We start from the raw sequence: 71,732 nt of genomic DNA on the forward strand, positions 1-71,732 counted from the left end.
ACTTGTTGAGTTGACGATGAATAGTTTTAACATGATGAGGATGACATTGTTGCATCTAAAGGCTACACAGGAACAGTGTGCGATGACTCATTTCAGGAACCAAAGGGATCACGAATTTGAAACAATAAAAGGTGATTCAATCATTATGTTCTGATTTTTTGAAAATTTCTGCTATGATTCTGTTTTTAATTTCCGATGTAAAAATCATCTTTGGATCACCGATCATGGCCACAAAATTCAATTGTGTCTGTGTGTGTCTACCCATCTCTACTTTCCACCTTTTTCTACTCATTGTCTCTCTCTTATTTACCTACATCAATCTAAAATCCGTCATATCATATATACATCTGTCTATCTCTCCATATTTCATATAAATATTCATCTGTCTATCTCTACCTGGCCGATAATAAGTTATCAGGGAGGAGAGATAATAAGTGAGAGAGAAAAAACCCGGCCGTCAAAAGCAGCAGTTGCTCTGTTTCTCTCTCTATGTCTTCTTTTGAGAAGTGACAAGTTATCCTAGTAAAACCAGCTCCCCCTAGACAAGTCATTCTCTCTCTAGTTCTCTTTCTAGATCTAACCTCTTCCCCGTAGACCTACTCTTTATCTTTCTCTCTCTAGCTCTATCCCGTTCCCCTATGATGTTTTTACAGATTTCGATAGTTCTTTCTAGATTTAGAGAGAAGGAGATATGACAGGGAAGCAGGGTCTCTCTCTAAATCTCTGCCTCAAATCCTTCAACGGGAGTGTGTACTTTTGCTAAGGCCTAGAGAGATAGAGTATACAGGGAGAAACGACGCAGAATCTATCAATATCTCTTTCTCTCTCTATTTTCTTCCCCTTAATAGTTAATCCTCAATGTAAATGCTCTCTCCTCTTTCTCTCTCTATTCTCTTTCCCTTAATCCTCAATGTAAATCCTCTCTTCTTTTTCTCTCTCTATTCTCTTACCCTTGATCTTCAATGTAAATCCTCTCTCTATTCTCTTTCCCTTAATCCTAAATGTAAAACCTCTATCTTTCTCTTTCTCTCTCTATTCTCTTCCCCTTAATCACAAATGTAGAACCTCTCCCGACGTCTTTCTCTCTCTACCCCGTTCCCTCCATTATGTTTTACAGACTTACAGGAGTTCTACATAAATTTAGAGAGAGAAAGATCAAACCGTGAGGCGGAGTCTCTCTCTCGTTCCCTCGACGCGATAATGCCAGGGACTAGAGAGAGAAAGTAAATATAGAGACGAAACACAGCAGCCCAGAGTAGAAATAGAAAGAGAATCTCTCTCTAGCTCTCTGTATCTCACTCTACCTCTTCCCCTGTAGTGAGAGGATGTACACTTGAGCGGGAAGAGAGAGAAAATAGAAAGATCAGAACTTGGGAGAGCAAATCGCCTCGACGGCCACCTGTTTCAAGACGTTGGGGCACGGATCCCCCCCGAAGCTCTCCGCCGTTATCGACAGGGCACACCTCTCCTGCCCAATGCACCTCTGCAAAAAACAGTCACCACAAGAGAGAGAAATTAGAGTGAGAAACAACGGAAGAGAGAGAAGAGAGCAGAGAGAGAAACATGGGACTCAGCGAAGAGAAGAGAGTAGAGAAAGAAAGGGAAGAGAGCAGAGAGAGAAACATTGGACCCAGCGGAGAAGAGAGGAGAGTGTAAGAAACGGAAGAGAGAGAAACATTGGACCCAGCAAAGAAAAGGAGTGAGAGAGAGAGGAAGCAGAGAGAGAAACATGAGAGACACGCGGACCCATGCCGAAGAGATGAGAGAGAAAATGAGGAGAGAGACACGGACGAACCGTCATGAGACTCGGATGAGAGAGAAACACGGGAACACCATACCGACTACCCAGAAAAAAAACTGGCGCGAAGCATGCATGAAAATTGAAGAGACTTAAAGCGAGGAATCAAGGCCAGACCCAGCATCGAAATCGGAAGAGAGAGAAAGTGAAGAGAGAGAGAGAGAGAGAGACATTATTCGAGAGGGAAGGAGCAGACCCAACATCAAGAGAGTAAGAGAGAGAAAGTGGGCAGACCCATCTCATCATAAAAAAATGGGGACGAGAGAAAGTGGGCAAACCCAGAATCAAAATCTGAAGAGAGAGAAAGTGGGCAGACCCAGTATTAAATCCGAAGAGAGAAAATGGGACAGATTCAGTATCAAAATCCAATGAGAGAGAAAGTGGGGAGAGCCCGCATCAAAATACGAAGAGAGAGAAAGTGGGCACACCCTGCATCAAAATTTGGAGGAGAGAGAAAGTGGGCAGACCCATCATCAAAATCCGAAGAGAGAGAAAGTGAGCAGACCATCAACAAAAGCCGAAGAGAGAGAAAATGAGTGGACCCATCATCAAAATCCGAAGAGGGAGAAACTGGGCACACCCTGCATCAAAAATTGGAAGAGAGAAAATGCGCAAACCCATCACCAAAAATCGGAAGATATAAAGAGAGAGTGGGAACCGAAGGACACCTTCCACGACGAGAGAGAAACGGAAGAGAGAGAAAGAGAGGAGAGAGAAAATGCGCAAACCCATCACCAAAATCGGAAGATATAGAGAGATAGAGAGAGAGTAAGAACCGAAGGCCATCTTCCGAAACAAAAAAGACGGGAACCCAGGAAGGAAAATCGAAGAGAGTTCGAAGAGAGAGAAAGAGAGGAGAGAGAAAATGCGCAAACCCATCACCAAAATCGGAAGATATAGAGAGATAGAGAGAGAGTAAGAACCGAAGGCCATCTTCCGAAACAAAAAAGACGGGAACCCAGGAAGGAAAATCGAAGAGAGTTCGAAGAGAGAGAAAGAGAGGAGAGAGAAAATGCGCAAACCCATCACCAAAATCGGAAGATATAGAGAGATAGAGAGAGACTGGGGACCGAAGGGCACCTTCCGAGACAGAAAAGACGGGAACCCAGGAAGGAAAATCGAAGAGAGAGAAATCGTAGAGAGAGAAATCGAAGAGAGAGAAAATACGAAAACCCATCACCAAAACCGGAAGATATAGAGAGAGAGATAGAGAGCGAGAACCGAAGGGCACCTTCCGAGACAGAAAAGACGGGAACCCAGGAAGGAAAATCGAAGAGAGAGAGAGAGAGAGAGAGAAATCGTAGAGAGAGAAAGGGAAGAGAGAGAAAGAGAGGAGAGAGAAAGGAAGGTGGACCTTCTCAAGAACGGAGCGAGAGTTGGGGGAGTGGCACGGGCCCTCCTGGAAGCTCCCGCAGAAGCCCGTCGGCGTGCCGAAGCTCGCAAATTTGACGGCCGAGATCGACTGCCCCGCCGAACACCGCAGATCAACTCTCGCCGCCGGCCGCGCTTCCTCCGCCCTGCCGTATCTCTCCATCTGAAAATTCCTGACCGTCGGATGAATCTCCGACACGTCCGCGCAGACGCCGCAGACCGTCCGTTTCACCAGCGAGATCTTCTCCGCCGCCCCCCCCACCTCCTCGAACACCACCAGCAGGTTCCCCGATGGCTGCAACCACGATCTCGGCAGATGATACCTGGCCAAAAATCATGATAATGATGATGCTGATAAGAATTCATCATGATAATAATCATCATCATCATCATAACAACATGTAGACCAAAGTAAAAAACACTGCCGTGAACATAAACAAGAAAACGGAGGGTGATTTTGATGCTTGCGGGTAAACTTTAATAAGATTAATCATGATTGATAGTCAATAAGAATAATAAAAGAAAATTGCAAAAAAAAAAACTGATGATGATGAAAGAAACATAGTGAAGAAGACGATTATGATGATGAAGCGAACTGATAATAATAGGATTATTGATGCCAAACGAAGATCATTATGCTGAGAAAAACCAAAAACAATGAGGAGCTTATGCCGACAGTGAGTAAGAATAATGCTAAACACAATTTATAAAATAGAAGTCATAGCCAACATAAAGATGAAGATGATGATGATAATGAAGATGGTGAAGATGGTGAAAGTCAAGATGAAGATCAAAATGATGGTGAAGATGATGATGATGATGATGATGGTGAAGATGATGATGATGATGATGGTGAAGATGATGATGATGATGAAGATGGTGAAGGTGATGATGATGATGAAGATGGTGAAGATGATGATGATGATGATGAAGAAGATGGTGAAGACGATGATGATGATGGTGAAGATGATGATGATGGTGGTGAAGATGATGATGATGATAATGAAGATGGTGAAAATCAAGATGAAGATGATGATGATGATGATGATGGTGAAGATATGATGATGATGGTGAAGATGATGATGATGATGGTGAAGATGATGATGACGATGGTGAAGATGACGATGATGGTGAAAATGAAGATGAAGATGATGATGATGACAAGAAAATAGTGAAAATGAAGATGAAGATGATGATGATGGTGATGATGATGATGACAAGAAAATGGTGAAAATGAAGATGAAGATGATGATGATGATGATGATGGTGAAGATGATGATGATGACGATGATGATGATGACGATGATGATGACGATGATGATGACGATGATGATGATGATGATGATGATGATGATGATGACTTCCTCACCACCGCTGCGTCGGGCCGCCGCAGCCGGCCTGGCATTTGGGAGGCCGATAGGTTCCTTTGTAGTTGCAACCGGCGCAGTAGCCTTCCGGCGCGGCGGCCGTCCAGTACCTCCCCACGCTCTGCCCGTTGACCCAAATCTGCCCCTTCCCCATGCTGCCCATGTCCAGCGCAAGCGGCTCGTCCCCTCCAGGAGCATCAAAATGAGCCTGCAGAGAACATTACTTATCCTGTTCCAACGGCAAAGATTGAATTCTTTACTTTCTTCTGTTCTATACACTTTACTGCTGACCTTGTACCAAGTTAAGGGCTGCAGGTTCTGACCCACTAAAGATCCTGCCATCCACTCCACTGAGGAGGTTCCTTCTAGTGAATTGAGGTTCATGGCCTCTCCTCTGAGCCCAACCTGATTAAAAGAAAAATAACATGATCTAGTCGGCATTTGCTCTTCTTCAACATAAAGTTGAGAAATTAGAAGAAAGTTTAAGACCTGGTAGGACCATTGCTGCCAGGTGAGGTCTCTTCTTCCTTCGTCTAACCCGTGGAGACCGACCGGGCCCACCACTCCGGTGCTCCACGTCTCGTAATGGGCTCCAACGTTCTTCACAAGCATGGAACAGAAAAATTGTGGAGAAGCAAATCAACAAAGGTTAAAAATTATGAAAAAGGGAAGCAGAGTTATGGGTTAGGGGAGAGGAATATCTACAAAGATTCTGATAGGAACCTGATTGGGCCAATGGAACAAGGCAAATTATCACCCAAGAAGAAGAATACAGAGGGAAACGATGACGAGTGGAAGATGATGATGATGATGATGGCAAATTATCACCTTATTCATCCGATGAACCATCTGATGACGAATTCCTCGTCATCTCATCATTATCTAGTCATGGTTTCATGCCAAAAAACGGATGATAAATTTTAAGGATGAAGTGAGAGAAGAGGGGGGGCTGACCGGAAGTCCCATGGCCACGCTGAGGAGGGCAATTCGGTTTGACCCGGCTCGAAGATTGACCTCCCCAGTGTAAGTGAAACGTTTATATTCCCTTGTACCATATGCAGACCCTGTTGAAGTCACAAAGTCGTCCCCATGCGTCATGTTATAATGATGAAAATCTATATTGGTGTTTGTTTTTCAACCAATTTCCCAATTTGATGATACATGAAGTTGCAAAGCAACCAGACCTGAAAGTTTCCCATTGATAAAAACATGCAATGCGTGTCCTGCAGACTCTAGGGCGAGAGTTGGAAGCTTCCCTCCTCTCAGAAAAGACTCAGACGTCTTGATGTCAACACTGAAGTTCAAGAAATCAAGCTTAACTTAAATATTTGATTTTGAAATATATGAAAAAAAAATTAATTTTCCATCAAAACTCTTACCTAGTAATGTACCATAAATAATCACTTCTGTCCCTGGTGACATTGATCTGCTCCAGGAGACCCACGGTTGTGAACAAGTTGTCGCCCATCGATGCGACTTCCTCGTCATATTTTTCCCATGAGAGTGAAAGCTCTCCGGTTTCTTCCATATTCTTTTGGGATGTTTGAACACCAACCTGCACATAGATTTAACAATCGTAAAAACAAAATTTTAATAATTTTTATAAATAAAAAGAGAAGAGAAAAAGGGTACTTCACCGTACCTTTGCCGTATTAAAAACTACATTTCGGCAGTCGGGAAGAATACTTATTGACCAGGGTGGAAGAGCGTAATGCATGTTGTTGAACAGAACCTTAGCGGTGGTATTAGAGTCAAAATTGGAGAGAAAAGCGGCGCATTCTCCATTACCAGAAGAAAAGATGTGAGCCTGCCAAGATTGGAAAGATGAAAAAATGCTCAGTCTTTAAAATGAATAATGCTTGATAACGCAAATAAAAAGATATTATTAACCTGCTGATAATTGCCTAATGATTGTACAGTTGGTTTTGATGAAACTAATGCACTTTCGCACAGTTTTATGGCCTTGTGCAGTTCTTTCAGGTGCCCATATTTTGGTTCTCTTATCGTACCTGCCCACGACGCAGAGAAAGAAAGCCGATACCACACCAAAAATAAAATTTAGCACATCACTGTAAAAATGTTTCAGAAATATTATGGAAAAATTATTGCTAAAGAGTAAAGTTATCTAATATATCGGAAACCAGATAACGCACATGAATAAGTATAAACCCTTACCATATTCATCGATTGGTGCATCATAATCATAGCTAGTTGTGATAAATGGGCCTCCGGCTGTGCGCCCAAAGTTGGTGCCACCATGATACTGCACATATAATTCCAAGAAGGTTCAACTAATGAAGACAAATGAGTAGCAAGTCATCAGATTCAAGGAAAAACTTTGGGCTAAATTTTAATTCGAGAAAAACTTTGTGAATGAGCTGACCATGTAATAGTTAACCAAAGATCCCCCCACTTGAATAAACCGTGCCACTGCGAAAGCCAAATCCTCAACCGGCCGTTTCTTCACCGTCCCGCCAAATTCCGTGAACCTTAGATTGCAAGCAGGACACAAAACAGAAGATTGTCAGCTGGGTCTCTCTCTCTCTCTCTCTCTCTCTCTCTCTCTCTCTCTCTCTCTCTCTCTCTCTCTCTCTCTCTCTCTCTCTCTCTCTCTCTCTCTCTCTCTCTCTCTCTCTCTCTCTCTCTCTCTCTCTCTCTCTCTCTCTCTCTCTCTCTCTCTCCGTTTCTCTCTCTCTCCCTCTCTCTTCTCCATCTCTCTCCCCCCCTCCCTCTCCTCCATCTCTTTCTCTCTCTCCCCTTTCTCTCTCCCTCTCTCTTCTCCATCTCCCCCCCTCCCTCTCTCTCCTCCATCTCTTTCTCTCTCTCCCCTTTCTCCCTCCCTCCCTCTCTCTCTCTCCTCCATCTCTCTCTCCCTCCCCTCCGTCTCTCTCCCTCCCCCCTCCATCTCTCTCTCTCCATCCCCCCTCCATCTCTCTTTCTACCTCCCGCCTCCATCTCTCTCTCTCTTTCTGCCTCCCTCCATCTCTCCCTCTCCTCCATCTCTCTCTCCTTCCTCCATCTCTCTCTCTCTCCTCCCCTCCATCTCTCTCTCTCCCTCCCCCTTCATCTCTCTTTCTACCTCACCCCTCCATCTCTCTCTCTCCCTCCCCTCTCCATCTCTCTCTACCTCCCCTCTCCCTCTCTCTCTTTCTCTCTCCCACCCCCTCCATCTCTCTCTCTCCCTCCCCCCTCCCTCTCTATCTATTTTTCTGTCCCACCATCTTCCACTCTCTCCCTCTCCTGCACTGGGGTAGGAGCTAACCAGCCAGTCCAAGCTTCAGTCCACAGCATAGGCTTGTATGGCTTGTTGGGTATGAAACTGTCACAGTAGAAGCCATTGCACGTGTTTATCTGTTCCATAGAAATGTAACACATCACAATAAGAAAGCATGCACCAATCCAAGACAAACCACAGGAAAATGAAACGATAAAATTAGATTTTTCATGAAGATTGTTCCAAAATATGGAAGGATGCATCAATCCCAGCCAAACCACAGAAAATAGACCAAAATTAGATTTTCTCATACAGATTGTCTCAATATCATTAAATGCCGAAAATAACTCTAAGAACAATTATGGATAATTTTATTCCTAAAATATGAAAATAAACCCACCACAGGATCCGGGGCATCCTCTTCCTTGCACATAGACCACGGAACGCCGGTTTTTAGACCCACAGCCATTTCTGCAGCCCAGGTCATGTAAGAGTGGCCAGCTTGTCCGAGGGATTTGCTCTCCGGCCCATATTCATTTTCGATCTGCAAATAAATTCACAAAATTTTCAAAAATAAAAATTATTTGCATACTGAATTGCCCAAATTCCATTGAAAGTTAGGATTTGGGAAGAACATGCCTGCGTCAAGATGATAGGACCACCCTGTGACTCGAAAAGCGACTCGGCCTTCATCATGTCTACAATTTTGGTGACAAATCCTTGCATCGCCGCCTGAAGAAAATAATTGTTAAAAGAGGAAGTTTTGATAAAAAATGGATTATTATAATTACAAACAGGAATTGTTGAACCTTAAAGGGCTCGTTGTCCGTCCTGAAGCTAACTCCAGGCACATACTTAAGCCAAACAGGAAGCCCACTGGAAGAAAACAATTCAATTCAATTCAAAAACCCAAAAGACAGAATGAAAATTTAAAAATAAATTGCAAAAAAATTATGAAAAATCTCGAAAGAAGGGTACCCAAAGTTCCACTCGGCGCAGACATACGGCCCCACACGGAGAATTACGTAGAGGCCTGCATCTCTCACTGTTTTCACAAATCTCACAAGATTATACCTCCCCTCGAAGACATACTGCAAGAAATTCAACAAAATCAGAGACATGGTCAAAACAAACTACAGAAAACAAGACTGTACGATCCTACATTGCTGGTAAGAAGATCAAAAAACGAAGTTAAGGATAGTACATTGCCAGGAGAGGGCTCGTGACCGTCCCAAAAGATGTAAGTCTCCACCGCATCAAGCCCACCTTCTTTAGCCTTCTGAATCAGCCCTTCCCACATCTGAAAAAAAGAGAAAAAAAAACTAAGAGAAACCCAGATTCAGAGACAGAAAAAGAAGACAGATGCTCACATCTGGAGTGCTTCTGGGGTAATGAATGGCGCCAGAGAAGAGAATCCTTCGTTTCCCATCGATAATCAGAGACTTCCCATCATAAGTCACAGCACATTGCGCAACCAAAGGCAGCAACAACAGCGACAGAACCCACATTGCCAAGAGATCCGCCCTCGTCCCCATTTTCGCTTCTTCCTCCGAAGAAACGAAATGGGTTTGGTTGGATGGAGGGAAACTCAAAAACCCACTAAAGAAATCTCTCAGAAATGCGGGAAAGAGGAGGGAGAAGTGAGAAAAAGGGTAAGAGAAGTGATGGGTCTCTTCCCCTTTCTCTCTCTGGCCTTCTCTTGGGGTTTTCTGGACTGGCGTGAAGGGAAACTCGAAAACCCACTAAAGAAATCTCTCAGAAATGCGGGAAAGAGGAGGGAGAACCGAGAAAGAGAGTAGAGAAGTGATGGGTCTCTTCCCCTTTCTCTCTCTGGAGTCTGACCTTCTCTCTGAACTTCTCTTGGGGTTTTCTGGAGTGGTGTGAAGGGTGACAGAGGGTACGGCCAAAGCTACCAACTGGGTCTGTTGGGGATGCGCTCGTGAGGGATCACATGCCGCGTCAAGTTAAAAATTGAACGCTCCCCTGAACGTGGGAGAGAGGGAACCGCGCCTTTTGTGCACTCTGGAGTGTGACCACGTCCACCGACACTCGGTTTGAAATAAAAGCTCCTGAATTTCCTCATCAACTCTTGTGGGGAGTGCTGCTAGTGGATGTATTGGGTGTAATTCTGAATGGGTTGTGAGATTTTACATGATTAGTTGTGGTTCTGAGAATAGAAGAAGTGAAATTCAAGTATGTGAAGTTATAAACTTATGTTGGGATGGTAGGATACCGTAACGGGCAGGGCAAGCACGAGTTCTAGAACATGGGTTCATACATATAATTCTGAATGGGTGGTGAGATTTTTAATGATTAGTTGTGGTTCTGAGTTAATAAGACATAAAATTCAAGTATGTGAAATTGTGAAGTTATAAACTTATGTTGGGATGGTAGGATACGTTAACGGGCAGGGCAAGCTTTAGGTCTAGAACATGGGTTCATCCATATAATTATGAATGGGTTGTGAGATTTTTAATGATTAGTTGTAGTTCTGGGATAAGGAGAAGTAAAATTCAATTATGCGAAGTTATAAACTTAAGTTTAGGCTGCTAGGATGCCATGACGGCAGGGCAAGCACGAGTTTTAGAGCACGGGTTCATTCATATAATTATGAATGGGTTGTGAGATTTTTAATGATTAGTCGTAGTTATAATTTTCAAGTATGTGAATTTATAAACTTATGTTAAGCTGCTAGGATGCCTTGACGGGCAGGCCAAGCACGAGTTCTAGAACATGGGTTCATTAAAAAAAAAAAGATAATTATTTGATAAATCTCCCCATCAATGTTCTCTATCCATCTTCAAAGGAATAAAATTCAAAGGAGTTCTAGATACAAAGCAGTAAAATTAAAGTATGTGAAGTTATAAACTTATGTTAAGCTGCTACGATACCTTGACGGCCAGGGCAAGGACGAGTTTCTAGAACACATGTTCATTAAAAAAGTTAAGATCTTATTTGATAAATCTCCCGTCAATGTCCATCAATGTGCATCTTCGTCTGTAAATTCCAATGCTGATATCAGGTTCAATTCTGATCAAAATTTGTCTACGACCATATATTGACATTGCTACGGTAATCGAACTTCTGATCAGAACTTCTGTCATAGTCCCAAGTTGGGGCCACGTAACTAAGAGGGGGTGGCAAGGCCTTTAGGATACTGTGTCCGAAGGGCAACTACAAGTTCTAGAACACAAGTTCATCCATATGCATCTCTCTCTTGTTAATATTTTTTAAAAAAGTCTTATTTTATCATTATCATCATCAAACGTTCTCTGTTTGTCTCCACTTCCACATGTGTCTTCATCAATAAATTACATTCGGTGTCAAATTATGACAACATGTTCAATTCTGATCAAAATTTGAGTATGATCGCAATGTCATGCTGACGAAAATTTCACTATGGTAAAATCAGCTTTTAGAAACAAATCTCTTATTAGAATCAGAGTTTGATAACCATATGTATTGATAAAATATCATGATCAAACACTGATTCTGATGAAACATTAGATCAGCTCAAATTTGATACTAATATTAATCCGATTGGGATCCTAATTAGTTTTTTTTATCAAAATCAACCCTCTTATCAGAACCTATCATCAGATTCAAAACTTGATCAGCATAGGTTATCGGTTAAAGGTCCTAATCAAATGTTGGCTCTTGTCAAAATCCGATTAGGACCAGAGTGAAATTCTGATTAGAGTTGATTTGACCCGAAGCCAACTTTTGATTAGAACCTTTGATTGTGATATGAAAAATACTCTAATAGTGATGTCCCAGTGGCACACCACAAGGAGTGGGGGCAAATCATTATGCATGGAGAAACAATATCTCAATAAGAGCATATGCATCATTTATAACACATGAACTCTCAGGTTGATATCATGCAATTACATGTTTTGTGTATTTACATAATTAAATGTGTTTTTTATCGATCCTAAAAATATATATATATATATTTAGAGTGATATTCTCATTATTTTGGATTTATTGGTATTTGTAGGGGATTTTTTGACATTGCGTTTTCAAAGAAATGAATTTTCTGATTTGGAATATTTATGATTTTTCTTGACATTTGTGGATATATTAATTTTCTTTGTCAGAATATCTATTTTTACGATTTTATTATTTAGGTTTTATTTTATGGGGATTATTTAATAGATTTATCTTGGCACATGTCGCCATTCGATTTGATCAAATGGCACCCAATCACCACTTTTGGCATTCAATTAACAGTTAATCATTGCAAAAAGGAGTCATAACAACCGATGATTGGTTAACACAATTTAGTTTTTAACACAATTTGTGGGGAAATTTATTGAGTTGTTGCTTTAAATAAAAACTGCACAGTTATTTTTAATGCATAATTATTATGTGGACTATGCCAAAATCCAAATCTGATAAAACTGATTATATAACAATTAATATCACATCCCAAAAAATGTCCCTGGCATAGCCCCCCTCAAACTGAAGAATAGACTACCAATGGCGCTTTCAGGGATAGAGATCCCAATGGTTAAACAAAGTTAATTATATTGCATTAATTTACACAAACGTATGACATGTATATGCATGCCTCGTATGTTGTGAGGTGACCAACACAAAAATCTATTGGAAGGTAGTCAAGAGCATGAATGTATTTTAGAGACATTTCCATGTTATTCATTATAAGTGATAAGATGAGCCAAGGGAAGAGATAAGGGAAAGGTGTCTCATTAATGATGCCACAACAAAATTATGCAAGGAGCAGAGACACTTCATTATGCCTCAAGGAAAAATATCCCATGAAGAACAAATGCATGACAATATCCCACACGTTCTAAACATTCCCATTCTAAGAATACTTGAGAAGGATATATAAGTATCTGGATAGAATAATATTATCTAGCCTCACTCATATGATGAATATGGTTGATCATGTATCCATTAGTGTGGAGACACTTGGGATAAATAGTGGGTGATCTTTAGTGGAAAGTTAATTGAATCGATCCATACAAATCCCTTGATGGTATTATACCAAATTATCAAAAATGTTTATTTATGTCACAGATGTGTGAGTGGTCTTTGGACTTGAGACACCAAAGATATATTGTGGATGTACAGTTGTACTTTGACTATGATCTATGAGTCCCTAATCATGGGTTTCTAATAGGTCTTAGTTAGGGTGCATCAAGAAGTTCAGGAAGACAATTGAGTGGTTAAGATGGCATCTTCCACCCTCGGTGTAAGAGGAAATATCTCAAGGAAGATGATGGAATGAAGTCCTTGGCCAAGGTAGTGAAATATTAGATACGAGTTCTCCGATGATTTCTGAATGCATTAGTACTATCTTTGATGACTGATTAGGGTTTGACAATTGACCATACCCTAAAGCCATCCAAGGAGCATCGAGTGGGCAAGGGACTATACTTACACAATTACCTACGATGAACATGTTCCACGAGTGAGTAGATACACACTCCTTTGTATCTTCTAGAGCATAAGTTGTAGCTTGACACCCCACGAGTTGGAGACTCGACCTATCGATTGAGTTAAATCTATCTGACACTAATTAGTCTATATGATGATATGGTTAATTAATTTTGAAAGCCAACAAAGGTTATCGGTTTGTTGGAGTCATTAACTAGACCTAGAGGCTCACACTCAAATGATCTTTTAGAGGTCAGAAGAAATACTTAAGTTTTGGGGGTTTCATGTAAAATATCCGCTTAGTATAAATAGGGTAAGGGCCTGAAAAAAATTCAGCCATGCCAGAATTGTTCAGGGGCATTCTCCTTATTCTCCCTTCTCCCCATGGCTCCTCACCATTCTCGATGCAATAGGGATGGTATAGCGATAGTGACAAAGGTTGAATGGAGCTTGCCAAGGTGAAGGAGGAGATTCTACGTGCTGAGGATTGTGTGGATACATCTAGATGGTGCACACATGAGCAGCTTGATTCATCTCGCTATATGATCCAAGAAATCACACATGTGATACATGCATAGGTGATTTATTTAATGTTTTTTGTTGATGTTGTTGAAATTTCATTAAAGTATTATGTTACATGGAATTATCATGTTCACCTAGATAAAGGCCATTAGGTTCATGAAAAAGATATACAATAATACAAGATGGAGAAAATGGGTAATAGATGTCTCAAGTGATCATGGATACAAGCTAATAAATGATGGTAAGGCAAGGTAGGAATACATAAGGTTTTAAATGAGGTTTTAGGCAGGTCTAAGTGTTGGGTTCTGTGCCTTGATTCGTCCATGGAAAACACGTTTCCATGGATGCTGAAGCGTGTCGATTGATTCACAGTTGATCTTTAAATAAAACATTTAAAGTACCTTTTGGGGAACTCGTTCCACCCTTGGCTTCGCCCGCTTCGAGATCGTTCTGAAGCCATTCACACGTCCGACCTCTAGAAGTATCCACGCGATCACTTGGATCTCCACGTCTTCTTCTTCAAATCTTCGTAAAAATCTTGAAGATCTCCTCATCATGAAGACACTCTTCCTTGGATGAGTGGAGAAAGGGAGAGCCTTTTAAATCAGGCTTGCATGGGTGCTTAAAATGAGACCCCTTTCCCTCTTTATATTTCACTAAAGGTTTTTCTCAAAAACCCTCCAAAGTAAAATATATCCACCAATGCCCTTATGACCTTGTGCGTGTGACCCTCTAGGCCCATGTATCGTTATAGTTAATAACTTTAATGGCCCAATAATATTTATTGACCAACCTTCTTAATTAACTATATCAACATATATAATAATTAAATAAGGATCTATTTAACCCAATCGACAGGTTAAGTTCCCAGCTTGTGGGGTGCCAAGCTACACCTGTGCTCTAGAAGATACCGAGTAGTTTCGAACTCTCTCATGGAACCTTTACCGTCATCAAATACCATATATGTATAATCTATCATCTGCACGAGACTCTTGAACGACTTAGGGTATGGTTTATCGTCAAACCCTAATCTGTCACTCGATTATTACTAATGCATAATGGGGATCATTGGAGAATGCCTTCCCCGATGTCCTCACTACCCTGGCCAAGGATTTTTATACATCGTCTTCCTTCAGCTAGTCTCCACTTATACCGAGGGCAGATGATCCCATCTTGACCACTCAATCATCTCCGTAAGCTTCTTACTACATCCGATCTATAACTTATTTGAATCCCATGATTAGAGGCTCGTAAGTCATAGTCAAAATGTACTCGTCCACTCACGAGATGTACTTGGTGTCTCAGGTTAGTGGATCACTTATACAACCGTGACTTGAATCAACCTGATTGACGTTTAGGTATAATACCATTCAGGGATTCGTACGGATCAATTAAGTGAAATCTTTCTCCAAAGAGCACTCACTATATGTCCTTAGTGTCGCCGCACTAATAGCTACATGATCAGTTATATTTATCATATAAGTAGGATCAACTAGTGCTATTCTATCTAGATAATTCAATGTCTATCTCGACTATCCATCGAATAGGAATATTTGGAATACATGTTTAAAGACTAGTGATCACTGTATTATGATCAGTTATACTTATCATATAAGTAGGATCAGCTAATGCTATTCTATCCAGATAATTCGATGTCTATCTCGACTATCCATCGAATAGGAATATTTGGAATACATGTTTAAAGACTAGTGATCACTGTATTATGATATCATCATAATTCACTAAGTCATTGCATGTATTCATGGACTTCATTATAAACATCACACATAATAATAATGAACGCAAATATTTTATTCAATGAACTTAAATAAACATGGTAGTGTGATTGGCTTAACGGCCACATAATTTTCATCACTAAGAAGTTTATTTTGTGATAGTCAAAAAATCATAGTGTTCTACTCAATCTAGACACAAATATCTGGCTGCCAAAGTTGAAACATTAATGTTGTCGTTGCTCAACTCACTCAATATATCCATTACATACTTACAGTACAATCCATTATTTTAAGAACCTCAATCCAACCCACTAGATATCAGAGCCTCTTCAAATTCAACCACGTGCCAATCCAGATTCATGTCTCATATTAGCAAGAACTGTCTTTGATCCACCATAGAAGTCCATCCTCTAAACTCAAGCTTCTAATATCAATGATAGGAAAGATTTCTCCACATGATGTTATAAAATCTCATGGTTTCAAGAAAAAATTCCCCCAACTTAATATGACGCATGGAGTAAGTAATACCAAGATTTTTAAGCATGATCCCCAACGAATGAAAATAAATTTCCTAGATTTTAATACATATACTAAATGAGAGATAATATTTCTTAACCATAACTCAATTCTACACTTTTTGGAATAATGGTAGCTTCCATGGAATATTTAATGCTCATAAAATCCTTTTTCCAAAAGCTACCTACAATTAAAAAAGGCGAATACCCAAAAATAACGACAAAGAAAGGAAACTAATAAATTGGTTTATTAAAAAATTATGGATGAGAAAATATGAAATATAAGCTGGGATTTATTCCTAGAAGATGAAAGTGTAGCCTTCGCATTTTTTTATATGATATGTTCGATAATCAAAATGAGCACACTTATAGCTGAGTGTTGGTTCGAAAAATATCTTGGTCCTAGATTTTTATAGACAAAATATATTTATCAGACCATGAAACATTTTATATCGAAGAGATACTTGACTTAAGAAGAAAATCAACTTGGACAAGAAGTTTAAAAGATGGAGATGTTCATTCAATATTGTGAGCTATTTTCCATATACACATGCCAAATCATGTGATATAGTATCAAACTTACAATGTAGTATGTATTTTCTATAAATCGATCATCCAAACTTGAAAATACTGTTTAAAAAATTTAGTTCTCAGTGACATATCAATGCACTTTGACTTAAATAATCTATCTCCCAAACCTCTTGGGTCAACCTTGTCATTTCAACTGTTGGGTCCTATATCGTATTACTATTGACAACATAATTTTCATTCATACATACACTTGAAAGAGGAATCATCATTAGTGTTGATTAAGAAGTGAAAAACTATTTTACAGTAATAGATTAAATATTCACCTGCTTTTCTTATCCAACATTTTCCTTCATGGAAAATCAAAAATGAATATCATAAATTGCATCATAAATTTATGAAACAAAATCCTCTCTTCATTCATATGCATAAATGCTATGCCTAGAATATGAGTTCAAAGACAAATAATCTTCACTCGTAAAATCCCTTCGCATTAACTATGAATCCACTGAGGGGAGATTATGGGAAAGGTAATATTCTAGCTGTGTTTAACTAATTTGATTCTCAAATTATACCTTCATACTGATCCTTCTCAATTCCATTGATTTCATCTTCAAACATTTTATTAAAAATATATTGTAACTATTTTTTAATTACAATACGAGGCATGGTATGACTCATTCATGTTTTTTTCTCATTAATTTAAGTCATGGATGATGATGCATATGACTCAAAAAGATATAACTCTTCATGATTACAAAATTTCTGAGCAAAGGACATACATCATAATCCATTTTATTTTATGGATCTTCAATATTTTTGGATTGAAGTCATCCATGTCCCTCTCTGATCATTGGAGATATGATAGGTATGGGATTTGATGACATTTATGTTGAGAATATACATGATTTTCCTTTCTAACTGAAAAAATGGACATTTAAAATTTGATATTTATGATCATTGGAAAGTCACATAAAAAATAGAAAGTGTAAGTTCAGATTCCTATGCCATTCCTTTTGATTCATCTGATCATGATTTTGCTTAAAGTTTGATTCCATCCAATTTTTCCTCTAAGCCCTATTAATTTTTTAAAATTTTTGCATTAGTTATATTATCCTCATTTTCTTTCAAAATAGAACCTCTCTGACAAACTATAATCCTCAAATAATATTGATAGTAAAAAACGTATGTCCTGATCACAGTCCATATTTTTGTAAAAAATATGATCCTCTTTTAGATATATCACGAATTTCAGTAAATGTTCCCCTGGTTACATATCAAAATAACTCCATTTCAGTAAGAAAATAAAACTTTGAGTCATCATTGTAATTCTTAAAATACTTTATTTTATTTTTTATCACTTTTACAAAGATCATTGAGCAAAGAAGTATTATTTTGTATCATATCATAATACCATTGATTTATAGATGAAACCATGATTGGATATATAATGAATAATACGAAGGTCATGCTATTTTCTATGATTTTCAGACAGATGCTTAAATGGATCCATTAATTTTTTGTGTGGACTAAAAACTATAATGATATAGCTCATATATCTATAGTAGGCATCATAAGGATCATAGTTCTCATAATATACACTATTTATTTCATATAACAGAAATTCATTAGAATATATTTCTCAGCAATAAGTGTACCCAGGCCGACTAAACAAGGGAAGTACTCTAAAAAAGGAATCAAATGATCCGGTAAATCTTTATAACCTTTGAAGTCATACATTGGTATGTTTCTTCAATCATAATGTGTTACCAGAAAATTAAAATAATTTAATAGTCACAACAACACCTTGCTCCCCAACAACAACACTATATGATAAAATAAAATTTGGGTTAAATATATCATTATAGTGATCTGACTTAACAAAAAATTATATAATTTCCTTAGTATAGAGAGACCCCTAAATACAAAAGGAGAAATAGTAACAAGTAAAATTATAAGATCAAAACTATTTTAATGTTTTGCGATATAATATTGTGTACGTACCTATTTTTTTCCTAACTAAAATATTCCCTAATTCAAATAGATCAGTGAAATATATGTGTTGCCTTATGTTCTATGGATTTTGATATTTAATTTAACTTAGAAATAGAATATTGGACATCCGCGAGTCCTTGGAAACTTTTTGTAGAGAGCTGGCAGTACTTGGCAGTGGTGTGATGAAATGTGTATGGTAACAACAAAGTACCGATAATGAAAAATGACATTCCATTTTTAGTACTAATTTCATGTATTTTATGTGCTTATATTTATTTAAATTATCATAAATGTGGTTCTTATTACTTAAAATGAGAGATAAAATTGGAGGATAGTGACAAATCAAATAGCTCTTATAGCTCTGAATTCACATTATGATGTTGAACAATCCAGATTACTCTTATAGAAGTTTAAAGCTAAAATTTTACTTGTAGTTCTATAATTACCTTTGATATCCATCCACCACCTTATATCTATAAAAGAGCCCTCAAAGTGGTAAAAACTGCACCCTTAGGTTTTATTCCTCGTGACCATCAGGTGACTAGATTCTAGGTGAGTGATTTGTTCATTTAAAATCTCGTTGGGTTCTATTCGTGCGTTTTGAGAGCAAAGGATTGAAGGAGTGGCATTGATATCAATACTTGCAAAGAAAAAGGGACCACTCAAACTGTTTGGCACACGATGAATGGGTTAGTGTGACCTTCATTTTTTGACAACTCACTCCTTCATCCTTTTCCTAGGTTATCATCACCAGCGATGGTAAAATCTGCATCACTCTTCCGCTTGTTGGTGTGTACCCACAGCCATCTCTTCCAGAATTCACCAAGTTAAAATTCCATTCTACTCATCCACTCCCCATAATCTAGTCGCATCATGATACAAATGTTCTAATTATGGTAACTTAAACATACTTAATTGTTATTTCTCATTAGAAATTTCCAAAAAATCCTAAAATTGTCTATAAAATTTGATACTCTACAAATTTACTATTGTAAATTTATTATGCTAAAATCTACTAATATATTATAATGTAAATTTAATTGTTATTAGATAAATTGGATAAATATTTTACATGTTTCATAACTATGTTGATTTAGTCTTAATGTATTTTCTATTATTGAATTGGATTTAATTCCTAAAATAAATACTAAAATAAAAAATACTAAAATCCACGTATTCCTTCTTTGTGTCAATTTGACCCTTTCTCACTTTATGATCATAAGGAAACTTATTGATATTGTTGTACAGACTAGAAGTCTTAGATGATGTGATTAACATTAATCTCCATCACAGGTGGTAACGTATATGGAGTTGGATACATGCACACGTGTGGCAGAATTGGAGGTGGTGCACGTGACAGTGAAAACCTAGCCATCTCGAAAATAACCTAGGAAAAAGGAAGAAGACGAGTAAAATATGAAGATCACATAACCTCTTCATCACGTGCACAATAGACTGAGTTGTGTTTTTCTTCATGAGTTTGGATATTAAAATCCAAAAATCAGAATATATAAAATCCAAAAAATATCTAAATAAACCTAAATATATATTTTATGGGTCATAATATAATTTTATTTGTAAATTTAATGTCAGAAATAATGTTAAATACCATAAATCAATAAAATTGAGAACTTCTGTTTAAAGTTGGACTATATATTTTTAAGCTATAATAACATAAATGTGTAATCATTTTAATAAATACATTCACATAAATGCATGAAATTACTTCTACAAATTGTATGTTAGTTGTGATCATCATGGGCGCATGTAAATGCATTACTGGGGGGGAGGGAAAGGGGTGTGGATGCGGTTGTGATTGTGATTGTGGTGCTACAGTTTTGCCTGTGACTGGATAGATAGATAGACATGTACACATGCGGACACACAAACATAAAGATAGACATATAGAAAGAAAGAGAGATGGATAGAAAGATAAATAGATAGATGAATAGATAGATAAATAGATGGATGCATAGATAAATAGATCGATTAGATAGAAACATTGATATATAGATAAAGAGACGAATAGATAGAAATATTGATAGATAGATAGACAGACAGATAGACATATGGACAGATAGATATATATGTAGAAATATATACATACATGCACATATATAGATATATAGAAGCAAATGTTGTGGGAATGATGGTGGTGGGGGGAGAGTGTTAAATGATTGAGCGTGATTTGTGAATAACCATAGCATCATTGGAGGGCATGCCTCACGATTGTTGTGGAAGGGCGCAAGGGCACTATTGGCGGTGAGGGATGTGGGAATCTGAGGAATAGTGTGATTTGTGAATGTGCATATGAGATAGCGTGATTTGTGAATGTGTGAGGATGACCACGTCAATTTGAGGAAGTCAAGTGGGTTAGTCCCAACACATCAATGGATGTATAAATTAATGATAACTATGGAAAATCATTAGTTAGTTTTATCCATATTAATGAAAAAATAATGCACACATGTTCCCATAACAGAATTTTATTAAATACATTGATGCATGCATCAATACCTGATTATTACTTAACCATTATTTCATCTCAACATGGGATTAAACCTTCATAGAAATTCAACGACAGTTTAGAACTTAATGGAATGTTTATTATGCTTCTGTTATGTGGCCGTTTAAAAAACATGCATGCACTTTTATTCTTCGGACATGTGTGGGAAGAATATTAATTTTATTTTAGGTTAATATGAAATGTGTAATTTGAATATTAGCTAGTTAGTTTTTACTCAAGTTTTACCATTCGCAACTTTTAGTACCTAAATATGACAGTGGGACTTCGTAAATGGATAAGATTTTTATCATTAAAGTTTTAATAATTCAAATTTAATTTTCTCTGAAATAAGCTTGAGATATATGTATAATATAGGCTCTATAGGGTCCGTTTATATTAAATTTTATTCATTCCAGTCACTAATAAAGTGAATAAATTTCACATTTTATCTAACATGCGTTTAATTTCATGTAATCTTAAAAACATTATGCATTATGTTATGTATTTTATATTTTTGAATTATCCTGTCGCATGGTGAGGTTAAAAAAAATAAAATAAAGAACCAATATATTCACTAATATAGTTTATATAATTTTATCTGGTCAATTTATAATACTAATGATATTTCCCCATTATAAGCATCATATTCATCTCTCGTGGAATCCATTTATAATGACATGTTTTAAATACAACCTTATTCAGATGATATAAGTTTGACACAATCATAAGGGACATTTTTAAAAATTCATTTATTAAAGTTATGACCAAATTGTTATCTATGAATTTTGGTCAAATAATATGGTTTCTCACTCTTTAAAAGACATATAGGGATCTGAGTCAAGTTTCATTACGATTTAATGTAGCCTCCACAATCTTTACCTTATTTTAATTATGTAACTACAGTATCTGCAATGACTATGTGATTACTTGCATTAAATGCATGTTTAGTACAATGATCGTTGAACTTTTAGAATTAAAAAAGATACTAATAATATAAGCACATTATATTTATCTCTATCTTGTAGTCAGCTTAATATCTCTTATTTTACAATATTTATATGGAGTAACGATCTAAGTCTGTTGAACTAAATATGAACACCGCCATCTTGGGCCCTAACCAGTGTGACAATCAGGTTAGCATAGTCAATCTATAATTTCACCTATTTTATATTTTATTTTTTATTTAAATACTATAAATCATTAGATTTAATAATAAACTATTTCACTTATTTGAACTAGTTTTAGTCATCTCTCTTTTCTTTTTTTTAAAATTAATTCCTAGAAAATAATAAAAATATAAAACTTCTAAAAAATATGAAGTGTTTTTTACTAAACATTATTTTTCAATACGTTATCCATTTGGATTTGACCCTTACCATGTGCATATTGGATAAATTATTATAATTATACAAATTAGAACCTTGTATGGATATTTAAACCCTATAATAATTCACCAAGTAAATTATATCAACCCACACCACACATCCTATTTTTTACTATCATAAAAATAATAATTTTTTTCTCTTAGATTCTCATGATCACAATTTACATGCAATTTTCAATCTTAATTTCATGTCTTTTATGTGTTTATTTTCATTGAAATGATCACAAATGCATGTCATGTCGGCCTAAAATAACTTTTGACATTTTCTAGAATAAATATTTTTTTCCCAACTTTGTGGTATTTTTACATAAATATCTGATATTGAATCCATAAAAGATATTTTTATTAGTCAGAATATAGACTTTTGGGTGTACTCAAATATTTTTAGGGGCTGATTAGATTTTTAGTGAGATATTATCGATTGTATTTTATTTTAAGGACTTAATCTCGTATTTTGGTTTACTTAGATAATCAGAAAAAAGAAAAAAATAAAAAATGTGCCACACTAGCGACCTGCCACGTGTATCAAGGATGAGAGAGAAAATTGGACAATTGAGAACTAATTAGCTTCATAATGCAACGTATAGCAATCCACAAAGAGTTTTGGGTTGAAAATTTGAGGATATACTTATTTCTCATTCCCCTATTCATCCATATTGTTCGATATATAACTAGATCTCACTTATAATAAAAGTTTCCCTTGGATTTTGTTGCTGACAACAATTAGTTGACTGATTTTCCCATTCAAAATCTCATTTGGGTTCATACTCAAAGCTTGAAAGCCAATGATTCAAGGAGTGATTCTCAAAACAAGACTGGTGAAGAGAAAACAACACTTAGCATGTTAGGCACATGATGACAAAGTTAGTGTAATCTTCATATTTTTTAGATATTTCTTCAACCTTTTTCTAGGTGATCATCACCAAGCATACCTTAGGTTTTCAGCTTATCATTCATTAGTAAGACTCCATTACTCACCAGCATGTAACTTCTTCCATATTGTCCCTGACAGAGATCATAAATCCCCATCACTTAAATTGCTTTGACACTTGCTGATGCATATTTGGCACAATATCTGCCACAATTCTCGATGGTAAAATCAGTTTATTCCACTCACCAGTATCACACGCATTTCCTTGGAACTCCCGAGGCCCCTGTACTCCCAGAATGCTAAATGAGATAACATAATTGTACTTAATTGTTATTTATCATTATAAGATTCAACTAAATTCACAAAAAATGGATAATTTTGGTTATATAAGATTATTTTAACCTTCATATAATTATTTTGAATTAGTGTTTCGCTCTATTTTATAGAATAATATTCGATTGTTAGAAACATTTGAAAAAATCCTAAAAATATGAATTGAAGATAAATTTTACTTATTCAATACTTTCTCACTTTAGAACCGAGCCTTACTCGCTCTATGATTGTAATGAAAGTTATTAATATTTTTATTCATATCTGAAACCTTGAGTGGCATAAACTAACATGATGTATGTTTTATTAGATTAAAAGGTCAAGCTTCACCATAAAAATCATATTGATAAAATTATAAGTAACATTGGAGGAACATATAAATCATATAATTGAAAATTAAATTGCACAGAAAAATCATAAATGTATAATTTTAGGTCATTGTCATAGTTATATTTATGTTTACGCGTTATGTGATTAATTTTATGTTATCCCATTATACAATTAATTAATATCATAATATACTATTTAATTAAATTTATAAACATGCTCAATTTATACGACACATTCATAATACTTTTTCATATGCACTACGTTATTGTTTTTTGCATTGAAACATTTAAATAATGAATGTCATCGTCTATTCAACATAAGTTTATAATATTAATGCATAAACATGTTGGTTTTATTTTGCTATTTAAAAATTATTTTAAGGGAAAGATCATGTATCAGCCTAGTTTACAACTCTAGTAGAGCAATAACCATTAACTAGGTACATATAATCTTCATAACAGATTAATCAAATACATTAATCAACTTCATAGCAGATTAACATGATCGATAGGTTGAGTCTCCAACCTGCAGGGTACAAAGCTGCACCTCGTGCATAGATGATACAAAGGAGTGTGTATCAACTCGCTTGTTGAGCATGTCTATCATCAGTAACTAGGTACATATAATCTTGTATTTACTTGAAGCTCATGGGATGACTTAGAGTATGTTCAACTATCCATTCCTAGTTGGTCATTCGAGCTAGTTTTGAAGCCTTCAAAAATCAATCGGGGAACTCATATATTATATTCCACTACCTTTTTTAAGGATTTGATTTTATCATCTTCCTTTAGTTGTCTCCACTTATACCAAAGGCAGAAAATCTCATTTTGACCACTCAATCACATTCATGAACTTCTTATTACACCCAAATTATGACTGTTTAAAATCCCATGATTAGAGACTCTTAGGTTATAGTCAATGTACGAATGTCCGTCAACCATACATCTCAAGTCCAAGGACCACTCACCCAACCGTGATGCGCGTCAACCTTGTTGAAAGTTTGGTTTAACACCATTAAGGGATTCCTACAGATCAATTCAATGAACACTTTATACTACAGAGCACCCATTATCTTTCCTTAGTGTCTCTACACTAACGGCTATGGAACCAGTCACACTCATCATATGAGTGAGGCTATACAATGATATTCTATTCGGATACTTTGATATCCTTCTCGAGTCCTTTAAATATGAATATTTAGAAACATGTTCAAAGATTGGTGATCTCCATATTACAATCTCATTATAATTCACCGAGTCTGAATTCATGGGCTTCATTATAAGCATCACACATGCACTATAATTAATGTGTTCTCGTAATGGACATGGGACAATATATAAATGTGCGATTGATTTACACACAACAAAAAATTCCACCACGTATAGGATTTGATGAGTGGGTCAAAAGTCGACTCGATAGGTTCACAAATAATGGAGTGCACAAATGGAACTAGGGGTCATGTAACTGACATGAATGGACATGATTTATATGTTTAATTTTGTTATTGATGAATATCTTGACAAAAATATGTCATTTTGCTTGAATTAACCATTCTGATGAGTTTGATCTACATCTTAATCAAGATATCAATCTTTCACCGAGATCATCATTGAGAAATCTCGTTGAACATTTTGGAAAAGTATTTTTTGAGAATATTCCCTATTGGGGAAGATAGAAAATAACTCATTGGCAGTGATTCGCCCTGACATCTCTACCAATTCAATACAATTGCATCTATGTAGCACATCGAGCTCATATATGAATCCAAATCTTAATGGATATTGTATGGAACATATTTGGTTTGGATTCCCATTAACTTTTATCCAAGGGGTGTTAGGAAGCTCCTTGGGGGTGACTGAGTGTTGAATGCAGATGATTGGTGAGAGGACACTACATCAAGAATACATTAGACATCATCTTCTTCCTTTAGTAAATCTCCAATCCAATTATAAGTAACATAGATCATTGGGCAAATAATACCATCTTGACCAGTCAACCACCTACTTTTCATCCTTGCTATATCTGAGCTAAAAACATTTAGATTCATATGATTAGGAACTCTCAATTCATAGTTAAAACATATCCATGCATCCAGAAGATGTCCTTGCTGTATTAGATCCATGCATGAATTGTCTAAATACCATTCAAAGACTCATACAGATTAATCTAGCGAACTCTTACTCTAAAGAGCATCCACCATCTACCTATGGTGTCTCCACACCAATCTTTGCAAAATCAGCCATGCTTACTATATAGGTAGGATGAGATGCCCCTAATATTTCAGGATAGCCATTCAAAGAATGTTTTTTTCTGACAACGAAGGATATCTATTTTTATAGATCAATATATATTTCTACCATTGTCCTTTCTAGTTTTTGACTTTAGTTTTTTTTGTGGACACCCATATTAACCATCTATGTATAAATGACTAAGTTGACAAGAAGATGATAGCCAAAATTCCAATTACGTCTACTTGTTTAAAATTTTTAATCATCTTTTGTAAAACTAATAAAAACATGTAAATAACCATATTAACTTGCCGAATATGATTTCAAAGAATCATATTGGGAGGTACCATTCATTTTGAGAGAACATGTTTTGTCTCGTTCTTTTTATTTGCAAGAAACCATGTCAATGTTTCACTCAATATTAATTAATTTATACATATGATAACTGACATTTTCATTTGATTGCTCGTATCAAGAGCAACTGATGTGAAAACTTGATTAATGATATGACAATAAATACTTAGTTTCCTGAATATTTCAGGTCCAACATTAACTATTTGTAATATTGGCATTAACATAAAAAAATTCAAAATGGGGCGCAATAAAGGATGATTCAGTTGAACCTCTTAAAAATGGGACGTCTTAGTAAGACGGGAAGATTCAGTCGAACCTCGTAAAAATGGGACGTAAGACAAGACGATTCAGATGGACCTCTTAAAAATGGGATGTAAGACGAGACGATTCAGATGGACCTCTTAAAAATGGGATGTAAGATGAGACGATTCAGATGAACCTCTTAAAAATGGGACGTAAGACATAAGAACCGTAAGACGAGATGATGTAGACGAACCTCTTAAAAATGGGGCGTTAGATAGGACGATCGAGACGAAGCTCTTAAAAATGGGACATAAGAAGGGACGATTCAGACAAACCTCTTAAAAATGGGACGTAACACGAGACAATTTAGACAAACCTCTTAAAAATAGGACTTAAAACGGGACAATTGAAACAAACTTCTTGAAAATGGGACATAAGACAGGACGATTCAGACGAACTTCTTAAAAATGGGACATAAGACGGGGCGATTCAGACAAACCTCTTAAAAATGGGACGTAAGCTGAGACGATTCAGACGAACCTCTTAAAAATGGGACGTAAGACAAGACGATGGTGCACTATACTTCTAATTAATCCTTCTAGGGGGGCCCACTCCCAATGCTCGCTTGGGTAGAGAGAGAAGAGAGAGAAAGCAGGGCTCCTCATCCTCAGAGAAAAGAAAATCAGTATCTCGAATTCTTTAAATCATAAATATTAACAATAAATCTGGGGATGATTTAAAGAATTCTTAAAATCATAAATGTTAACAATGAATCATTGTCAGATTTTGAAAAACTTAAAAAATAAAAAAATGATAAACCAGTATTAAATTATTGTATAAAATACATTTTGAATAACTCATTGCTGAAAACTGTGGGCATTTCTTGATTCGTGTCGCCATATGCTATCATATTTGTCACGCGTGTTCGATGTGTGCTGAGAGCCATCGATCATGATCCTTCTGATGTTCAATTTGATAGATCAACCATCCAAATGTGATATGTGATTGATCCGTCAGAGGAAATTGGATCGCTCCTTCGCTAAACCCTTGCAAAATGTCGCCGGACATTTCCGCCATCAGCTGCAATTGTGGTCAATAAAAAATCCCATCTTCAGCCACTCAGACCAACCATAGAGAACTAAAGCTCAGAGATCAAATTTATACTAAATGGAATTTATCAAAACTCGGATAGATGGATTTACCTACCAGTGACTGGTATTAAAACCAAAATATCGTAAAAGTTCATAATGTTGACCCAATCATCTGCTGGAACATCAACATCGACTCTATAGAACCCTTTCACCTCAGTTTTCCTCGGCAATATTGTCTCTTCTGCCTGCTGCCACCTTATTCATTAAAAAAAGATGAACAAAGCCGAAATAAAACTCAAACCCATGAAATTACCACAATTGATGTTGTTGAAAATACCGATTGTGTCGTTCATTTGATCCAAGGAAAGAACTTACTGATATCTTGAGAGCAAGACCACCCGATGGTAAGCAACAGTGACGTCAAAAAGGGGGGAAATAGCCCCCTCTCCACGCTTTCTTCTTCTTCCACTTTTGCACATTATCGTTTACAGATCTAAGGATACATAGAAAGGCAGTGAGAAAATTCTCGTTGAGCGAGTCACCAACGAACTTAGCAGGAAGTTAGAAATCAATAAGTTCTAACCTAATGATTACAAAAACCCAGCTTAAAAAGACCAAATGGGCATCCACCCATTTCATCGAAATTTGGTCTTGTCAATCAACCGAATTAATCTCCGTCTGAAATTAAGACCCAGATTCAAACGACAAACTGGCCTTTACCCATGAAACTAAAACTCAGTGTACATCCACCTAATTTATCAAAATTCGTTATTGTCAATCAAGCAAACTAATCCCCAACTAAAATTATAAAAACCCAGTTTAGAAAGACCAAATGCTGTTTATCCATGAGACAAAATCTCAGTGGGCATCCGCCCAATTCATCAAAATTTGTTCATTTCAATCAACCAAATTAATCTCCATCTGAAATTTTAAAAACCCATCTTAAAAAGATGAAATGCCGTTTACTCGGCGAAGTTGTCTCTTCTGCCGACTGCCACCTTACATCATAAAAAATGAACAGAGCAGAAATCAAACTCAAACCCATCAAATAACCACAATTGATGATGCTGAAAATACCGATTGAACGACATATATTTCAGAATTTAGGGCAATAGAGAAGGAAAATAATTAGGGCTCCTGAACCAGAATCTGAACTTTACAGTCAAAATTTTATTTTCTGTCAAAATGTAGGGATCTCGATCGGATGTGGACTCTTCAATCAGAATTTGGGGATGTCTATCGGATCGAATTTGTACTTCTCTGTCAAAAGGTATGGATATGAACTCATTCGAGATGATCGAATGTGGACTCTCGATCGGGAGACTGAGATATAAATTTTAGAGCAAATAACTTCCGATCAATTTGATGAAAATATTCTGATCGATGGAGAACTTCGATGTCCATCGATAGAAATTTTCTCGATCTCTTCATCTTTCTTTATCACTGAGATCTAAATTTTTGAGCAAATAACTTCTAGATAAAAATTTAGGGCTTCTCGATCGAAATTTAGGATCTCAGATTGAGATTAGAAGAAATAGGACGTATGATAACCGATCGTGGAGCGCAAGAACGGAATTAATCACCTTTTGCTCGAAGCAACCGCTGGAGGAAAATCGGCTGCGCTTGTTCTCAAGCTGTAAGATTTAAGCTACTTGCGAACTCTCCATGATCCATTTGTTGGTTGCCTGCTACTGTCGCTTTCTCGACGGCGTGCCGTATTAAATTATTGTTAGAGCGAGCGAGCGACGAACCTCCTGACCCCCACTCTCTTATGCACGACGTAGTCACCCCGCCCGAGAGTATGCTGCTGCTTCTCTCTCTCTCTTCTCTCTCACTCTCTCACTCTCTCACTCTCTCACTCTCTCACTCTCTCTCTTCTCTCTCACCCTCTTTCTTCTCTATCACTCTCTCTCTTCTCTCTCATTCTCTCTCTTCTCTCACACTCTCTCTTCTCTATCACTCTCTCTCTTCTCTCCCTCTCTCTCTCTCTTTTCATCCAATCAGAGTCCAGAAGGGTACACCAATTCCTATTATTACTTGTTAGTAGTAGAGATTCAGTCACCACAACCGAATACTTGAATCCGGGTTTCAGGCTTACCGGGCCAAGATCCGAACCCGATAAGCGTAGGGTTTCTATAAATACAGAGCTCCTTCTCCCTCCTCCAGCTTTCTCTCTCTTCTGCAGCTCTCTTTCTCTCTCTTCTGCTCGCGAGCAGGCGGAGAGAATGGCGCTCGCGTTCGACGAGTATGGAAGGCCCTTCATCATCTTGCGAGAACAGGAGCAGAAGACAAGGCTGCGAGGTCTCGAAGCTCAGAAGGCCAACATCGCGGCCGGAAAGGCCGTCGCTCGCATTCTTCGCACTTCTTTGGGGCCCAAGGGCATGGACAAGATGCTGCAATCCCCCGACGGAGACGTTATCATCAGTATGAGACTAACCCTTGTCCTAGTTTATCTCGATCGAGTTCTTTCTGGATGCTGATCGCAAGGTGTGCAGTGATTTCTGGGGTGGTTAGGGTTTAGTGATGGTGTTTTTTTTTTTGGAAAAATGCGTTTTTGGTGTTTTGTTATTTCTGGTTTCATCAGGATGAGACTAACCCTTGTCGTAGTTTATCTCGATCGAGTTCTTTCTGGATCGCAGGGTGTGCAGTGATTTCTGGGGGTTAGGGTTTAGTGATCGTGTTTTTTATTTTTGGAATAGTGCATCGTTGGTGTTTTGTTATTTCTGGTTTCTCTTCGGTGTTGTGCTTGACATGTGGCGTTTCTGATGCTGGGATCTTTTAGAGAAAGTTTGGATGATTTTCGAATGCTCTATTATCTGCTGAGATTTCTCTGGATGCGTCGATGGCATTTTCATGCTTCTGATTTCTCTTGAATGTAGTGTTTGATATATGACATTTCTGAAGCTGGGATCCTCTATGTTTGATCTAGTGTTTTGGAGAAAGTTTTGGATTATTCTCGAAATGTTCTGTATTTGTGCGATTTCTCTAGATACGGCGGTGGTATTTTCACATTCTGATTTCTCTTGAGTGTAGTGTTTGATATGTGGCATTTTGAAGCTGGGATCTTCTATGTTTCATCTTGTGTTTTAGAAAGAGTTTTGGATGATTTTGAAAATCTTCTACCTTTGTTTCGAGTTCTCAAGATGCGTCGCTGGTATTCTCATATTTCTGAGTTCTCTTGAATGTAGTGTTTGATATGTGGGATTTTGAAACTTGATCTTTTTTGCTTCATGTGCTTTAGAGAAAGCGTTTGATGATTTAATAATTTTTTACATAATATTTTATGCGATTTCTCATCAAGCCTCCAGCTACATACTCCCTTGTCATATCCATGCTCGGTACTGATGTCTCCGATCATTTGATTTGACGTGACTTCCGGGAAGGTTAGGGTTTCACGGATCATGTTCTTTTAGAATATTGCATTGTTGATATTTTCATCCATGCTGGATGCTGGTGTCTCTGATCATATGTTGGGCAGTAATTTGGGGGAGGGCTAGGGTTTAGTGGTGATCATGTTATTTTATATGGATGAATCGCTGTTATTTTTATTTATCATGTTTCTGATTTCGCCCGAATGAAATGTTACGAGGAAATATTTATCATATGTGACATTTCAGAAACTTGGGCCTTTTTTGTTACATTTTGGGCTTTGTGGAAACTTTTGAATGATTTTCTAAATGTTCTACCTTTGTTGTGATTTTTCATCTAGCCTCCGTCTTTCTTACTGGGCCACTAGGATGTGGACTAGATGCTACAATCCCGCATTTCTTATTCTATGCTGGATGCTGGTTTCTCTGATCATATGTTGGATTATGATTTCAAGGAGTTAGGGTTTAAGGAATTTTCTTTTTGTTACGTACGTGCCTGTCATTCTAATCTCCTGCTTTCGTAATGTCTTAAATAATTTTGACGGGCAGCTTTGCAGAAGCTTAGGTGTTCTATCACGATCTTCTCGGTTTAATGTTGTAATCAAGAGAAACTTTTTTAATGATTCGAGAAACAAATCCTAAAATTTTCATAACGGTGACATTTAAAATGTTTAAATATGCTTTCTCCTAGTTCATACTTTTTATAAGGTTTTAGGAATGTTTCACGGACGACTTCCCAGGCGGTTGGAACTTTTGTCATTGTCTTATCGGTGTCCTTGAGAGAAACTCTTGACCTATTCCGGAAACAAATTCAAAAATTTTCTGAATGTTCAACATCTTTAGCGGGTTCTTATTATGTCTAAGCTTTTAACAATCATTTCTTGATTTGTGAAGCAAACGATGGGGCAACAATCTTGGAGCAGATGGATGTTGACAATCAGATCGCCAAGTTAATGGTTGAACTTTCTCGCAGCCAGGACTATGAAATTGGCGATGGTACGACTGGTGTTGTTGTTTTGGCCGGTGCTCTGCTTGAACAAGCTGAGAAGCTTTTGGAACGTGGAATTCACCCAATTAGGGTAGCTGAGGGCTATGAGATGGCTTCTAGAATTGCCGTGGAGCACATGGAAAAGATCTCACACAAGTTTGAATTTAGTGTGACAGATACAGAGCCTTTGGTACGGACCTGCTCAACTACATTGTCCTCCAAAATGTAAGTTTTCGTTTTTTCGTTACTCGAGTCCTATTTTTAGAGAATAAAGTTCCTGAAAGATTTCAAGTGTTCTTTTGTGGATGCTGTTATTGACCCACGTCTTGGCTGAATTTTTTTAAAAATACGATTGTTTTTTCCCTTTAGTTTTATCTTTCCACTATTGATTGTTGATTCCCCTTTTTTGAGGTCTTCATTATACCCTTGCGACAAGTTAACTTTTTCTTTGCGAAATTGCAATCGGCTTTAATTTTATTCTGTCAGGCAAGGCTGGCGAGAAAAAGTTGGTACCCAAGCATAATGTTTTTTGCTCTATCTATTAATTTCTGTTTTATGAAGTCTTTAACTGAGGGAGAATAATTTTCCATGATGATTTTATACTCATGCTTGGTAATCTTCCGTGGCCCTTGTGGCCGGATAAGGACCGGCATGTATTAATCTTTTTTCTCTCAATCAGCGTATGGACCATTTCTTGTTTCTTTTAAAAATCATCTATTTTTAGGAAAGTACAAACAGATTTGGACTTGTTATAAAGATTATTGAGATAGGAAAGATGAAGTGTATTCTCACGATTTGTCTTTCAAATTTCCCTTTAATTCATAAAACTTAAATTCTTCCTCCGTGTGCCTCTGTCATCAAGGATCAACAGAAACCAATCTGTAGAACTATTTGTCAAATATATATGAGTTGGCTAGCCCACATAAATGTTCATCGGTAATTCCATGTTTTACAGTGAGAATGGTCATTCTTTGTTGCAGTGTAAGTCGTCAGAAGCGAGAGCTAGCTGCCATTGCTGTCAACGCCGTGCTGGCAGTCGCTGATCTGGAGAGGAAGGACGTGAATCTGGACTTAATAAAAGTAGAAGGTAAAGTAGGAGGGAAACTGGAAGACACAGAGCTGATCCACGGAATCATTGTTGACAAGGACATGAGTCATCCCCAGATGCCCAAGCAAATCAAAGATGCGAAGATTGCCATTCTCACTTGCCCATTCGAGCCCCCGAAGCCGAAGACCAAGCACAAGGTTGACATTGATACTGTTGAGAAGTTCCAGACCTTACGTCACCAGGAGCAGAAATACTTCGATGATATGGTTCAGAAGTGCAAGGTCAGCACATCATCATCTCTTAATTTTCTTTTCTAATATCTTCTGTCATCAGCTCGATTTTTTTCGAAGAAAATCAGCTCAATTTTCATGGCATGTCATCTTTGGTTTATAGCTCCATATTTCTGTTTTTTATTTAATGGTTAAGGGTAACGGATTTGGGATATGCCCCTATGGTTTACTGTGGTTAGAATTAGTTTTTCTTTATTTAGTTTTTACATTTTTGTGCTTTGTTTTACTTTAATCATATGGTCCTATCGTTCTTTTGCATCAGGATGCTGATTCGCATTGGAATATCCAATTAATGTATTTCAGTATTAAAGTTGGGTGCGAGTAACCCAAATATTATTAAGAATTATTTCATACTAAAAAAGAAATCAATTTGCTTATAGATGACTTATTCGCTCCTTTCCTTAGATCTATTCGGGTGAACCATTTTCTATTTTCCAAATTCTCACTGATTATTTGATTCCACTTGGTTTATGTTATGCGTCATTCTTTTGCATCCTGATATCAAGTTTCTTTTTGAACATTCTGATATCAAGTTAAACTGATGTATCGACTTTCATCGCTCTTAAATCACCATTAGGCATCAGCGGTGGATTGTTAGATTAAAGACAGGATGCCCATTCTAAATGAAGCATGCAAACTGATTCATCCCCACCCTTTAAAAAAGCTCATGAAAGTCATCCCGCACATTTTTCCAAAAAAACTTGTTGGATGTTTACTGAAGAGCACATGATAACATGATATTACGAAATTGAAAGCCTGAAATTATGATAACAGGACGTGGGTGCAACTCTGGTTATATGCCAGTGGGGATTCGATGACGAAGCTAATCATCTCTTGATGCATCGAAATCTGCCGGCCGTCAGATGGGTTGGTGGTGTAGAACTTGAATTAATCGCCATCGCCACTGGTAAACCATATTTTATCTTCAGAATATTAAAAATTATGTAATATAAAACGACTAACTTTAATTGGACTGTAGGAGGAAGGATCGTCCCTAGGTTCCAGGAATTGACTCCGGAAAAGCTTGGAAAGGTAACCCATCTATATTCAATTGTTTTGTGTATTTTTTGTTTATCAATCTGGGAATTTCTTCGCCAGGCTGGTCTCGTCAGAGAAAAATCATTCGGAACAACGAAAGAACGGATGCTGTACATCGAACGGTGCGCGAACTCTAAGGCTGTGACGATATTCATCCGCGGAGGTACAAAATTTCATCTTTGCTCTGCTAATTATAAGCCAATTCTTTCAATGATCTGATTTCTAATATTTATTTGAACGGATGGGACATTAAATAAACAACTTTCGTAGATTCTTTGGATGAACTGATTTCAGAAATTCATTGAAACAGATGCAACATTAAATAAACAACCTTTGCATTCTTTCGATGAACCGATTTCAGAAATTCATTTGGACATATAAAACATTCTAAAATACCGCTCGTTTTCCTTCAACGAACTGATTTCAAAAAAATCATCTGAAGTGACACAAAATCAGCTTTAAGTTACTGATTTGATGGAATTATCCAGGGAATAAGATGATGGTCGAAGAAACTAAAAGGAGCGTCCACGATGCACTGTGCGTGGCGAGGAATTTGATCCGTAACAATTCCATTGTTTACGGAGGCGGGTCGGCAGAAATTGCGTGCTCCATCGCCGTGGAGGCGGCTGCCGACCGTTACCCGGGAGTTGAACAGGTTCTACCCCAACTATTTTGACATTAAATCAATAAATATGTTATCATACATTAATATACCAGATTGCCATCTTGATTTGTGGTGATTGGGTCTGCACTAATCAGAAATAATGAATTTGCTGCCATCAATAGAGGGATATGAAGATTTTTTTGTTTTCCGTGTCAGATAATGCTCATCATTGTCCCGTTTCTGTTCTCTCTATTCTTCTTATACTATTTTGAACGATTTATTCACTAGTAAATTTGATACCGACAGGAACCAAAAAGCAAATGTTGTTTTCTTGTTTTCGATGGTAAACCGTGTTCTACCATTAAGTGGTTCTCAATATTTTGTTTCTTAATTAATACTATCATAGACGGATGCGATGATTCTTTATTTTCTCTTCAAGTTAATACAAGTTGTTCTTTCTTAAACTAAATTATTCACTTGTTGATTAATCAATAGATGTTATTTTTACCGACTGATGAGGTGTTTGTTTAAATTAATTAAAAAATGGTTAATTTGTTTATTGTGGGCCAGTATGCGATAAGGGCATTTGCTGAAGCTCTGGATTACGTTCCAATGGCGCTGGCGGAGAACAGCGGCCTGCAACCGATTGACACGCTGACCGCAGTCAAAGCCCAGCAAATCAAGGTCAATTGTTTATATTTGTATTTTATGTTACTTGTATACTTTTATATTTATATTCTCATTTACTTATATATTTATATTTACTTTGATAATTAATTTTATAAATAGTTTTAACTAATTTAAATATAGTTTTATATATTTATCTAAATAGTGTTATAATCGTTTTTTAATTCATTTAAAAATTACTTGTATATAATGAATACTTAATTTATAATCACTATAGATTATAATTTATTTAATTATTAATTTGATAATTAGTTCTATAATTTGTTTTATAAGTAGTTGTAGAATTTCTTTTTGAATTAATTTTAGAGTTACATTTATATTAACTTTTACTTTGACAGATAAAATTTAATTTGAATTTGAATGTTTATATTAGTTTTGACGTTTAGTCTGTTTTCTTTTGGGGGTTCATATGTGGAATCAGGAGAAGAACCCGCACTGCGGGATCGATTGCAACGACGTGGGGACGACGGATATGCGAGAGCAGAACGTGTTCGAGACGCTCATCGGCAAGCAGCAGCAGATCCTCCTCGCCACTCAAGTCGTCAAGATGATCCTCAAGATCGACGACGTCATCACCCCCTCTGAGTTTTGATGAATTTGATCTAGATTTTGATACTTTCCTCTCTTTCTATCTCGGTATAGAAAGGGATAAACGACTTGGATGGAATTTTCTCTTAGAGATGTCCTGTGGTGCAGGTCATTATATTATTTATCTTTGGGTTAGTGTGAAAAAGAATTATTTTTTTCAGTGATTGGATTGAACTAAATTTTATCTCTCACCTTGGGCATAATGAGAGAAAGAGCTTCAAATTTCAAAGAGAGTTTTCAGTTGTGGAGTTTTATAGAAGATAGTTTGAAAAATGACATCCGAGTACTCGAAAAATGTCCCAATTCTGCTGAGCCTTAATTTGTAGTCTTAAAAGGATATCAGTAGCTTTTTATTTAGTTAAAAAAAGCAACAAATTCCTCAAGATTTTGCTGATAAACAAATTTTTAGATGGGAGGCAGAGTGATCGGATTGGATGCACAACCATCAATCCGCTCCGAATTTGATCTGATTTTTATATAACAAGTTCTTGGGTAAGTTGTATTTAATTGACCCATCATCTAAATTCATATATTTTCGAAGATTCCGACCAAATACATTATTAAATTCATCAACCTTCTCAGCCAATCCAATCTTCGAGCATACTAATTGATTTCATAATCCTAGAAAGGACAATAATACATTCCGGTTTTTGGGAAAAATAACAGTGCCTTTTTAGATGAAATATTTTTACACGGGATTTTTAAGTGGGGTTTTTCTCCAAAATTGAGTTTAGAATGTAATAGTTTTCATTGATGGTAGTAGTTTTCATATTTTGGAAAATTTGGACCACAAGTAGACGAGAAAGAAACAGAGAAGAGCGAACATGACGACGTGCACGACGTGGTTGGAGCCCTGCTGGAAGATCCGCTTGTTCAGCCTTCTCATGTTGTTCTTCAGGCCTGCTTGAGCTTTTGTCATCGTATTTTGCTGTTTTTTTTAATCATTGATAAAATATGGGTTAAAATCAGCGAAAAAAATGATAAAAAATTAAGTTGCTTGCAAAAATATCTTCTAAAGTACGAAATTTAACCTTAAATCAGTGTTGGGTTTTTTGATTCCTAGTATTATGGGCTAGACCACAAAAAAATTATTTTTCCAACGTAAAAAAGACTTGATTTTCCCAACGGTAAATAGGGGCCTATTGACAACGATCAGGATTGATCTGACCGGCAGATCAATTTAAATTTATTAGAATTTTGATCAATCCAGGATCGATCACGATTTATTGAGATCGACCAAAAAATAAAAAAAATATCAATCGATTAACCTTAAAAGATTGAAATGCTTCTTGCTTTCACTCTCTCTTACTATAGTACAGATAAAAAAGATCGAAAAATCATTTTTAATGGGTAGATCAAATAGAGTTGGTCCATTCCACTAAATGGGCCCACCGAATTGGATCGGCCATTGATCGTAGATCGATCGGCTCATTCTAATCTCTGTACTGCCATGTTGATTGATCGAGTCATCCTACCCTGTCATAGATCAAGGTCATTAGATTGATATAAAGATTGATCTAGCTAACTTTGATCTAACCTTGACCTAGGTAATCCGATCCAATTGCTGACCCTACCTGTTAACAGATTAATTTTATTTCTTAATATATGTAACATATGAAGCTAAAATATGTTCATCTTTGACACCGGGGTTTATTTCGAGAAAATTTTGAAGTCACAGAAGAGTCATAAAAAATATCAAGGAATGTTCTCGTGGGAAAACTTATGTTATTTAAAATGTAAATCTAAAATAAACTTGTATATAAGTTTAAGATAAATTCTAAAAAACTCAAAAAAAAATACCCAAGTAGATTTCCACTATTTTATTGGTTTGAAGTAATATCATAATTCAATAAAAAATGTGAATTAAGGATACACATGGCGATCAAGCTTACCAGCTGAGCCAGCAGGTTGTTCTGAAGCTTCGCCTCAGTCTCTATCTCAAGAGCAACCTGAAAAATATCGTAATGGAATGAATGTCACACCCTTGAGAATTAAAAGATGATGAAATAATATTCAAGAATTTTTAAGAAAAAATGGCTCAAACTTTTTCATATTTATTCATTATCGTGAATGCACTATACTGCTTGAAAAACAAAGTTTTAAGCAAAATTTAAATCAAGAAGCATGAAAAACGAAGTAAAGAGATTTTGACATTTGGAGAACTAGGTTTGAGTGCGGATACAAACCGTCTTTCAAAATTTTTTTCTCTTAGTTCAAACTACCTTTATTTATTTATTTCTGGACACTAGACTATAAAGAATAGAATCAAAGTCGTTGTTTCATCTTCATTGAAGTTGTAACATCCGTCTGAAGATTGATGGTCTTCTATAGTCGATAATCATCTGACTCAAAGAGTTTTCTTGCATCAAGAAGCATTAATGCGTTTTTGGAGCATTTTAGAAACAATGATTTAAAACCATCCAGAAGAAACATCCCAATTTGTAAATATGATGGTATTTTCTGCGTCCCTCGACAAATATTTCACATTATTACAGGGAATTTCAGGGTTCATCGAGAAGCTTTATAAATAATACCACAGACTTCCAAAGTAATCAAAACAAGAGAAAAAATACTCATTCTTCCCACCCTTTCTCATATATCAAAACGTTCCTCCAAAAGCCCTCATCCATTTTATTTTGACATTTGTTCTCTGTTTTTTATAATCAGTGTAGAAACTTGAATTTCAGTCAACCATTTTTTAGCTGCCTTTGAAAAAAAAAGACTCCCAGAATTCATCAAATTTGTATGATTTAAAATTTGAATTCATGATCGGTATGTTTTCTTGATATTAATCTGTTGAAAAAATGATGAATTACAGGTCAAGATCAAATATTTTAGATGGTAAATGACACCGTGATGCAGAACCTAATATCCAGAAAAAAGATACTCACGCCTTTAAGCTGGCCAATCTGCCGGTGGAGAACACTAATACGATCATCCAAGTCCACATGCATTGGATCTATCTGCAGCTGTACATCTCCACCCCCCGAACTGCTTGCCACGGATCTCGCGCTGATACCCTCCCTAAAATTGAAATAATACAAGATTACCACGCCCGAATCAACCGCGGATCAGCTTCAACAATCAAATCTCTTCTGTATTTCAGGCAATTGACCATTCACAAGAAGAACCCACCCACGGGGTCAACAATAAGACAAGAAATTGACCATCCTGAGGTTGGATCTTGCTCAGAATCTAAATTCAAGCAAGATTTTCGCGGATTGGCGACGTGGGTGGTCGAATTACCTCGATCGAAGAGGACCGCTTCCATAGATACCTCCTTTCGGGTAAGAATCCGACATCCGCGACGGCGTTGGGGAAGAAGACCTGACCAAGACACGCTTACACAGAGAGAGAAAGAACTATCTTGAGAGATATATAAAGATTTATGAATAGAGATAGAGAAATGTTATACAGTGAATAGTTTAAGAGAGAGAGATGAAATAGATGTTAGAAAGTGCAGTATATAAGAGATAGATAGAAGAAAGGGATGATACAAAGTTAGTCAATAGTATGAGAGAGAGGAAAGTGATGATATATAGTAAATAGGATGGGAAATGGAGAGATGTTTTACAGTGAATAGTTTAAGAGAGAGAGATGAGATAGATGCAAGAAAGTGCTGTATTTTAGAGAGAGGAAAGGGGTGATAGAAAGTTAGTATGAGAGAGATGATATAGAGTAAATAGGATGAGAGATGGAGAGATGTTTTACAGTGAATAGTTTAAGAGAGAGATGAGATAGATGCAAGAAAGTGCTGTATTTGAGATATAGAGGAAAGGGGTGATAGAAAGTTAGTATGAGAGAGAGATGAGAGAGATGATATAGAGTAAATCTGATGGGAGATGGAGAGATGTTTTACAGTGAATAGTTAAGAGAGAGAGATGAGATAGAAGCAAGAAAGTGCTGTATTTGAGAGAGAGGAAAGGGGTGATAGAAAGTTAGTATGAGAGAGAGATGAGAGAGATGATATAGAGTAAATAGGATTAGAGATGAAGAGATGTTTTACAATGAATAGTTTAAGAGAGAGAGATGAGATAGATGCTAGAAAGTGCAGTATTTGAGAGAGAGGAAAGGGGTGATAGAAAGTTAGTATGAGAGAGAGATGAGAGAGATGATATAGAGTAAATAGGATTAGAGATGAAGAGATGTTTTACAATGAATAGTTTAAGAGAGAGAGATGAGATAGATGCTAGAAAGTGCAGTATTTGAGAGAGAGGAAAGGGGTGATAGAAAGTTAGTATGAGAGAGAGATGAGAGAGATGATATAGAGTAAATAGGATTAGAGATGGAGAGATGTTTTACAGTGAATAGTATAAGATAGAGAGACGAGATAGATGCTAGAAAGTGCAGTATATAAGAGAGAGAGATAGAAGAAATGGATGATAGAAAGCCAATAGTATGAGAGAGAGGAAAGAGATGATATCGAGTAAATCTGATGGGAGATGGAGAGATGTTTTACAGTGAATAGTAAAAGATAGAGAGATGAGATAGATGATAGAAAGTGTAGTATAAAAGCGAGAGAGAGATACAAGAAAGGGATGATAAACAATTCAATAATATGAGAGAGAGGAAAGAGATGATATAGAGTAAATATGATGGGAGATGGAGAGAAGTTCTACAGTGAGTAGTAAAAAATAGAGAGATGAGATAGATGATAGACAGTGCAATATAAAGAGAGAGAGAGATAGAAGAAAGGGATGATAAAAAGTCAATGATATGAGAGAGAGAGAGGAAAGAGATGACATGGAGTGAATTGGATGAGAGATTGAGAGATGTTTTACAGTGCTATTGATAAGCCAAAAATAGGGGTGATTATCCAATTTTTATCCATTGTCGTTGTTGATTTCAGCTTATGCAATAAAATTTATAAAACCCTAAACTTAAGATGTATAATGATGAGTATAGGGATCGTCCAAGGGAGGCTAGTAAGGCAATTCAATTATTTATCCAATCTATGTATCTGGCCCTAATTAGGGTTAATTTAATCTTCAATAAATATCCAATTAACATAATTATATGGAGAATTTAAAAAGGAGGGTAGAGGAGATGGAAGAATAGAAGAATGTGTGATTCTCTAAATTGACATCTTTGATCCGATAAAAATGATCAAAGGAGTCAAGTAGAGGGATTAAGAGAAGAATTAGTTTGTTTTGGTGAGACTGGAATCCAAACAAACTAACTTACTATCTCATAACTATAAAATAATCTTTCCTAGAAATTAAAATTATTATTATTATTATTTTATTCTTAATTTTCAAGTGGAACTGTTAGATCAATGCAATACACACTCCTCTTAATCCTAGAAAGGGCCAGTACAAATCGCTCAAGCCAAGAGATTTAGAATTTTCAAACCAAGATCAATAATAATAATAATAAATCACCAACAAATAATCCCAAACACACTAAAATTCAAATACAATAATGTAAAAAATACCAAATGAAGTTGATCCAGATGTGAAAGAGCCCCTTCCATAATGACCTCCTCTTCTCGAATTTCTGTTTTTAAACTTTTGTTAAATGGTAAAAATTACCATATACTCCCAATAATTAATTAACTTTTATCCATTCGTGTAGGCTTTAGCTGAATGATCCGACATACAGATAGAAAGAGGAGATCGAGACGAGCAAACCCCTAAATTTTGAGCTCAATCTGACTTGAGGATTAAGAGTAGTTAAAAAAAGATTATTGACCAATCCTAGCTGTTGGATCAATATAACAAATTTTTAATTAAATTTCAATTTACACTCAATGTCGTGTCACTTTTTGATTGGCTGGAAAAATTTAGACTCATTTTTTTGGGTTTTCTCTCAGCGTGCCATGTACCCCGGGCTGAAAGTAAGAAAATAAACTAAATCAGTACAAATACATATCGATTTTCACGTACCTGTGCATTTTTACTGACGACACCCACTCAGTGTGGCCACATCAGCTCCCATGCGTGCATCTTTGTATGCGCAGCACGGCCAATCACATTTGCTGCCCAAAAGAGATGCCTTGGCTAATCACGTTTAAGCCGTCGGGTTCCCTTTTGACAGCCGAGATTTTGCCTTGTGTCTCCGCTTACTCAGTTTCTTGTCTTTTTAAAAAAATTCCTTACCTTTATTGGCGCGCACAAACCAATGCCACCCAAAAGTATTTAGACATATGCCCCTCCGCTTCTCTCTCTAGATTTCCCTAAAAAACATCGAAAAATTGATATTAATTCAGAATATTTTTAATTGGGCATTTACGCCTGAGAGCTATTTTAAGGGTACATTTGAAACCAAAATTTTAAAAGAGTCCCTCCAACTTTAGAAATTACTTTAAACTCCTATTTTTCTTATACTTATATACTTTTTCTATTTAAAAGTTCATTTGTTTCTCAAATAGATTCCCAAAAATTTCAATTAAGTGATAGAAAAATCTAGAAAATTCAGTAATTCATCTCCACATTAATTAAAATCAAATTTAGTTTTTAAACCTTACATTTCCATTTAAATAGAGTTATTCCAAGATTAAAAAATTCCATAAAATTCATAAATTAACAGAAAAATTATAATAAAATCAGAATTCACTTGGAATAATAATTAACATGTAAATATATGATAAAAACCTTATTTTAAACTCTTTTTAGATGGATAAATTTGTGCTAATTACTTGAATTAAACACCGAATTTAGGGTGCTATCAAATATTATAAGAGAGTGATGAAACAGATGCTAGTAAGTGCAGTATACAAGAGAGAGAAAGAAAGAGGAAAGGGATGATAGAAAGTATATAGGATGAGAGAAAGATGATAGAAAGTAAATAGTATAACAATGAGAAAATGGATGATAAAGTAAATATAATGAGAGAGAGGGGAAAGAGATGATAAAAAATTAGTATGAGAGAGAGAGAAAAAAAGCGATGATATAAATCAAACATTATGAGAGAATGTGGGAGGAAAGAGGTGGCAAAAAGGAAAGTTTGAGAGAGAGAAATAAGATAGGGTAGCAAGATAATAGTATGAGAGAGAGAATCAAGATATGGTACAAACATAATAGTATAAGAGATAAATGAAGATATTCTATAAATGGAACACATGGAGAAAGGGAAAGAAATACCAGAAAGTGACGAGTGTGTGAGAGAGGAAAATTTTGGGTTTTAGATAATTTTTATAAATAATTTTTAGAAAAAGTTTGAATTGTTTAGTGAGAAATCCTAATTAATTCTAATAAAGTACCTGAGCAAGCACTTCATGAGCACCAGGTTATGGTTGATAGTGGAGGTATGGATGGAGTGGAATGGATGAACAAAATATTATCACTTGTTGCGGTGTAGATGGTGGCAGTTACGCGCCAATGCCGAGCTGGGACAGAAGACGCATACTTACCAATGCTAATGCAATGCAGATTATGCAGATACACACAAGTGAGCAACAGGATGGTAAAAATTTAGGCTATTGGCGATGATAACCTAGGAAAAAATACGAAAACGTAAGCTGAGAAAGACACATATCACACTAACCTTATTGTAACATAGCCAATGGGCCAACTGGTGATTTTTATTCATGAGTCTTGATCTGAGAATAACACCTTCAATCCTACGCTTTTGGAATACAAGAATGAACCCAAACAAGATTTTGAATGAGCAAATAATTCCATTAATTGAAAGTTGGAACAAAATCAAAGGGTACCTGTTTTACAAGGATCTATATATAGATTTGGTATGGTAGATTTTAGAGGAGATAAATACAGAACTACCTCACAATTTTAGTTCAAAAATCCTCCCGAACTCTTAGATATCATCGTTTGAAGTTGGAGTAATAGGTGTTATCTGATTTTCTTTCCTATAATCCATGTGGCAGATTACCAGTGTGGCACAAAAATTCTCGAAGACTTGAAAAAGTCACAAAACCCAAAAAAGTATTTAAATAATTTCAATTTTATGATTTCTAATTTATTAAATTATTTTTTATTTATATAACGTCATAAAATTCCATAAAATACCAAATAATGTGGAAAAATCAGAAAATCATTAAAAATATAATAAACCATGAAAATATTTAAATAAATATAAATTTATATACTGTTATTTATAGAATCAGTTCTTTATGAATTTAATGTCAGAAAATTATCTTAAAATAATAAAAATGAAAAATCAAAATATCCTTCTAAAAATATTGTACAACCTAAATATATTTTTGAACTTAAAATAAAATATGATAAACTTCTTATTCATGAAATTAATGCAAAAAATTATGCTAAAATACTGTAAACTCAAGAAAAATCAGAATCTCATTTATAGTAAATCCTTTTATGATATAATTAATTGGTTTTATGATCACTTGAATGAAGCTATTCATATGAAATAATTGAAATTACTAAAAAAATATTATGTTATTTTTTTTATAAGAGAAAGAGATGTAGATGTTGAGGAGTGCTTTAAGAAATTGGAATACAATATGTAGAGAGAAAGAGCTGTAACACAAATAAATACCAACTAACTTATGAGCTTCATACTCATGGTCTATTTTGACAACAGACTAACTATCAACTAGTTTTTGTTCTGAGCTTTGAACATAAATAATTCATCACTCTTTTTTCCGATAATATGTTAATAGGCTCAATAAGCAGTAAATGAAGCTATATAATTTTCATAAAAATACATGGACTGTAAATGAATCACACATGCCAAATTGTATCCATTGTTAGTATATATTCATTACAATGCTTTTTTAAGTCCATGAATATATTCAATGACTTGGGAAATTTATGATGAGATCATGATACAGTGAACACTTATCTTTAAACAAGTACCTTTAATACTTGATGGGGACACCACAATATCTGAGTAAAATAACACTATCTAGTATCCCTCATATGATAAGAATTCCAATCCTGTGGTCATTAGTATAGATGCTGATATAGAGAATGCTCTTTGGGAAAATACTTCACCGAATTCATACATATATGCGTATGAACCATTGAGCTAATATTTTACCAAACTAATAATCATATTTTTTCAAATCATAATTGCGTACATGATCCTTAAAATCAATACACCAAAGACATTCTGGAGAGTAGCATTTTTTTGACTAAGGGGGCTCAAATCAATCTTAGTTTGGATGTTGCAATAAGTCCACGAAGGTGATTGTGTAATCAAGATGTGATTGCATGTCTTTGATATAAGAGGACACATCTCAAGGGAGATGATGCGATGATATCCTTATCCAACGAAGTAAAATATTGGACAAAGTTATCTAATGCTTCTCCAAATGCATCATTAATTAGGATGACTGATGAGGATTTGACAATTGACCAAAGGGAAAGTCATCCCAAGGGCATCAAATGGATGAAGGATTATACACACATTGTAAATCGTGATGGGAATGTTATATGAGAGAGTTTTATCATACTCCTTTGTATCGTTTAGGGCACATGTATAGCTTGGCACCCAAGTAGGTAATGCCTTAACCAATTGATTAGGCTAAATCAAGATTTGATCCATTAATCTATATGTTGATATAGTGAAGCAACAAGGTTGGACAACGAAAGTTATCAGACCATTAAAGTCATTAACTTGTTTGACATTTGACTTGAGGGTCACACACAATATTTTTTAACAACATTAGTTAACGATATCTGATTTTGAGGACTTCTTTAAATTTTTTGGGAGATGATAATTTTATGAAATTATTATAGAGAGTAAAAATAGGGGAGGGCTGTCCACTTTTGATACCCTTGTGAGTTAGTCTTGGATGCCATCCTCTCTCTTCTCTTGTGTTTCTACCACTATGAGAAAATCTCAAATTTTGAGATACATGATTCGAGGGAATGGTGAGGAGATCCAACTCTTTGAAGAGCATGTTGATACATCCAGATGCTGGACATGTGATTGGCTCAAATAAGTTCATCCAAGGAACTTAGAAGTCGAGAATTCGATCCTGGTGAGGTGATGTGATTATCCATGTTTTTGGTTGTAAGATCCATCTGAAGAGCCTGTGGATACATACAAATGTCAGCCATGTGAATGAGTCAAGGATACTCATCCAAAGAACTAATAATTCATGAATTCGATCCAGACAAGCTAATGTGATCATTTATGCATTTTCTTGTAAAACCCGTCTTCCGCTATACAATCAATTTTGGATTGAGTCGATCAAGGGCACAACTTACATCAGAAATAAACCCATATACATATATATATATATATATATTAAGGATTAGTTATATATGAATTATTTTGAAACAAAAGTTATAAGAAAAATGTGCTAAAAGTTATTAAAAAAGTGTATGAAGATTTCTTTAAAAAACTTTACACCAGTTTTGATAAATTATTATACATATTTGATTCATACCTAAGTTATAAATGATGGAACTTCTGAGACTAATACTTCTTAATATAATATTTTGAATCAAATGAAGCAAAAAACTCTTATTTTTTCATTCTTCACAACGGATTTATAGAAGAAATATTGGAAAATTTTATTTCTTAATATTTGAACAAAAGCACAAAAAGTGTGACCATATTTATAAATCACAAATCTATAGCAACCATGTAATTTATTGAATGAACTATTTTGCTTTCAAATTGATTTTGTATCATTTCTACCCTTAAAAGCAAATGGTGCTCCGAGTAGATACATCTCTTTAGTTCTTTAGAAGCTACCAGGAAATGGTAGTGGCAATTTTATTTCATTTCTCTGTCCAAATTAAAGTTCTACTTTGACTTTTTGTGGAAATTTAATCCCCATTGTTGCAAAATTCCTTCATCACAACATCCAGGCAAAAAACATAGAGAAACTTATCAAACATAGGGATAAATAAACAAAGAGTGATTTATGAAGTGCAGAAATTCAACTCCTGGCTTGAGGTAACTTGAGAACTATTTCTATACAGTAATCATGGTTTCAGGTTTGAGCTATTTAACAAAAGAGAAAAGGTTAACTATTGGCTTAATTAAATTTCAAGAAACTATTTTAGTAAATTACTACCTGATTTTTAGTAGGATTGGAGAAGTTCAGAGTAAATACAAAAGATGTTTGAGAAGAGTCAGGCGACAAATCAAATATAAATTTGGAATAAAAAAGTCTGTTCCAAATGTACAAAAAGTAGACAAAAAGAATTAAGGAGTCTATTTCTAATACTATGGGTTTATACTTTTTCAGTTTTTAGTGAAATTCTAAAGGATCAGATATCATAAAACTAGAAAAATGTAGACAGAAAAAATCTTTGGAGAGGAGCACATTGTTTGTATACTGCAAGTGCGCCAAGTCATATTCAACTGTTTGGATTACATTTTGAGCTAATGATTATCCAATTATGTGGCAAAACGGAAGAGATGAATTGATAAATAAGTTTGGAAGATAAACAAGAATTAAGGGAAGAAAAGAAGGCAACTTTAACACATTATGATCAACTCAAATACACATTTAATACCTACATTCAGTGAACTAAGGAGAGAGAGAGAGAAACATCACGAAGAAGAGTAAGACATAGAAGACGAGAAACATCATACTAATCATCTATGTTTACATCAACTGCCCACATGTCTATCTCCAACAAAAAAACCCTCCAAATTTCATCCCACATCTTCACATTCCCCTCCGGGTCAAACAGAGAGATTTCACACCACAAAATCATGGAGCTGGGAAGAGCCAATCCTCTGCTGCAGATCCAAAAGATGATGGGCTTCACAATCAGCCTCCCCGGGCCCAAGACTGCCGTCGTCGCCGCCAACACCGCCCTTGCCGGCGCCGCTCCCTATCTCTGCCCTCAATCTCCATTCTCCTGTCCTGACATTTCGACCACCGACACAGTGATTCAGGCCCAGGGTCAACGACACGCCGCCACCACCACCACAATCACCTGATCTGATAAAGTCTTGGCGGTGCTCCACCGTTGACTCTGCTGGATGATCGACATGTGACGGTTTGTTACCGCCATTGCAGGGGTCTCCGTCCCCGACGTGGCGGCTGCCAAACTCTTCTTTGTACATCTCCTCCACCATCGGTTTCCACAGACGCACACGGGCATTTATGAACCAGTTTGACACCTGCAAGATTATGACATTCTACGTTTCAGTCACAGCCCAATGATGGCAGAGAGAGAGAGAGAGAAGAAAAAAAGACAGATTCCATCTCTTTCAAGAAAGGGAAATCCATTTCTTTCAGTTCTTTAGTATGATAAACCTTGATTGATGTTCATGAACCGGTTAGACACCAAAAACATGAAAGAAAGTTGGGGTCCAATGACGTTGCGAGAGACTCAACCTCACTTTCTCTTTATATGATAACTTTCTTCCATTCTCCCTGGAAAGAGAAAAAAAATCCTTTTAACCTTTTCTCATTTGAAATTTTGGTCGGCGCCCATGAAATCTCATGACCCTGTGATGGATGGTACTGTGAGGGAGAGACCTCACTTCTCTTTCTAATATTACTCTCTCATTCTAGAAAGGGGGCACCCTTTCACTCAATTCTCCTTATAAATGAAAATCGATGCTTCGATGCGATCCAACCGGTTTTGGAACTTTAAAAAAGGGCAGAAGTCGATCCAATGATTGTGTTGTGGAAGAGATACGACTGATCTTTTGCATTACAGGATAAATTTCTCTCTATAAAGAGAAAAATTCGTTCAAACTTTTTTTGGAAATATAGAAGTTTTTTTATGAAATGGTTAGAAATCTAACGATGGCAGAAGTCCCGATCCAACGCTAAGAGAGAGAAAGAGACGACCTCTCTTTCAACAATACCTCTATCTGAAGGGAGAAGAAGATTCTTTCATCCTTTTCTTCTTTAAAAATATAGGTCTATGTGTCGCCTAACGGTTAGAATATGGACAAAAAAATTACATTAAGTCTACGGAATTAACAAACTATCATGGTAATGAAGAAAGGACCCTCTGGATCTTTCAATGACAACTTTCTCTCTCTAGAAAGCAAAAAGAAGGGCGTAATTTCTCTAATTTAGATAACCGCACCTTCCTTTTCTGTAAGCGCTCTAGAGACAGGAGAATATCAATAAGGAAGAAAGATCGACATTTTCTTCAAAAAAAAAGAATATGGAAGAAAGACCATTCCCTCTCTTTCCCCTTAACACTTGTAGAATAAGGTTCCAAGATTATAATAACATGTATATTGAAATAAAGTCTGTGTCGACAGCTAACCTGGTTTCTTGTGAGACCTGTCTGCCGTGCCAGCAACAACTTGTCCGAATCTTTTGGGTAACTGAAAAAGGTGCATTCGATAAAGGAATCGAATTAAATAGGGTAAAGGGACGGAAATAGAGAAAGATACAAAATAGAGGAAGGACAGAAAGAGAGCAACATGGAGAAATGCAGATGGCGATAGAATTAGAGATTGTAATACTGACAGAGATAGCAATAGATATGGTAAGAGCGCGATAGAGATTGAGATAGATGTAGATATAGGGATAGAGATGCAGATAGATACAGATACAAAGATAGAGATACAAATAAACACAGACATAGAGATAAGATGGAGAAAGAGACAAAGATAGAGAAAGAGACAGAGAGAGAGACAGGGATAGAGACTGAGATAGATATAGAGACAGGGATAGAGACTGAGATAGATATAGAGACAATGATAGAGACTGGGATCGATATAGAGATGGAGATAGAGACTGAGATAGATATAGAGATGCAGATAGAGACTGAGATAAATATAGAGATGGAGATGCAGACAGAAATATTAATAGAGATGGAGATAGAGACTGAGATAGACAGAGATGGAGATACACACAGATATATCGATAGATATGGAGATAGAGACAGAGATAGATATAGAGATAGAGATAGAGAAATGACGCAGGAGGCTGTAGTTCCTAAGAATGAAAATTACGGGTGGAGAAAATGCTCAAAGAGCCAGGCACGGAGAATTGAGACGGATGTCTCTGGCAATCCTCTCTGAGGTCGCCAGGCGAGTTGTGAGTTTATCCCAAACTGCTGGAAACTTCTCTCCTGCCTAATCTTCTGGTCAATGTATCTGAGTCGCTGAATTCCTCCATTAGCTTGGTCGCCATGGCTGGGCTGCTCAAAATCCCCCTGTCCCATGCTTAGGACCCGAATCTGACCATCGATGGCATCACGGAGTGAGCGAAAGTGTCGAGATATTGTCTGCCGGGCAAGAGCTGTGTATCGTTTTCCAACACCGAGGCCCGCGACCTGATCAAAAGTCAAAACCACCATCTGTATTTGGTGGCAGTATTGCTTGTACAGCCGATCCACCTGGTGATGCAAATGTACGTTACACTATAGTTTGAAAGCCTGATGAATAGAGTTAGACTCCTAGCAGGACGTGACGCCAAGACGGACATCCCCTAACTCAACTGGCGATAGTGTTCATCATCACCACTGATGACAATGAGTTGTCATCATCTTTGTCAGCTGTCCTCACAAAGATGACAATGATGACCGTGTCTCTTCTTCATACCTTGGCATCGTTCCTTTGTTAACCTCTCTTAGATGATGAGAGACGATTATGAAATTGTCATTGTCATTCATCCATAGCAGGATGACAATGACGATGATAAAATCATCATCCTCACTCGAGTTGTGGGTGACAATGATATGTTTTGGTTTACCATTGCGATTTTCAACATCGTCAGCAAACACTAAAAGATGAAGACACGATAAGTAAACTGGAAGAAGATATGACAAGTTGTCCACAAATTAACCTGAGAATGAAAACTCTATTGGATGAAAATGGAAGTTAAACCCTGGAGCCTAAACCCTGGAACCCTAATTCCTACAATCTTAACACATAGACCATCAACCTTAAGCCATTCTATTATAAATGCAACATACAAGATGAAGCACAAGGGAAAGGGTTCTGAGAAGAGGAATTTACTTCGTCCAGCATATTCAGAAGCTTCGACATCTTGGCTTGTCTTTCAGCTTCTGAGATCTCGGAACTGTTGTCAGGATCAAACCCATCAATGCTGGGGTCAATTCTGTTGTTCATCATATTGGGATTCTTCTCTTTCGTTGGTGGATTGGACTGATTTTTCTCTTCCTTCTGTTCTAGGACACTCTGAACATGGACAACTTCTTCCAGCAGTTCCTGCGCTGCCTTTAGGTACTTTGAGCTTGGGATAGGATAATGCATGCTGGGTTCATTGCTTATGCTCCTCTCTCTAGAGCATGAGCTGCTTCTAAGGAGAGATAAATTGGAACCCGAGAAGGATGTTTCATGAAATTGAACAGAATGTAGAGGATGCTCTCTACCAAGGCTCAGAGATAGTCCTTGAGCGTTTGAGGCTAATGGATCATTATCAAACTGAATCATATCACTTTTCTTCTCTCCCCAAGTACTGATAAAATTATCCTCAACATGAGAGCCACAGGCTGAAGACGCATGCAGCATACTGGTAGTAATGGGAAGCTCAGCCAAGTTCAATCTCGATCGAGAATTCTCTGCCGTTGGATCAGAATATGCATCAGATGATCCATAATATTGATGAAAAATGCTGGGATGGATGGATGAATCAGTGTAGGGTTCATGCCCTAGAATTCTTGGACACAGAGCGGGGAGGAGATTTCTTTGGTTGGAAGAGTTGGGATAGAAGGTGGCCATTTCAACCTTTCTCTCTCATCAGAGTCCTCTTTCCATTGGGCCGCCTTACATATGCTTCAAAGGAGACATAACCCCATAAATGTTGACGCGATGATGAATTTAAGGCAGTCCTCAAGAGATTCGATGACCAGAGAAAATTGTCAAATTTTAGACAACCAGAGAAAGCTGATGCAACCTGAAAAACAGAAAAGAACAGCTAAGTGAAAAAAAAAATGATTCTCCGAAAAGAACAAATAAAAGGGTGGCAATAAAACGAAACTTCCAATTGAAGAAATTCGGATATGGTAGATCAGAGGACAAATATGATCATTCTAAGACTCAAGGCCGATCACAAGACAGGATAAAAGAAGCAAAGGATAACAGAAATCAAGATAATACCAAATCCAGCGAAAGAACACAACACCACTGCTTCCCCAAAACGGATGCTCTTCCGGAATGAAGAAAACCCTAGGATTATAGTGGGAGAAAGGTAGAAGATAGAAAACAATTGATGAGTTTGCGCCACCCAAATACTATTATTTGCCCAACGAGGCGAAATGGAGCAGCAAGGAGGATGGAGAAGAGAGAAAGGGGTTCACAAAGGAAGAAAAAAACAAACTTTCTTGCCCCCTTACATTTAGAAAGCGATATTATCCAGGAAGACCAGTAAGATGAATCTCTACGAGGTGCCATCCAAGCTCATAATTGGTTCGAAAAGAAAAATTCTGCCCCTTTTTCTAGGGAATGAAGAAAAGACAAGGTTTAGAAACAAACGCGGGCAATGGAGAAGAAAAGAAAATAAATTAAATGATGATGCTGAAGTAGGAAAAGCCGAGTTACTGGCGCTTCCCATGGAAGCAGGAAGAGCAGGACAAATACAGCTATTACAGAACGACAAGACAGACTCTGATTCTTTCAAAAGTTGAAAGCTGGATGAGGAAAGATCTTCTGGCGATACAGAGAGACCCACCCGAGAATCATTATTAAAATTGTAGAGATTTGGAATCATCTCCGTACGCCTCAGATACCTGAATTCTCCTCTTGCCCTCTCGAGCAAGCAACCACAAAATCACCGAATTAAAAGGGTCATCGCAATTTGCAAGGTAGATTCAGGAGAAAAACGCCCGAGAATCATCATCATCAAAATTCCAGAGAGTTGAGTTATAAAAAACTAAACCCAACCCAAATCCCCAATCACGAAGTAATCAACTCCGGCAAAAGAAGGACTAAAAAAGGTCCGATCTGTTCAATCCTTACGCTAATTTCGCATCCTGAGGCTGAATATTGCGGGCAAAGAAGGAGATCTGTCGCTATGTTGAGCAGGAATTCGCCATCTATGGAGGGCGTCGCCATCCTCCACATGAGACCGCAGGCCGCCTGCGAAAACCCTCGTCTGCTCCTGCTCTGCGCTCTGCGCTCTGCTCTCTGCTCACGTTCTGAACACAGCCAAAGATTTGTCAGTCTACTTCCCCCCAAAACCCACATTTTATTTAAGAATTTTTATCATTTTGGCCCATTATTAATGTTAACTTTTTGATTCTTACATCACACACCTGAAATAGTAGATAGAACACCTGACTGACATAGCAGGGAAATATGTGTATGTGCATATGATGTGTTTTTTTTTTGTATGCATGTGTGTGTTTTTTGTGTATGCATGCATGCATTTATGTGTGTGAGGACATGTGTATGTGATGTGTTTTTTTGTGAATTCATGCATGAATACATATATGTGTGGACACATGTGTGTGTGTGGGGAGGGGTCAGTTTTTTTGTGTATGCATGCATGTATTTATGTGTATGTGGACATGTGTATGTGTGCATGTGTTTATGTGTGTGTGGACATAAATGCATGCATTTATGTTTATGTGTGTGTGGACATAAATGTATGCATTTATGTTTATGTGTTTGTATGTTTTTGTGTGTGGACATGTGTATGTGTTTTTGTGTATGTATGCTTGTTTATGTGTGTGTGGATATAAATGTATGCGTTTATGTTTATGTGTTCGTATGTTTTTGTGTGTGGGCATATGTGTATGTGTGTTTTTTTGGATGTATGCATGTATTTATGTGTGGGTGGACATAAATGCATGCATTTATGTTATGTGTTTGTATGCTTTTGTGTGTAAGCATGTGTGTATGTGTTTTTGTGGATGTATGCATGTGTTTATGTGTATGTGGACATAAATGTATGCATTTACGTTTGTGTTTGTATGTTTTTGTGTGTGAACATATGTGTATGTATTTTTGTGGATGTATACATGTGTTTATGTGTGTGTGGACATAAATGTATGCATTTATGTTTATGTGATTATATGTTTTTGTGTGTGGACATAATTGTATGCATGTGTTTATGTGTTTGTATGTTTTTATGTGTGGACATAAGTGTATGCATTTATGTTAATGTGTCTGTATGCTGTTGTGTGTGTGCATATGTGTATCTGTGTTTTTGTGTATGTATGCATGCATGTGTTTGTGTGTGTGAGGACATAAGTGTATGCATTTATGTTTGTGTTTGTATGTTTTTGTGTGTATGCATGTGCTTATGTGTGTTTTTGTGTTTGTATGCATGTGTTTATATGTGTGTGTGGACATAAGTGTACGCATTCATGTTTATGTGTTTATATGTTTTTGTGTGTGAGCATATGTGTATGTGTTTTTGTGGATGTATGCATGTGTTTATGTGTGTGTGAACATAAATGTATGCATTTATGTGTGTGCATGTTTTGTGTGTCTGTGTTTTTCTGTATGTATGCATGTGTTTATGAGTGTGTGGACATAAAGGTATGCATTTTTGTGCGTGTGCGGACATATGCGTATGTTTGTTGTTGTGCATGCATGTGTTTATATGTGTGTATGCTTAAATGTGTATTGGGGGGGATGTGCATTTGTATTAGATTAAGTATGCATCTATGGATGTTTATATACATATGCATGTATTTAATGTCTGATCATGCATTTGAGGGTGTTTATGTACATGCAAGTATGCATTTATGGATGTTTATATTTGTGTATTTATGCATGTTACATTATGAATGCATCTGTGGATGTATGTGTTAGGTTCTTATCATGATTGACGATTTGAATCTGGTACTCGCAGCTGAAGCAAATGGATCAAACTTGACCTTTTAAACAAACTAAAAAATTGGTCAATGATTGAATCACCTTGAGTGGACTCCAACGTGCCACCCGTTTGGTTTTGTGCACGTATGTATAGATGTGTATGCATGTATTTATGAATGCATTGATGCATGTATATTTAAATGGATGTATTGATAAAATGCATTTAAGTACCTTATATGATCATATTTACGTGCTATTTTCATTAAATTACTTATATTTTCATGTCATCAAGCTTAAAATGATTAAATCTATTTTTAGAAAGATTTTCTGAATTTTCTGCATTTTTGGAGAATTTTCTGACAACAGATTCTAATGGAATATAATTTTTTGAGACAAAATATGATGTTTCTGGAATTTTTTGACATTAAATTTGGAAATATGATTTTTCTAAGTCGAAATATATATTTCTATGTATTTTTGGGCTTTTATTTTATTTAATATGAATTTAAAAAATATTTTTAGTCCTTTTATCTCGCGCTGCCACGTGTTGCCGTTCGAACGGTGATGAATCACAGCCAGCGTTGATGAGTGGCAACAACCAATCATTAACTTACTTTATGATTGGTTGTCGCCAATCATTTCGCTAGGCAATCATGGCTGCGCAATTTGCAGAGCGATGATTGCCATTATGACTAAAAAATCAAAATTTGAATTTTCTAACACGGGGATATGTGGACGAATAAAAAAAAGAATCCATTTTTTGCAATAAATTCGCATATGGGCTGAGGGAGAAAAGACAAAATTTAACCTTTCTCTTTGTATTTTTTTCTTTTTCTTTGAAGTAGTGGTGAGCAACGTGGCCACACGACATGATGCCACGTGTCCACGTGGCCTGCACATGTACACATGTACACGTGTCCGCCGCAGATTGAATAAATACAAAAAACGGGACGTGGTGCACTCTGACGCGCCGCCATGTCAGCCTTGAGAAAGAATAAAGTAACATTATCTTTTTGTCTTCTTTCCAAACGCAGGTACATGTGGCACAGAAGATGAGAAATAAGAGCATGAAAGACGAGGAGATGTGGAATTTGGAACGACGTGACTGTTTAATCACAAATGGAAAACGAGGAAGCGCGTGACAAGGAGAGAGAAAAATAAGGATTAGGGTTGCTCCAACGTCAAACGGTCATATCTTTTGAACTACTACTCCGATTGAGCTGAAAGTTTCAACAATGCTTCGTCTTCTCCTCCTCTTTACATCAATATCCTCTGATCTATAAATAGAGGCATAAATCACTGTGAAATTCATCTTGAACTTTCTTCCTACATGTGTGGGCTAATTGAAAGATAGTGAGTTTTGAAATCCATCAAGTGTGTTCTTGGTGTCCTGGGTGTGTGGGGAGAAGCATTGGAGAAGAGAGGAGCTTACCGACACTCGCAAATCACCATGATCTTGGTGGAACGTAAGGATTTAAGGTAAGTGTCTTCGCCTTATGTTGCTCTTTTTCCAACACCATTATTAGCTTAATTAGGGTTTCTCATTCTCTTTTCACTATTCTTTCACTCCCTTACGTAACCCCTATCATGTTTATATCTTTTCCAGCACACCGTTCTTACATTCAGTCACTATCATATTCTTTGCACTCTCTATCTCATCTGCATATCGTTACGCATAATTCTACGTTCACTTCCTCTTTTCTTGCTAATTTATGTTGAATGATAGCCATATACAACATAGTACTCGACATCACTATCTCGCCTACTCTAGTATTTTTCTTTTCTCAAATCGTTAATCACTATAGCAAGAATTCAATCTGTAAGCATCATTCATCACTAACTAAATATTCTTATGTAAGTACGGTTAAATATATTTTAATTGAATAATCTCAATTACCAACGACGAATTAAAATGCCTAAATTTGTGATTATCATGTATATATATGCATGTATGTATGTATATTACATTACAGATGCATTTATGGATGTATGTGTTAGATTCTCACCATGATCAATCAATCTTTCATAAATTAATCTTTGCAAAAAATAAAAAAAACACACCAAAGACTGGACACATTTCACAGAATTGAATATTCTATCATTTAGTTATTTGAACGAATTGTTGCAAGCTGCACATATTTCTATTGTCTAGATATCTCTGCATACTCTAGTTGAGAAGCACCATCATCAATCCAAGATGAGCTTCTTACTGGTGATGGAGATAAATATCATGATTTATGTATTGATGACATGAGGAGACAATTTATAGAAAGGGAATTTTCATGAAAGAAGGTTGTGCATCCAAAGACAAGAAGGGGTAAAATAAATAATGGAGTAGGAACAGAAAGTGACTATGAAGGAGTTGTCCCACTTTGAGAAGCATAGTGTGATTTTAAATATTGGTGGCAATCATAAGAGCATCATGATAAATATTATGTGTTCATCGTGCCAATCACACTTCTATGTCAAGCTCAAGTTCATCGGCATACATATTTATTCATTATTGTTCTCATGTGATTTTTTCAAATACGCCTTTTAATACATGCAATGCCTTAGTGAATCATGATTTGATTATAATATAATGATCACTAATCTCTAAACATATATTCTAAATATTCTTGCTCGAAGGATACTCGAGGTAAAGACATAAATATCTAGAAATAATGCCATTATTTAATCCAACTTATGTGATATGTATGACCAATCATATCCCCAATAGTTTAGAGAGACAAGGGACAAATAGTGGCTGCACTTCTGAGGAGGAGTTCACATAATTGATTTGTACGAATCCCTGAACGGAATATGATATAAATGTCAATCATGTTGATTAATGTGGAAATTGTTTAAGTGATCCTAAGATGTGAGATATCAGATATGTTGTGCATAGATGATTATAGTTTGAGAGCAACTTATGAATCCCCAATTACATGATTCAAATCATTATTATCTCAAATATAGAAATGATTACACAAAGGTGATTGAGTGGCCTTGGTATAAGAGGAGATTGACTTGAGGAAGAAGATGCATTGAATCCCAAGCCATGGTGGTGGAAATACTAGATAAGGGAATATCCAATGATTTGTATTACACTCATTATTAACTAGAGTAATGTATTATGTTTGGTAGTTAAGTATACTCTAAGTCATTTGAAAATCTTGTGTAGATGAAGGATCATGAGCATAATGTACCAATGATAAAGGTTCCATGATACAGTTAATAAATGACTTTATATCCTCTTGAGCATAAGGTGTATCTTGGTATTCCACGGAATGGAAATTAAATCGATAGATTATGTTAAATAAAATTTGGATTAATTAATATATATTTCAATATAGTTAGTTAATAAGGTTGGTGAATAAATTTTTAGGGCCATCAAAATTTTACGAGCTAGATTGATTTATGGATCTAGAGGTTTACATGAACAAGAACTATAGTGATTAGTGGGTGTACCTAAGCTATAATGACTTTCGTAAAAATGTCCAAATTAAGAATAAATATGGGGCACCCATTTCAAGTGCCCATTTATTAGCCTTGGACAACCCCTTGTCGCCTCCCCTTTTCTTATTATATATCCCTTGAGTGTGACTGGATGGTTACAAAATAAAGCAGATCTTTAAGGAGAATCAAAGAAGTTGAAGAGGAGATCCACCATTCTACTGGTCATACGAATACTTCAAGAGGTCAAACACATGAATGACTTGAAGGCACTCTTCCAGGAAAAAAAAGTGAGACTGGAATCAGATCTACAGAAGGTGATATGGTCATCTCATATTTTAAAACACAATTATAAATTGGTTTTCTCATTTCACTGTATGCATTTAATTTTTTGATAGTTATTTAAGCCCATAGAACCTAACACATTTGACTGATTCACAATTCATGCATCCTTGTTGGGTTTGGGGCCATGACTGATATGAAACTTTGATTATTCAACCAATAGAAGACTGATAAATGAATTGTAACGTACCCTTCAAAAAATATGATCAAATGAGCTGTGTGCAGATCAGATTCATGATTTATTGATTCCGTGATTGAGACATGTTGAGCTGTTCATTTGTCCAGCCTTTAGATGTGGCCACATGATCCTGAACATATCAACTTTTGTCCTTTTTCTCAATGGTACTTGTTATTGATCCCCCATTGTTGTTACACCGTTATGGTCGCATGAATAATAGGAGGGATCCAAGGGGAGAAGGTAGAAGAAGGACGGGTCCATGAAGAACTTTGGCTTGGGTGAATTTTGTTCAAGGCCTTCCCTTATTTATAATTTTCATAAAATCCCTCAAATTTAATTATATATTCTGACATATAAAAGAACATTTTTGTGTGGCCCTCATGGTCTATTTATCACTCTAGGTAACATCTCCAACATCCCAATAATCTTGATTGGCTATCCTAATTAATTATATATTTTATTATATGTATTGATTAATAAATTATAAATCTATTTAATCCAATCTATAAGTTGAGTTTCTAGCCCATAGTGTGCCAAGATAAACCTCATGCTTAAGAGGATACAACTAAGTAAAATTACTCTCTCATTTAAACTTACTGTCATCTATTACTGTGTACATATAGTTCTTCATATGCTTGATACTCTTAGGATGACTTAGGGTATGATTAATTTTAAAACCCTAATTGACCATCATGGTTAGTACTAACACATTGGAGAATCATCAGAGAACCCTTCTATGATATTTTATTACCTTAGCTCAGGACTTTATCGCATCGTTATACTTGAATAGTCTACTCTTATAATAAGGGAAGATAATTCCATCTTGACCATTCAATCATCTTCTGATTAGGAACTTTTAGGTCATAGTCAAATTACACCCGTCCATTCACAAGACATTTTTGGTATGTACGGTCTAAGGACCACTTACAAAACCTTGAAGTGAACCAACATGATTGATAATATGGTAAAATATCATTCATGGATTCATACAGATCAATTTAGTGAACTCTTTTTACTACAGAGCACCCTCTATCTATCCTTAGTGTCTCCACATTAGTTGCTATTAGATCGGCCATACTTATCATATGAGAATGACTAGATAATACCATCATATTCACATATTTTTATGCACGTCTCAAGTATCATTTGAATATGAATATTTTAAAAAATGCTTGAATATTAGCAATCTCCATATTATATCTCATGATAATATAGTATGTTGGATCATTTATTCATCAGCTTTATTGTAAGCATATCGCCTGAATTATAATGAATATGTGGTGGTGAAATGGTGAGGTAAAATCAAGGAGGATGTGCAGGCATTTGGGTGGATGTCCTTGAGTAAAAATCCAAGACGATGGAGGAGCAATCAAGGCATATGCACCTCAAATAAAATGGCCCTACATGGATGCAAGGCTAGCCGAGGAAGGTGCATAAGGTGGGCCAATCATGTGCTGCTTCCAAGCTTCATATGTGTAAAATGCATAAGAATTATTGGAGAGAGGGCCAAAGATGGTGCTATGTGTTGGATCAGAAACAAGGGTTAAAAATAATATTTAAGGTTTCTCGTTCATGGAATAATATTCATAATTATCTTTTCTAGCATAGAACAAGGGTCGAATCCATAGAGGGCATGTATTAAAATATGAAATTTCAATTTATTTTAATCTTTCAACATAAGCTAATGAAAGAAAACTACTGAAAACTACAGAAAGAATTCAAAATAATATTGAAAAGCACATTTTAGACATTTATGTAAATTTAAAATAAAAAATAATTATTATTTTGGATGAACTTGCCTTAGTTGGCGCTTCTGAAACATTGGAGATGGCGAATTATAACAGGTATGAATGGAGTGGAGGGAGGTTTGTAGAAAATTAAAGCTGATTGAGACTGAAATGGCAATGGATACACATCGGTGAGAGACAGAGTGAAGTGAATGATGAAGACATGTGAAGCTAGTAACGTCAAAAACGGATGGCTAAAGGCATTGTCTAGCACTAAGTTAATGATGGTAGTTGGAAATGGACAAACATATGCGATCTTCCAAGTAAATAGACTAGGAAAAGACAAATAAATCAGATTTGCAAGATAGAAGAACCAACTAACTTCCTTGCCACATGCCCAATGGGCCGAGTAGTGCTTCTTGTTCATGAATCAGAGTCACCACTTTTTCAATCAAGAATGGATCCAAAGGAGATTCTGAAGGTGCCTTTGTTGCATTGATTGAAGCGAGGCTGGAAGTTTTACTCATGGATATGATACCATGGATGGATAAAAAAAACGAAGGCGTAGCTACCCTCAAATTTCAGCTAAAAACTCCTTTTATATTGTCCAATTTTACATTTTGGAGCTTGAGAGTTATGGACCATTGATTATATCTCTCATCTTCAATCCATGTAATGGATCACCGGCATGGCGGCAGAATCCTTGAAAATTTCCCAAAGAATTAACAACAAAATCTACACTTGAGATGTGCTGTAATTTGATGCTTACATGTGTCCTTAACTTTACAGAAATGCACGAACCATTGGCACATAAATTACACTCTTATATCTACGGGAGAGAATAGAAGTAAAAATTATCAAATTTCAATAGATATTGGGAGTCTTTAAATCACCATGAAGCTAGAAGTGTCAAAACCAAAATAAAAAATATGGGAATAAATTGACTATTCTAATAAGTTTTTTCCATTTAATCTAACTTTGAAATGGGTCCTAATTATGGAAAAAATTATTCATGAGCTTAGATGTTTCAAGATAACCTAAAATGCATATATTTGACTTTATTGGAGCGTCCTCCATGAAACAAGGGTTGTGGTTCAATATTTCAATACAAGGGGTAAAATATCTGATTAGAAAAAAACTATGAACCATGCTCTAGATTGGCCCAGATGATTTCATCATATTTTATTGATCTGGAGTCTAATGCTAAACGATCAAAAAAAGGAAGACTCTGATATTTTTATAGGAACATGCCAGTCATCTGACTCAGATCAAATGGTTAATATTGCGGGAGTTACTGAGAAATCACAACATCATAGTCCTGACTCTATGTGAAATTTACCTCCTGCTGCCATGTCTCTATTTGCTGGCCTGGTCAAATCGGTGCATCTGACAGCCCAATAAACCCCTACAATTTCATAAAAAACTCTTTAAAATAATTTAAGCTCTTTATAAAATGCTGGTAAACTTCCCACATCATAAGAGGTAGAGTCGATGAATTGAGACATATTTTTTGAGAATGGTTAACTAATTGTACACAAATATACTGTAGTGATTGTGGACCTTGCTACTTTTTTGAATTAGTTTTGTAGAGTATGGCTTAGGCAACCCATGAAACCTTTACAAAATCATTAAAAAATCTCACTACTTTCTAATTTAATGATATATGATCTAATAGATCCTTGTTTCACCTTTGGATCGAAGTCTTGTGGGATAGGCTTTATAAAAATTTGTCTCGGTATGCCATTCAGACATGCTTGTCACGTACATTAGGATCTAGATGTGCTCCATACGTTTGATCCCACAAGATGTTCTCCAAATTTTCTCTACTTGTCACCTATGAATTTCTTCAAGTCCATATATTCTCAATTTTCAACATATTCATTATTGAATTCATTTGATAAAAGAATCAAGTTATAATAATATGACATGATCTCTCCATTGTTCCAATATGAAGTTAACCTAAACTCTGGCTAAGAAAGCCCCAATCTATCATTTGAATTTACTACTATAAATGTTATTGTTTTATCCATTTCAGGTGTTTTGCAAATAACCACTCTAACCAAGTCAAAAAGTGGCAAAAAATAATATATTGGGGATTACCACTAAAAATAGTTTATTTTTTCATTCTCATAATCACCAACTATTTATGAAGAATCAACATGTGCTCATTTTATCATGCCTGCAGTAACCACAACATAAGTTTGAATTGCAATCAATCACCATCACAAATTTGGCTTAATGTCTCACAAATCTTGTTGATATTACAAAACTAATTATTCATGATTTAATTTATGACCAAGTTTCAAGTTTAGCTCATCCATGACCAAGTTTCCAATTTCACACCGTAAGTCAGAATAGAGAAAATAAGTATTTCAACAAGTACAATCCTACGTTTTGTTTAGGGAGGAAGAACTTTCTTGTTACCAAATGAAGTTCCACCAGAAGAGCAATGCGTTAAGAAATTCTGCTCGGTTAATTTACCATTGCCAACTTCATTCAAGGCTAATCTTAGCCAAGTACAACATCACGGGAAGGTTTCTCATCAATTTATTAAGGCATTCAAAAGAAAGAAGACTTCTTTCAAAAGAGATGACAATTCTTTCATTTGGGACAAATTACTAGTTGAGATGACCAAATAATCTAGTAAAAACGTTGGAAGAGAGTTTTTTTCCAAGAAGGGAATAGAAAGATATAAGTGTCTACTGAGGAGAGGAGGGATTTACCAAAAGGAAGCTTGCTGAAGATTAGGCTGACCTGAATGGGAGACAGAGAGAGAATGACTCTCCTTGGCACTTCTTTACTTCCCTCATTAAGAGAGGGTTACATCTACGTAAAACAAAAGAATCACCCTTACAATAAAGACCAAAATACCCCCAACTCAAAAAATGACAGAAATACCCGCGACATCAGTTTGGATTTGTATCAAACTCTGACTTCGACACTTTCAAATAGGAAAAATGCTTGTTGGAGAACCGAAATGGAGTTTCCCTGGAAGTTGGGCAGATTTGTGGGGTTTTCTAGCAGACCATGTCTGTATACTTGCGAAAAAACTAATCTTGTGAGGACAATGAACCAGATTGAAAACTGAAAAAAAGGGATGAAAACTCTACCTCACAGATCCTCAGAGCTAGCTTGTTTTCCATAGATCTTTAATGCAATAGAATATACTTGCTTCCTTCTCGAAGCCGTACCTTCAGCGACCAGTTTTACTGCCTGAGGGGAAAATAACTGCTTATTTGCATCGACAAAAACAAAAGCAAGCTGGAAAGTTATTCAAACAGGAAACTGAACCCTTTTCCATCTTTCTGTATTTTTAGAGAGGTCAACTACAGTAATCAACATAAAAAGTTCAAAGATAATTGACTTCTGGCCTGGGCAATTGATTTCACTCTGCCGACGGACTGAAGTTGGTAGTTTCAAAATAAAAATGTTAAAGAAAATGAGGAAAACTAGAACTAAAGAAAATGTTCTTTATTTCCTGCAAGAGTATTGTTGAACAGTCTTTCTATTCTCTGTTGTTTCAGTCTTCCATCAGGGTTTTAGAGAGACAAATAGACTTGAAAATAACTTCAGAATTTGGACTCTAGAAACAGGAGGACGCCTATACAGACCAAGAAAGAAATTAAATTTACATGGAAATCGAAAAGCAAACTCCCCGGAGAATTGTTTGTACCTCAGAGAGACTGTGCCCACCAGACATCAGGTGTCTTAAGTTATCCTCCAACTGGCTTTCCGTTGGAACTTCAGTTTGAGATGTTTTCACCCCCTCTACTAATACTGTTATCTCTCCTTTTGGCTGATTAACTGAAAACGCTTTGTTTGCCAACTCAAAAGTGCCACGCCAAAACTGTTCAGGGCACAATAAACAGAAAAAATAAGCAGCAAGCCCCAAGAATACACCTTGCGCTTGACACGATAAACTGTGGTATAAATGATGGGCTAATGGTCTCCGGTGCACTCTCTGCCTCTCTCTCTTTACATCTCCCTTTATTCAGTGAATCCCTCTCCATCCCATTTAGATCATACCCGAGAGCCAAAAGACTAGACTTATAGCTGATACATCGACTTAGTTGTCCATAGGGCGTTGATTAGGGTACATGATCAAGGTAAAGGAGACAGAGAGGCAGATAGTTTCGAATTAGAAATATCAGGACTTTATACCTCTTCATGAAATTTAGTCATTTCCCGAGCAATAACACAGTTCCTGTAAGTTTCAGAAAAAAAAAACATAGGAAGATTTAGAAGAGAAGCACTTCATTCAAATGAATTATACCGTAGAATATGATCTCAAAGAAAATTATTCTCCTAAGGTAATGGATACGAGATACAAAATTTGATGGGCGTATTATAATATGGATATAAAGCCGAGAGAATGAGGTGCCCATGCCTAAAGACTAATTGAAAAAATATATTATCATTTTTTGAATAACTAAAATTCATAGATAGAATTAAGGTGAAGAAAAATATTTAAAAATATTTCTACTGAATACGTGGAGGATTAAAAACTGGATCTATTTACCTTGACTCACCAAAGGCTAAAGATGCTTCCTGGAGAAACTGTTGAATTTTATGAGGAGGAACAAAGAAAACCTGTGTTCCTTTTTCTTTAGCCGAAGCTATCAATCTCTCTCTTCTAGTTCCAGCATGCTTTGGAAGAAAACCAACTGTATGGCAAAGTCGATATTTAAATAAAGATATATCAATTTCCCCACTTAAAAACACTATGATAAGTCTCAATACCAAAAGTGAACTCATCGGTAGACAAGCCGGAGGCTGAAAGAGCAGTGAGCAAAGCAGAAGCGCCAGGAATTGGAGTGACAGGGATGCCTTCTCTAATACATGATTTCACCTGAAAGAAAGCCCAAACATGTTTAATATTTTGGAAGAAAAATCAAAGTGATGATTTCATCTCTCTTTCAACGACTATTAACAAAATCATAGACAAGAGGTAAAAGCTAACTAATTCATTCTCCATAGTTAAATAAAACATTCATAGGTAACCATATATCGTGAATAAATATTTCGCAACCTCAAAAAAAAGTCCGGTTTGAAGTGACGGAGAGATAGAATGGAAGCATTTAAGTGATGAAGACAACGGAAGGAAACACATATTCTGCAAGAGCCGCCAGACAATGAATTATGTAAGTAGTCATATTTAGAGATTAAATTTTAGGACTGCAGTGATATCAGAAAAAAATTTGACCTTGCTATCCATGTGAACAAAGTTTCTGAGAAATAGCAAGAACTGTTCAAGATTGACAGTTCTTTCAAGATTCTATTACTGGAGGTGGTTTCATTGAAATTGAAAGAAAAAGGTGTACTAATTGTGAACTTTCACCGCATTCTTTTATTTTTATTTTTCTGTTTCTTTCTTTTGTAAAAGGCCTACGAAGGAACGTTCATTGTACAAGTGACCTCATGAGATTTAAGAAAGGATCCATAATCTCATATCGCGTCTGATCTTGTTAGTCCATATTTAAGCAAATCACCTCCAGTTCTAGAGGATGTACTTATTTTCTTGGAATCCAGCATCCATAACTCCTCTAGCAATGGTAGTATGAGAGCTCCAAAACAATTTCCAGACCCCATAAAAAATAATAGGAAATGAAATGATGCTCATAACACTCAGTCTTAGATCCAAACTAAAGTATACTAATAGAGGAGAGAGAGTACAAATCATAGAGGAAGGTTGTGTAATGGATGTATCAAATTGATATTTACTTCAACATCAATTAAAATAAAAGAAAAATGGGACCCTCCTCGACCAAGAAAATGGTATTCACTGTCGACCACAATTAGTTCCTCGTTTGAGAAACATGAATATATCAACGTAAGATGTCTTACCAGTTCCATGCCTGGATCACTTATGCCCGGAGTTCCAGCATCACTAATCATGGCAACACACTGACCTTGATGCAACCTTGATAAGACCGCGGATTCACGCCGATTTTCATTGAACTTGTGGAAGCTGACCTGAAAATGAACCTTTCTACAGATTGCTATAGAATGTAGGACAAGTCTTGGGTAAATTGAAGCTTACGAGTGGGGTTTTGATGCAAAAATGTTGAAGAAGCTTGCTAGAGTGTCTGGTGTCCTCGGCAAGAATAACATCCACAGATTTAAGAATGCGCAATGCCCTGCATTTTATGTGAAACAGTAAGAAGACATTTACTAGGAAGACCTTAAAAACTATAATAAACTGGCTCCTTAGCAAAAGCAATTGATTATGAGAAAAAAGATGTTCAAGATCAAGGAAAGTCCCTTTGGTCGATTAGGTTCGGTCTTATTTATAGATGCCTTCTTCCAGATAGAGGAGCCATGTGCGATCCACAGTTCCACATGCAACTCTCTCTTCTCGTGAAGAAAGTCGATGCCTACGGTTGCTTGCAAAATAGAGCCGTGACTGGATACTCAGAGGTATATGAGTCGTGTCGTTTTGTTAAATTCTAGTTTCACGGAGTAGAGTTGTATCACCATCCTCCACTATGAGTCTTAATAGAAACAAAGTATTGCTGTGGCAGGTTGAGCACAACTCAGAAAACTAAAACTAATAATATACTTTATAGGCCAACGATTAATCACCATGATGGACATTAATATCGTATGGTGACAGCACATTTTAGATAATCCCAGTCATGAAATTTTGCCAAGAAGAATAAAAGAGAGATTTTTTTTAGAAAAGTATTAATACAAAAGAGAGATGATCAATGGAGAACTTATGTGGGCCCTTCACAAGATCTATAATAGGTCTCAAATTAAAAACAAATAGAGAACATGTTTCTTCCTACAAGCCATTCATGTTCTCTCCATCATCAAACCTAAAGTTTTCTTACAGTAGCTTGGTTGAAAAGAGATATTGACCGTTATGTCAATCTTCAATCTTTCCTCTTTATTATATTCTTCTTGCACCTGTTCTTGGCAATTCTCCGCTAAAGTAGTTAACAAAATTAAGCTCACCATATTTTCAACTTTTCAAGGCTCTTTCCACAATCAGTAAGGAAACGTACTGGTTTGACACTTCACAGAGAACTGCCTGTTATCTCACTTTTCTATCTAATTCTTGCAAAAAAATGATATCATCTTTTTTTTTTGGGTCTTAAACGCGAGAGAATTTCATATAAGTTTTCTCCCATTCAGAAAATAACATATATTTCCTACATAGGAAACCTAAATGTCTAGGTTTAGAAAACCTAAGCATTCCCCAGAAAAGCAAAAAAAAAAACTTTACGGAAATCTGTAGCTTTCGCTCATTGTCATGTTATAAAATATCAGCATTTTGGTTTATAAATATTTAGAGAAAATATGAATCTACGCACTATGAAATTAGAAATAGTTGTTTTAGTGAAAAAAGGAAAGGCATACCGCAATGTGATGTCTTCCAGATTGCCGATGGGCGTTGCCACGAGATACAGACCAGACTTCAGAGGACCCTACAAATGTATGATTGTTGAGGGGAAATGTATGGTAAACGTCAATAGTTAATGATGATACATCAAGAAACTTTCGACAAAAAGAGAACAAATCGAAACAAAGAACATGGAAAAAGATACTGATACAATCCTCCGCGTATGTTTATATCGAGAAAAGTCTTGGAAGAGAAACTAAAGAAGAATACAAAAAATGCTAAAAATATAAGAATGGCTATAGTTTATGTCAAGATAAAACATTGAAGTTTAAATATTCGAAGTCAGGAAAAGTTTAAAATTTAAAATGTAATCTCATTTTGATTACTTCTCTCCAAAAAAAATGCTGACTTGAAAATAGAGAGTAAAGAATGAATGAGGAACTCAAACAAAAAATGTAATATTTTCTTGGATCACCCAAAATCAACAACAAACAATAGAAAAACGGAAGAAAGCGGCGAAATCTCACGCATCTAAAGAAACATAAACCGAATATCACATTAGCTGAAGATAAACACGAAAGAAAAAAACCTAATACTGATTTCACATTAAGAAAATTAATAAAACGGAGTTAAGCTTCATCACAATTTCTTTTACCAAAATCAAAATCGCAGTCCTGACGAATGGTTTATCAAGACTAATAACTGAAGAAGATAGCCACAACCGTCATTATCAATACACAAATCATCCCCCGAAGAATGCCACTACGTTTTACAAAGAGAATTTCGCGGAATTCCATCCGTTGCATCAAATTAAATAGGCTCGAAAAATTAATAAATTTCCGCCATAAATCGAAAAGCTGAACGGCAACATACCTGTTGAGCAGGAGCAGAGTCGATCGTCACTTCGCTACTCTCTAAATCATCGTTAAGACTCAATTCCCTTTCAGAATCAGAAATCGAAGATAGAGAGGCAGAGCAGACAGCATGCCGGCGGAGTTCATTCACTGGCCGGACATTGAAAGATGGGAAGACCCACGACAGAAAACGAGTTGGAGTGAACGACCATTGCCGGGAAATTGATGATTGACCTAGAAAACGAGGATGGGATGAATTGTAACACAGACGAAAGCACGAAGAAGACGCCAGGATTGCGTTAATTGCGCTTTTCCTCTCTTCCACTGCCGGAGAAACGATCGAATTGAAAAGTACGGATGGGTTTAAATTGCCTTTCAGCGCCCCTTTATGGGTATAATCCAATTTCAAAAATTTCCAACTTTTGTTTGATGATTTTCTGACAGAATCTTCTGCTCTTGTTCGAAAGTGTCAGCTCCTCTTCAAAAGTTGATGCTTTGTTGCATTTCAGCCCTTAACCCTTCAATTAAAGTGGTCCGATTTCACTATAAATTAACATGAATTAAGATTAAGAATTATATTAAGATGCTAAACACTGGATCAATGATTTTGTGTTGTTTTAAATAATTATATTATGGGATATTGAGTAAATTTTTCCTATTAAAAGGGAACTGAATAAAATTATATTATTATATCAAGGGATCTTAGAGAATCTTTGGACATTCTGCACTAAATCTAATTTCTAGCCCTGTAGTAACTGAAAATTGGGTCCTCTCATCTTCTTATTTTTTTTTTTCATATATGTTATATTTTAACGTATTGATGTTTGATAATATTTGGACATTCTGCTAAGCTCATACAATACTTTATTGACTTAAATTCATGCACTAAATTATATACTATTAATTGCTTTATGTCCATTGAGATCAACAACATGATGAATTGTTTAGTCAGGTACTGAGTTGCCTACAAATGTAGATCCGAGGTCGTTATTCCAAATCACTTCTATTTTCAAATATACGGCTGTTTGTGTTTACATTATGCACTTTCTCTAAGTTCCAATTTAAATTCATATATAAGACGCGCATTCTAAATATTTTAGTATATTTCGACTTAACTAAACTGTGACTCCAAAAAAATCAACCAATGCTTTGAATGCATTGGTTATCACAATTAGTACAATCACTTGCATTAGAATCGTTTGAAACTTTGTCTGAATCCATCACAGAATATTAATATCATGGTTAGAAGATATGCCTCCTGCATTAAAAAATGTTAATGTTATTCTTACATATCTATATCTGAATTTTACAGTTGATAAGTGAGCTTAACATTGTATGTATTTAGGTGATACAGGTCATCAGATGACTCTTATATATTAGAACCAACTGTTCATGATGTGGAAGCAAATTTAAGGGGAATACATCTCTCTAGAATTATTCAACCAGACAAATGGCTAGGATGGAAGCCAAGAGAGCCAGAAAAGAAAGCTCTCACCAATACAATTTGTATTATACATGAATGTTATTCATATATCTATATCTGAATTCATTCTCTCCTCAACTATAATATTCATATTTTCATATCATATCAGCTTCATCCTCTTTCATCATTTTATCTTCCGTCCCTCTTTTCTCTACAGAAATATCAGTCTCTCATATCTTCTGTTTCCGTGAATTACAAATGATGTGTTGTGAGTTTTTTGTTTTGTGAACTTTTTGAAAAATGAGTTTTTTGTTTTCTCTAATCAGTTATTTTTTTAACCAAGGTTGAAGCATATAGCCAAGAAAATAAATAGGATATTTATATCTTCTTTCAACTTAGAAAATTAATTCTTTTTGTCTTTCAGTCATTACTCCGAATTCTGTTGCATCTGAATTCTCATAAAATAGCTCATGAGATGCATTAAAAAATAGCTCATAAATCTCATTATTCCCATGGTCATCATTCGCATGAACATCATAATATCCTCAAAATCACGGTTCTTTAGATTATTAGCAATGAATGGATACTTTAAAAGGACTAGAAATGATTATACGATAATCCAAACTACAAATTCTTAATTTGAGCATTCTTCTGAGAATCCTCTAAATTGAATGAAATTTTTTATGGATTATGCTGATAATTTAAAGTATAAAAGTCTCCTTACAATGGTGAATATTAAAAGGCTTATTAGACTAGTTCTTCAAAAAAATTGATGAAGAAGATTTTGTAAGAAATATGAGGGAAAACATGCAGAAATTATGTGCAATCGGAGATTAATCGAGGGAGCTGAGTACCTCTGCGAGAGCAAGTAGAAATTATATGCCTTCGAAGAGATTTATGTTCTACAGAATGTGTTTATGGTAAGCAATATCTGTCACCGTGATATGAATTAATAATATCATATCGGATAACAACTGCATTGATGGAATAATGATACATCTCTACAATAGCATTATTCAGTATTAATGATAAATGTAGCCGTTTCCATTATTGTTTATTGAAAGGGATGGAGCCTAGAACTCTAGAATGAAAACAACGTTTTGTCCTAATGTTAGATGGGAGATAAAATGAAAGGTCAAATAATTTCTCAACTTGGTTACACAAGTTAATATTATTTCACTGTTGTGTAAAAAATGTGGATTAAAATGTAGTTCATAATGAATTAAAAATTATTTTACTAAAGAATCATCACACCAAAAACTCTCCACATCACTCACTTCAGTATTGATTGATAGAATAATTTTAAAGCGGTCGATCAAAGTTAGATACATGGGAATAGATACAAGGGGTTTTGTCAAATTACAAATACTAACCCATAAGAGTGCTTGTAACTGACCTAGTCCCTATTCATATTTGCACTCAAACCCCTATGCA

At 36.0% G+C, this 71,732-nt stretch overlaps 5 protein-coding genes and 1 long non-coding RNA gene across 10 annotated transcripts; 1 reads left to right on the forward strand and 5 right to left on the reverse strand.

The window, feature by feature from the left end:
* Positions 1–1,211: 1,211 nt before the first annotated feature.
* Positions 1,212–9,689, reverse strand: LOC144711792 (beta-galactosidase 5-like). Its single transcript, XM_078585849.1, has 19 exons — positions 9,121–9,689; positions 8,955–9,050; positions 8,729–8,841; positions 8,560–8,626; positions 8,390–8,482; positions 8,151–8,294; positions 7,799–7,887; positions 6,920–7,025; positions 6,712–6,799; positions 6,427–6,545; positions 6,179–6,343; positions 5,916–6,091; positions 5,721–5,830; positions 5,491–5,600; positions 5,026–5,136; positions 4,828–4,941; positions 4,539–4,744; positions 3,153–3,492; positions 1,212–1,483 (listed from the first exon to the last, which is right to left on the reverse strand). Exons 1-19 carry the CDS (start codon positions 9,283–9,285, stop codon positions 1,364–1,366), a joined length of 2,532 nt encoding a protein of 843 aa, XP_078441975.1. The 5' UTR covers positions 9,286–9,689; the 3' UTR covers positions 1,212–1,363.
* Positions 9,690–27,424: 17,735 nt separating this feature from the next.
* LOC144711692 (uncharacterized) lies at positions 27,425–29,768 on the reverse strand. 2 transcript variants are annotated; one of them, XR_013583640.1, is made up of 4 exons: positions 29,373–29,768; positions 28,165–28,282; positions 27,901–28,044; positions 27,425–27,778 (listed from the first exon to the last, which is right to left on the reverse strand). It is a non-coding gene; the product is annotated as an uncharacterized LOC144711692 (long non-coding RNA). The 2 variants fall into 2 exon arrangements; XR_013583639.1 differs by having other exon boundaries at positions 27,905–28,044; positions 29,373–29,762.
* A 185-nt stretch (positions 29,769–29,953) lies between these two features.
* Positions 29,954–36,589, forward strand: LOC144711691 (TCP-1/cpn60 chaperonin family protein). The gene is made up of 9 exons (XM_078585693.1): positions 29,954–30,213; positions 32,052–32,370; positions 33,126–33,474; positions 34,258–34,390; positions 34,463–34,515; positions 34,582–34,684; positions 35,010–35,176; positions 35,696–35,809; positions 36,234–36,589. The coding sequence occupies exons 1-9, from the start codon at positions 30,015–30,017 to the stop codon at positions 36,402–36,404; spliced, it is 1,608 nt and encodes a 535-aa protein (XP_078441819.1). The 5' UTR covers positions 29,954–30,014; the 3' UTR covers positions 36,405–36,589.
* Positions 36,590–37,124: 535 nt separating this feature from the next.
* Positions 37,125–39,788, reverse strand: LOC144712366 (bet1-like protein At4g14600). Its single transcript, XM_078586623.1, has 4 exons — positions 39,647–39,788; positions 39,292–39,424; positions 38,293–38,349; positions 37,125–37,328 (listed from the first exon to the last, which is right to left on the reverse strand). The coding sequence occupies exons 1-4, from the start codon at positions 39,700–39,702 to the stop codon at positions 37,167–37,169; spliced, it is 408 nt and encodes a 135-aa protein (XP_078442749.1). The 5' UTR covers positions 39,703–39,788; the 3' UTR covers positions 37,125–37,166.
* Positions 39,789–47,744: 7,956 nt separating this feature from the next.
* Positions 47,745–53,384, reverse strand: BLH7 (BEL1-like homeodomain 7). Of its 4 annotated transcripts, XM_078586349.1 has the most exons (6): positions 53,189–53,384; positions 51,227–52,127; positions 50,219–50,604; positions 49,525–49,585; positions 48,229–48,415; positions 48,007–48,155 (listed from the first exon to the last, which is right to left on the reverse strand). In XM_078586349.1, the coding sequence occupies exons 2-6, from the start codon at positions 51,950–51,952 to the stop codon at positions 48,136–48,138; spliced, it is 1,380 nt and encodes a 459-aa protein (XP_078442475.1). In that variant the 5' UTR covers positions 51,953–52,127; positions 53,189–53,384; the 3' UTR covers positions 48,007–48,135. The 4 variants fall into 4 exon arrangements, with proteins under 4 accessions (XP_078442472.1, XP_078442474.1, XP_078442473.1 ...); XM_078586346.1 differs by having other exon boundaries at positions 47,745–48,415; XM_078586348.1 differs by lacking the exon at positions 53,189–53,384 and adding an exon at positions 52,567–53,139 and having other exon boundaries at positions 47,745–48,415.
* A 9,816-nt stretch (positions 53,385–63,200) lies between these two features.
* On the reverse strand, positions 63,201–70,096 carry LOC144712050 (Tetrapyrrole (Corrin/Porphyrin) Methylase). The gene is made up of 11 exons (XM_078586222.1): positions 70,060–70,096; positions 68,895–69,325; positions 68,039–68,106; positions 66,717–66,813; positions 66,521–66,649; positions 65,417–65,525; positions 65,196–65,340; positions 64,838–64,880; positions 64,350–64,523; positions 63,787–63,889; positions 63,201–63,707 (listed from the first exon to the last, which is right to left on the reverse strand). Exons 1-10 carry the CDS (start codon positions 70,094–70,096, stop codon positions 63,788–63,790), a joined length of 1,335 nt encoding a protein of 444 aa, XP_078442348.1. The 3' UTR covers positions 63,201–63,707; position 63,787.
* Positions 70,097–71,732: the final 1,636 nt, after the last annotated feature.

This window comes from Wolffia australiana, chromosome 14 (assembly GCF_029677425.1).
Source record: "Wolffia australiana isolate 7733 chromosome 14, ASM2967742v1".
Lineage (NCBI taxonomy): Eukaryota > Viridiplantae > Streptophyta > Magnoliopsida > Alismatales > Araceae > Wolffia > Wolffia australiana.

What these genes read in the sequence shown, in the direction of transcription:
- LOC144711792 (XM_078585849.1), bottom strand. Translation starts at nt 9,285, where the DNA reads ATGGGGACGAGGGCGGATCTCTTGGCAATGTGGGTTCTGTCGCTGTTG. An exon ending in AGGATGCCCCGGATCCTGTG is followed by an intron (nt 7,888 to 8,150) that starts GTGGGTTTATTT and finishes TCTATGGAACAG; the next exon opens with ATAAACACGTGCAATGGCTT. An exon ending in AGCCCTTAACTTGGTACAAG is followed by an intron (nt 4,745 to 4,827) that starts GTCAGCAGTAAA and finishes TGTTCTCTGCAG; the next exon opens with GCTCATTTTGATGCTCCTGG.
- LOC144711691 (XM_078585693.1), top strand. Translation starts at nt 30,015, where the DNA reads ATGGCGCTCGCGTTCGACGAGTATGGAAGGCCCTTCATCATCTTGCGA. An exon ending in GTTACCCGGGAGTTGAACAG is followed by an intron (nt 35,177 to 35,695) that starts GTTCTACCCCAA and finishes ATTGTGGGCCAG; the next exon opens with TATGCGATAAGGGCATTTGC. An exon ending in TCAAAGCCCAGCAAATCAAG is followed by an intron (nt 35,810 to 36,233) that starts GTCAATTGTTTA and finishes ATGTGGAATCAG; the next exon opens with GAGAAGAACCCGCACTGCGG.
- LOC144712366 (XM_078586623.1), bottom strand. Translation starts at nt 39,702, where the DNA reads ATGTCGGATTCTTACCCGAAAGGAGGTATCTATGGAAGCGGTCCTCTT. An exon ending in AGCGGTCCTCTTCGATCGAG is followed by an intron (nt 39,425 to 39,646) that starts GTAATTCGACCA and finishes TTTCAATTTTAG; the next exon opens with GGAGGGTATCAGCGCGAGAT. An exon ending in ACAACCTGCTGGCTCAGCTG is followed by an intron (nt 37,329 to 38,292) that starts GTAAGCTTGATC and finishes TAAAAAAAACAG; the next exon opens with CAAAATACGATGACAAAAGC.
- BLH7 (XM_078586346.1), bottom strand. Translation starts at nt 51,952, where the DNA reads ATGGCCACCTTCTATCCCAACTCTTCCAACCAAAGAAATCTCCTCCCC. An exon ending in TTTGAGCATTTTCTCCACCC is followed by an intron (nt 49,586 to 50,218) that starts GTAATTTTCATT and finishes CACCTTTTTCAG; the next exon opens with TTACCCAAAAGATTCGGACA. An exon ending in CAGGTCTCACAAGAAACCAG is followed by an intron (nt 48,416 to 49,524) that starts GTTAGCTGTCGA and finishes ATAATCTTGCAG; the next exon opens with GTGTCAAACTGGTTCATAAA.
- LOC144712050 (XM_078586222.1), bottom strand. Translation starts at nt 70,096, where the DNA reads ATGGATTCAGACAAAGTTTCAAACGATTCTAATGCAA. An exon ending in TTTGCATCAAAACCCCACTC is followed by an intron (nt 66,650 to 66,716) that starts GTAAGCTTCAAT and finishes GTTCATTTTCAG; the next exon opens with GTCAGCTTCCACAAGTTCAA. An exon ending in GTGATCCAGGCATGGAACTG is followed by an intron (nt 65,526 to 66,520) that starts GTAAGACATCTT and finishes GCTTTCTTTCAG; the next exon opens with GTGAAATCATGTATTAGAGA.